The 59,153-nt window shown below is 36.6% G+C and overlaps 1 protein-coding gene across 1 annotated transcript; it reads right to left on the reverse strand.

Moving 5' to 3' along the window:
- Positions 1-11,752: 11,752 nt before the first annotated feature.
- Positions 11,753-37,568, reverse strand: LOC141644923 (protein FAR1-RELATED SEQUENCE 5-like). The gene is made up of 7 exons (XM_074453973.1): positions 37,421-37,568; positions 32,394-32,441; positions 31,326-31,676; positions 30,645-31,275; positions 12,674-13,376; positions 12,189-12,557; positions 11,753-11,788 (listed from the first exon to the last, which is right to left on the reverse strand). Exons 1-7 carry the CDS (start codon positions 37,566-37,568, stop codon positions 11,753-11,755), a joined length of 2,286 nt encoding a protein of 761 aa, XP_074310074.1.
- Between the last annotated feature and the right edge of the window lie 21,585 nt (positions 37,569-59,153).

Consider the following 59,153-nt stretch of genomic DNA (forward strand, 5'->3'; position numbering starts at 1 on the left):
ACCACTTGATCATCAAAAGAGAAAAGAGAATTATTATCATATTCAAAATAACATAATATAATTTTTTACGTAAATGAACAATAACAAATAATATTAACAAATATGTCTAATGTATGCATAATAATAAGCATAAGCAATACTATACTATATATCCAATGGTTGCCGAGCTGAGCTTTGACATATTTTGCTTTATATAGTCTATACTCATCATAAAAATAATGTACTTGATTGTTGTAAGGAGTCTTAATCGAGAAAAAGATATCACACCCTTCAAAATTTTATCTGAACTATAATAATAAAATCCTACTAAAATTATGATCTCTTCCTTTTGAACAGTTTGTTACGTACTATTTAAAAAGAATATAATGTAGATTTAATTTAATTGAAAAAATAATTTAAATTGAAAAAATAATTAAAATTTATTTAGGTGTTTTAAAAACTTAGAGACTATCACGTGCTTCGAAAAAAGCCTCTTTTATATATATACTAGATTTAATGCCTGGGCTATACCCGTGCCTATTTGTAATATCCCATGATTATGATTTAATAATACTCTAAGGCTCTGTTCTTTCGCACTTAATTTGCTGAACTGGACATATAGAAATTGAACTAAACTTTTAGGAGTTTAATTTTTATGCATTCTGAACTTATAAGCTGAATTGAACTTATAGGAGCGTAATTTTTCTGCACTGAACTTATATGAGGTGAACTAAACTTATAGGAGATTAACTTATAGAAAAATGAGTATATAATCCAAAGAGACTCAAGTTCAAGCCTCTTCAAGAACATTCTTTTAGAGTGTGTATAACACTATAACGTGAGTCAGTATCTTGGGTAGTATGGCAGATGAAATAACTATTACTCGTACATTTTAGTATCCTCAAATAGTCAAATGCATGTACGATTTATATAATAGAATAGTAGAAATTTTCTTAAGATGTATTAAATTTCGTGTGTAGTTCTAAAAAAAGATATACTTCGTCTAATTTTCTTAACTTGAATAGGATTATGTACTCCTTGTCTTTTACCGCAAAATATACGCAAATAATTCAATTGATAGATTTGATGAGAAAAAGGAACATAAATCGGATGTACTACTTTCAACTTTGTTATTTTTAATTGAATGGACAAAATGTAAAATACAATCTTCAAGATTGGTACAATTAGACGATTCACACATTTGTAAGCTTACAATTTTCAAGAGTCAAAACTCAAAACTCTAGACAATTCTCAAAATACAAAACAATTAACATATCAGCACAAATTCTAGTGTATAAAACGGTATCACGGAAAGACTGTTCTTTTTGTAAGGAAACCATTTATTTATACTATTAATAATTGAGTGTTTTTTATATAGAACAATTGTCTCACAATATAAGACCGTCTTACATAATAAGTACCGTATTATTAAACATCAGTCGCATCCCTATTAATATCCTTCCTTTTTAGGGGGGTGTTATACCAATTAGGATCCTCTCCATTTCCTTTCTCTCTATTTCCTCTCACAAACCCATTTAATAATATTATCCCTTCTATACTCTATTAATCCTTTATTTCTATGCATAAATTGTGAATCGTTCGATGTTGACAGAATACAATCTCGTCCGTCGAAAGGAAATGGACTCTCCATTTCTTTTTAGGAAATGGAGAGGATTTTGACTCATGTTATACGTAGTAAGAATCTTTCTCTATGGCTTGTAACTCATAATAATAATCTTTAACTTTCTTTCAATATGTATAAAACTCTTTAGAAAGTTAACGTTATAATGCCCAAATTATTAGATTTGTCAAAAAAAGAAGGCTTCACTTTACATAATACTAGGTAGTATCCTGCACTTCGCGCGACCTGTTTAAAACTTTTATTATTATAATTGAAAAAATAATATAATTCATACTATATAACATTTAATATTTTTGTTTATAAATAAAATAAATTAAACTTTCTCGAATCTTATTTTTTTTTAGGTTTAACTTCAATGTATAAATAAATACATACAATTTTAATTATACGTAGTAACCATTAAGTGATATTTACTTATGCATGATCAATGCTTTATAAGTAATTTGTTAACTAATTAAATATCATATTAATAGAAATAAAATGTAGTTGAATAGTGTAACAATCAACATTAAGTACTTAAATTAGATTTATGCTCCAAATTAATTAACATACGTTCAAAATGATGTGAATATAATTTTATACATTTTTCAATTTTTAATGTGTACCGTGTGATATTTATGGATCAAACATATCAGGTCCAAACAAAAATTATTCGAATATTTTGGTTGTGTATTACATGTGCTATGTGTCAAACATATCTATTAAAAATTTGCACATTTTTTTTGAAGCAACTACGCAGTATATATAATGTTTAAAATTTTACCTATAAATAAAATAGGTTAAACATTCTCAAATACTCCCTCCTAGTGTATATAACATTCCCTATTGGTGGGTGACACGAGAATTAAGGATGTTCGAATTAAATAAGCTAAAGTATTGTGGTAGGGTGAGGTAATTGAAGAGAGGGAAGGTATTGTGGGAATTATTGTGGGTGAGGTGATTAAAATAAGTATTGTTGTGGGTGGGGTGATTAAAATAAGATAAAGTATGAGTATTGTGGTGTATTGTTGTGGGGGTGAGCTGATTAAAATAAGTATAAAACTTTACTAAATAAGGAAAGAGGAAAGTTATTGTGAATAGATGAAAAAGTAAAGAGAGAAGGTTATTTAGAATAGGAGGGAGTATTATTTTCTGAGGTGTAACTTTAAAGTATTTAAAAAATACGGCGTAACATATAAAATATTTAATTAAAATTAACATTTAGTTAGCTATAAATCCATAATCAATTTGGTTTTATACTTGACGTATACATATTTAATTGAAACTATTAAAGAAAAATTTAATATGTTTTCTACTTTTTCATGTCGCTTATAACACTATTGTTATTAATAATCATTACTTTTTTTATTATTCAAATGCACTTGTGATCACTGTATACATACATACTCGTTATCACATTATTTAGACCCTCTCAAAATCTCATGTGTATTTAATTTGTCGCAATATAACTTTTTCATTTTCATACTATAAAAACTTATCTTTTAGTACTTAGCTTTAGGTTTTGTTTCTAATAAATATAATGACCTTCCAAATATTTTTGCTTAATGGATTTAATGATATAGGTTTTATAATTTTCTCATACGTAAAAGTAATGCATTGTGAGACACTCACTTTAATCATCTATACATATCAAAATATTTTAATAAATATAATGAAAATTATACTTTATTGAAAGCATTTTTCACAATAAACGCAATGATTTACATTTTAGAATTTTTGTCAAAATATTTTTTTAATATTTACAATCAAACCATCATAATTATTCTATTTGATTTTATAATAACACTTATTAAACTATAATTAATATTTTGTTGAGATTTATGCTGCATTTATTACGTTCGTATTTAATGAACAACTGTAATAAATGATGGTAATTAAAGTTGAAACGCCACGTGGTGCATCCACATCGTTTCAACCAGCTTATATATATATATATATATATATATATATATATATATATATATATATATATATATATATATATATATATATATATATATACTAAGCGATATCCCGCGCTTTGCGCGGCCTACTTGAATTATTTATTATTACAATTGAAGAAAAATAATATAGTTCATATATGACATTTAATATCTTTACTTATAAATAAAAATAAATTAACTTTATCAACTCTTATTTTCTTAGGTTTAACTTCAATGTTTTAAGATAAAATACACACCATTTTAATTATAATTAAGAGTGATAGTTAGATATTCATGATAAACATTATTATATAAATAATTTTGTGACTTATCAAATATTATATTAATTAAAATAAATGTATTCGAATAATGCAACAATCAACATTAAGTTCTTAAGTTAGATCATTTCACGATACGTTATGCTCCAAATAGATTAATATTTGTTCAAAACAATATGAATATAATTTGATGCATTTTTCATTTTTTAATGTATAATGTGTGATGTTCATGTATCAAACATATAGGGTCAAAGCTCAACTTATTTGAATGTTTTGGTTATGTATGTCTTGTATATGCTATGTGTCAAACAACATATTTATAAGAAATTTGCACCTTTTGTTTTTTTTGAAACAACTATATATAAAATATGGTTAATTGATAAACAGTACCAATATAATGACCCTTTTTCATAATCAGTATCAACATAATCAATAATTAGAAATCAGTACCAAAATATTAACTTTTTTCTACGATAAGTATCAAGTCGCCTTAAAACCCCATCTTAACCTACTCGAAAAAGTCCAAAAAGCCATCATTTAAGTACAAATCTCCACTCGTTATCACATTATTTAAAATCTCTTAAACTTCAAATGTATTTTCATTAAGTTTTTCATAATTTTTTCAAATATCTCATTTGTTATCACATTATCACTTGTCCAATATTTTTTTTTCAATATCACATAATAAAAACTTATCTCTTTGTAGTTATCTTTAAGTTTTGTTTTTAATAAATACAATGACTCTTCTAAATATATTTTTCTTGATGGATTTAATGGTCTAAGTATTATAACTTTCTCAAAATGTTCTTCTTTAAGTAAATGTAACGCATTGTAAAACACTCACTTTAATCATTTATACTTATCAAAATATTTCAATAAATATAATGGAATATACTCAATTTAAAGCATTTTTCGCAATAAAGGTAATGGTTTACATTTTAGAATTTTTATCAATTTTTTTTATATAAATTTAAAATAATCACCGTAATTATTATTTGTATTTTTATAATACATTTATTAAACTCTAATTAATACTTTGCTAGGATTTATGCATTATTTATTATGTTTATATTTAATGTCCAGCTGTAATTAATACTTGTATTTAATGCTGGGTTAACACGTGGCGCATCCACAATGCTTCAACCCAGATTATATATATATATATATATATATATATATATATATATATATATATATATATATATATATATATATATATATATATATATATATATATATATATAGTCGGGATCCTAGGTGAGAACCCCTAAATATTTGAGGATTGAGTAACGGATACAATATCGCGCAATAAACTAAACAATATCACTTAAGAAATAAGGTAACAAAAACAAACACGCACGCCTTTTGAAATTCATAACCGCGCGACAGTTTTTTCGACTTCTCACTTTCTCTCTCTAAAAACTAAAAAACCACAAAAACTCTCGATTATTAAAGCGAATCAACAACAATTTACGAAGAAATACTAATCATTGTTCAATTCAATTGTATTTTGACTGGAAATCAGGTACAATTTCTGTCTTAATTCTCTCGAATACTTGAATTTTAGTGTAATCATTGTTAAAATCGAGTGTTTGTTAGTTTAAGTATCAAAAATATTGATAAACTTCGTTAATTTCCAATAATTTTCATATAATTGTACAACTTCGTAGTTGTTAATTGAATGTTTTTCTGTTACAGTTGAAATTACATATTTTCCTCTTTAAATCTGCTAAATTAGGGATGAATATTGTTCGACTGCGAAAATTACGGTTCGACATTGTTCGAAGTGAAAAATTAGTATTTCGTATTGTTTTAATCAATTAAAAATAGGTTTTAACCTATTCAATGAAGAAATTTATGTTTAAACACTGTTCGATTGTGATATTCAAAGTTCAACATTGTTCATTTGTGAAAAATTAGGGTTAAAACTGGTTAAAAACTGTTTAATACATTAAACCGTTTAATTGTTCGTTTGAACACTATTCGATTGTGAAATTGAAAGTTCAAAATTGTGTATTTGTCAAAATAACGGTTGCAAATTGTTTGAATCGCGAAAATTAGGGTTAAAGGTTTGGTTAAATGTGAACAAGTACAGTTTCATATCACTGAATTGAATTTGTTTTGACAATGAGGTCCATGAATTGAAAGTTTCTGTTCAGTACAATGAGCAACGTTGATATATGTGTTGGCAATGAGAAAGAAAAACTTGTAATACTGTTATTTGTATGGTCTGATATTGAATCTGAATATTAGTGGTACTCAATCTTCATGAATTTTGTGTAGTTGTATTATTGATAGTGTTTACAGAAATACGAAACTGTATACTCCTTTAAAAATACTTCTTACCAGTGACATACAATAATGATGTTGTTTTGAATAAGGTGTGAAATTATTTCTAATGAAGTGTGATATTGATTCAGCAGAATGGCCTCAAAAGCTTCCAAACAACCTGAAAAAACATACACGAGAAAGAGGAAATCAACAAATGATGAGGTTGAACAACAACCAACCAAGAGGTCAAAGGATGGTAATGGAAATAAAAGTAAAGCTGACGAAATGGTGTTACACGATGAAGTCGAAGAGCATCCTGCCATCAACAAAAAAAGGGCCAACCATCAACAAAGAAATCAAAGACTGGTAGAAACAAAGATGACGAATTGGTGATACAGGATGCAGAGGTAGAGCAGCCTGAGATTAAAAAGAAGAAGGTGCAACCATTTCAGACTAAATGTAGGCCACTCAAATTGGTTGAGTTGATTGCCAACTTAAATGAAGAACAAAAGAAGGTTGTTTCTGATGTTGGCTTTGGTGGATTGTTAGAGTTGAAACTAACAAAAATTCCACATGGAATTCTAAAGTTGGTGCGGAAGGCATTTGATCACACAAGCAACATGTTCAAAACAAAAAAAATTGATTTTCTGTTGACGAAAGACGATGTGCATGACATATTTCAACTTCCTCGACAAGGTCGGAAAGTGGACGTCGCTCACATGGGAAACACCACTGCCGTGACAGATACAAAGCTGAAAAATGCATGGAGGCCGAAGTTTGGATTGGAGAGTACTTCGGCTCCAATTATGGTCAAGGATGTTCATGAAAGACTGATGGAATGTAATGATGCTGGAGATGAATTTAAAAGAATGTTTGTAATTTACAGCATGTCTATTTTCCTAGCACCGTCTTCAAATAAATCTCTGGACTTGAAACTGGTAAAGGCTGTTGAGCATGTGACAAGGATAAGCCAATTTGATTGGTGTGAATACGTATTTGAGGAAATGGTTAGAAGTGTTATGGTGTTCAAAGAAGGGGGGAAAGTCAACTGTCAGTGGATGCGTAATAGTTCTTATGCTAGCATATATGCATAGGTTCGATTTCAAGGGCGATGTTTTAGAACAAACTTTACCACTCATCCAACATTGGGACGATAAAAAATTGTCAAAGAGAGTGGATGATGAGAAAAAAACAGGATCTTTGGGGAATGCTCCTGTGGTCATGGGCCACGTCTCGGTCTGTGGATTTCGGGCCACCTACCAATCCGTAGTCGCAGGCCACCTGCAAGCCCAGTCGATCTGTGGACATGCAGCGGTCTTTTGAAAGCCACGCTCGGCGGCGTAAAGATGCTTTCGACCGGATCGTTTTAGATCGGTCGGTTTCGTCTCGGTAAGGGTCTCGAAACGATTAGAGATGTTCGGAGTCGCCACCAAGCATTTGTGGGATGCCTGGAACCCATTCGAATTCCACTTTATACCTCGGTCAAATCGAAGCACAAAGCAGCGTTTTGACATAGGTACTAAAGATAAGGAAATCGTCCCTCTTTAGCATCCTATCTCTAGAATGACTCTCGTACGCCCTGGATAAGGTCGTCCACTATGCAAAGTTTCTGAGTAAGAGGTGAAGGTACGTATTGGGAAGCCCTTTAATCAGACACCCAATCCCGCCCGCGTTTAGCGGCCTCTACTGATCGATCTTGGTTGGTTGAATGCAAAAGGTTGATAAAACGGTTTAAATGCATGAATGCGCATCCAATGATTTAAACCTAACATGTGAGAGCTTTCTAAGTCGGTTGATTTAATCCAAGTATCAAGTATAAGATGTCGAGTTGGATTAATGATTGATTTGCATGCAAGACGGAAATTAAACATCCATTTACCGTATTAGGTTTAGGGTGCATAACATGATCCATTTGTCTTAGTAAGGCATTTTGCAAATATGGTTTGAATAATCGAATAGTCATCTGATCCGTCCTATATCCGGTTTGACCGGAGTCGGGATCGTCCTAGACTAATGCTGGAAGGGAACAGGCCCTGTACCAGACGGCTATAAGAGGCGCGAGCCAGCCGGCGGTGTAAGGGGCCTCCCTCTGGTTTTGAAAATGAGAAATGGAGAGCCTGTTTGAGGCGCGGGTTAGCCAACGGTTGTATGCCGTGTTCTGACTATTTAGAAAACGTTAAAAAACGTGTTGAAAATGGGTTTTTGAACCCGGTTTGATTTTGAAAGGGTCGTTTAGACCGCATTTGTCGATTTGAAGAACTAGACTCGAATAATCATCATTATTTGATAATATTCGGCGTCGGGTTCGGTTTGACAAACTTGTCATGAATAGTTTTGAAAATGATTATGGACTAATTGTTTTAAGTCCATTTGAATGTAATTAGTCGGTACTCATCATCGTACCCGGGTTAAAATCCGGCATGGTATGTAGAACCAAGGATGACTTCGTGTTGGTGACTAATATGTTTGTTTGAAAATGTAAAGAAATGAAATAAAAGGCTTTAAAATACCTTTTAAATGTCATTAACCAAATATTATCACCGAAACACGGATTTAACCGTCATGGTATGAAGAACCAAGGGTGAAAAATGCTTTATGGTTAAAACATATGAAATGAAACAAAAAGGTTTCGAAAATACTTGAAATGGTAAAAACCGATTACAAATATGAAAAATGGATTAAGGGAAATGACGAGAACAAACACGGTTGATTTCTGGTTTGAATACCCCATTTAGGCGCGAGCCTGTTGGCGACCCAAGGGGCTTCTGCCTCAGACCAAAAATCAGTTTTGGCTCGTTTATTCCATGTTTTGGTTCATGTTATGCATGTTTTAGCATGTTAAAGTCATGAAACAAATGAAAACATAAAAAAAGAGGATTTTTACACCCTCATACTTACATGTTTGGTTATGGCGAGTGACCGACGTAAGTGTAACAACTCGTTTGATCGGAAAAAACTCGGTTTAAAACCGTTTTGGTAAGTAAAGAGTGTTTTAAAAGTTTAGTGATAGTGTAGTGGTCAAAGTGGTCGGACAAGTGATTTAATGCACGATCACGGTACCAAACAATATGTAAGGCTCGTGTTTACGATCGGTAGGTCGTAAATACGCGTCGGGTTGTGACTTAAGAAGTCGAGTCGAGAATTTTAAGGGAGAAAAGAGGGGGCGGACACTCGCGTAACTCTCAAATGGGGGCATTTGAGGGGTATTTATAGGGGAATGAGTGGTTGTGTGAGTTTTGAGCGACGTGGCCACCTGGGCTGCTCAAAGAGGCGCGAGCCACGTCGCGGCACTTCGAGTTGTGTTGTCACTATCACAACAAACGCAATCATGATTTGTTCTATCCTAGGTTTTGTAGTCACATGTTTGGTACTTGACCAACATGAATCCGGGAAAACTTAGCATAGAAGGTTTGAGATATTTTGGTTTTTGTGTTTGACTCGGTTTGACTCGTTGTTGGAGTCGGGATTTGAATTTTCGAGTCGATTTTTGGTCCGGTGTCGGTTTTGACTCTAGTTAGTGTCATCGCGACCCCGTCGTCGTGCATTAAACACTCCAGGTATTTTTGAAATGTTTTGAAATGTTTTGTTTTCGAAATCGTTTTAAGTTTTCCGACGTAAAGTTGTACACAAACTGTCGATCAAACGCTGCGATCCCAAAACATGTTGTAGTCCGATAATCATCGGGTGTTTGTTGGAGTCTCGGCGATCATCGGGTATCTACAGAGCCCCCACTTTGACTGAGGCTTGGACAGGGCAAAAGTCAAAGTAGAGTCCCCAGGTCAATCGAAGATTACAACCTGAAGACCCAAGCGACGTCGAGGCGACTCGAAGGATTCGGGCCAAGGACCTGCCGTCGGGAAGGGCGACGCCAAGGCGACTCGAGGGTACGAGTCAAGGACCTGTCTTCGGGAACATTTTAGAGTCTGTCGACTGTCCGTGCGGGTCGTTTAAAGTCCGTTAGACTACGTACAAAGGTTCGCCAGCCATAAGAAGGAGTCATACCTGAGGCATCTTCGGATATATCCTTGCATGGTCGCGGATAAATGCTCGCCAGCTGCGGTGCGTATGTGAGGAGGGCTCGCCAGCCGCGATGCGTTGTAAGGCTCGCCAGCCGAGACAAGGAAATGTACCCGAGGCATCTTCGGGATGTGTCCTTGGAAGGGTGCGGGCAAAGGCTCGCCAGCCGATGATAAGGAAATGTACCCGAGGCATCTTCGGGATCTATCCTCGAATATTTGCGGACAAAGGCTCGCCAGCCAAATGATAAGGAAATGTACCCGAGGCATCTTCGGGATCTATCCTCGAATATTTGCGGACAAAGGCTCGCCAGCCAAATGGTACGGTCGGTTAAGGGACCATGTGTGTAGCCGCGTCAAATGGGCTTGTTTTGAAAGTAGCGAACTCGTGATGTCGCTGGGGAAATAGTGAGTATGGATTCTCACTATCACTATTTTTGGAATGAGTGGGTTCCGCGAGGAAGCCCCCTGCTGGTATTTGAAGGAATAGTGAATTTGGAATTTCCACCATTCGGTTTGAATTTGCAGAGGCGGTTTTGATCGCCGTTTGTTCTAATTTTTGAAGGAAAATAGCAAATTTGAGTTTGCTATAGCGTTTGAAGTGACGGTTTATGTGCCGCCGTTGACATTTGTGTCCAGAAATAATAACTGACTGTTAGTATGGATTTGCTTTACCGAGGAGCTGATTCCGGAAAAGATGGTGAAGATTGTAGGAACGAGCCCGCAATAATATAAAAACGTGGTAGGATTAAGACCGTTGCAAATCCTAAGAACCGTGGTAGAGGTAGAGGAAGGAATTAGGACTACTATATTTGTTAGAACAAAGTTGTAATTAAACTAAATGGTATGTAATGTTAGTACAAAAAGGAATTTAATGGTAACTTTTTATAATGGTAAAGTAGTGATGGCTATTTTGGATCTCATCTAACTCTTGCTAAAGTGTGATATTATTTCATGTTTGGTGTGATATTGTGTAATAATTGCTGTGATATTGCTTCTCAATATCACACAGGGCTAAACAATACCACACTGTTTACTTAAAAATATCACTATGGATATGGATTGTTAAATCTCACGTTGATATTGTTTTTAGAATGTTGTGATATTGTTGTGTACACAGGTTGATATTGCTTCTCAGTATCACACAGTTTGGTAAACAATATCACACAGATTACTAAACAATACCACACTATGAATATGAAAGTTTAAATCTTACGTTGATATTGTTTTCACAATGTTGTGATATTGTTGTGTACACAGGTTGATATTGTGTTAGAAAACTGCAGAAGCATATTATGAACTGCCATATTTTGACAACACACAAAACACAAGATGTGAAAATCTTAAAGCAAAAGGCATATATAGTAGTTCTGATGTAGTGATACTGTTTAGAGTAAGATGTGAAATATATAAATGTAAGGTGTGATATTGTTTCTCAGTATCACAAAATACAAAAACAAGTCAACTGAGACAAATAAAATAATCAAATATTCTCCGAGTACGAGTATTTTCTATATAAAATAAAGTATAATCTATACTTTAATGAAGGTTGTGGTCTATATTAATATACTAGTCATAAAGAATGTCGTCTATTTGCTGCTGCTATAATTAATGAGCGCCATCAACAAAAACTCCTTCGACCGATCAACCATCATCAACATCATCCTCATCTGAACTACCCTGAAAAATACAAAAAGGTGAAACAGTGATATTATTTTATATAAGGAGTGATATTATTTCAAATGAGGTGTGATATTGTTTATATCTCGGAACAATTACAAACAATATCACATTCTGTTATCCTCAAACAGTGATACTGTGTAGTACAAAGTGTGATATTATTTCTAATAAGGTGTGGTATTGTTTCTAAAATTACCAGAAAAATATAAAAGAAAGTTGAGACAGGTGTTGACACATTCTGTTATCCTCAAATAATATCACATTCTGTTATCGTCAAATAGTGATACTATTTAGTATAAGATGTGATATTATTTAAAATAACATATGATATTGTTTCTGACTCGTGACCATACAGCATATATAAAAAGTTTCATACATAGACTTTTCATGGTGAATATACCTTATTGTCAGCATCAGGTACAAAAGCATTAGGACAATTACGTTTATCATGGTGAGCCATTTGTTTGCAATTACGACAAAGCCTTTTAGGCTTCTCCGCTTTAGCTATGCATTGTTGCTTTTTGGAGATCATTCTCTTCCCGCTACCCTTGTTCTTTGCCTGACGAGGTGGTAGAATCCTCACCTCAGTTGAGGAACTGCACCCAAGAAGCATCTCCAACTCCTGCTCTTTGGTCATTGACTCTGATTGCGGATTGAGTTTCACCCTGAATTGTTTAAGTGTGTCAACAAGATCAGTGATGTCCTTCGTAGACACATTCTTGAGATGGTCGCGTAGAACTCTGACCATAACTTGCACATTTCCATCTTTCTTAAATCAGTGGCATCAAAATCCTCAATTAACTCACCATGTGGACCATAAAGAGGGATCTTATGTGTATTCTTGGTCCACCGCATAAGAATGTATTTATCGGGCAAAGTGTGTACTTGTTTTCCAGAGTAAACCCAGATAATGTGTCTACAAATAATACCCTTCTTGTTGAACAACTTGCAAGAACATTCAGAGTCATTCGTTAGAGAATTGTAGACAACTTGGTAGGTCTTCGCGTTCGCATCAGCAATACCAATTAATTCTACACCGTTTGCAGGTGGTGTGAAGCCACCAACACTAAGGGAACAAATAGAAGCAGAAGCTTCTACTTGAAAATCTGCGAAAGCAGCATTTGTATAAACCTTGGAAGCATGAGCTTCCAACTTAAGAGAAGTTGCTAATTGTGGAAGAGTACAATCATCGTCTCTATCAAGTTGTTTTTGAGTATGGCGTTGTACATCAATGGCGCTTTGAAACCGCATCAAGAATTCAACAAGTGTACCATGTGCATTTTCAAAACGCTTGAAAAAATTATTCTGACTCTCAGAACGTTGAGTTGTTCGTAATAGACAACCCATAGGAACATAACGAAAATAAGCTGGGATCCATTTTCTCCTTTTTCTAAACATGGTTGACAACCAGGAATTACCTTCAAGATTATGCTCATTGACCAACTGACACCACTTATCTTCAAATTCAAGAGGTTCTAACTCAGCATCCCAAACAATAGCATTCAAACGGCTGACAAAATCAGTCTCTTTCGATATTGCAGGCCCAACCTTATCAATAAGCTTTTGCATGATATGCCACATGTAATATCTGCGCTTAGCATGTTTGAAGACAGCACGCAAACCCAGCTTTATTCCAACACACTGATCAGTTATTATACAATGTGGCTCTCGCTGTCCCATAACATCAAGGAACTTTTGAAAGACCCACGTGAACGAATCTTCATCCTCATGAAATAGCAAGATGTGGACGCGGTCCCACGGGGGCGCTTGGGAAAGGAAGAGAACAAGCGTTTGCATTTGTGGAGTCGCCACCAACTTTTATGGGAAATTGGAACCGTTCGAATACCTCGTGCCATGTCAAGACACAAAGTAGTGACATGAACATCAAGAACTCGTTACCCTTAGCATTCTATGTCTAGAATGACTCTCGTGGATGCCAATGAACACGGATGTTCACAGAGATCTGGAGTAAGGGGTGAGGGTACGTATTAGGAAGCTCTTTTGATCGAACACCTAATCCCGCCCGCCTCGATAGCGGCCTCTATTAATGATTAGGGAAGTTATTCATACTCGATATATCATCGATTATATGCATGCAATGCAACATCCAAGTTTGAATCCTAACATGTGAAGATTAGACTAAGTCGGTGAACAATTAATTTAGCATACAATTGATGTCAAAGTTGGACTAAGGTTCAATTACATGTGAAGGCATACAAATGATAAAAAAAGAACAATGATAAATACAATAAAGGAAAATTACAATAATTAAATTACAATAATTACATCGGGTTTAGTGATTTATGTCGAAAATACATCTAAAACGGATAATTTATGAAAAAGAATAAAGGAATGAATTAACGAACAAATCATTAGGCGATAGTACGGTTAATAGTTAATTATACGTAAGCTAATTAATCAGGTCAAGGCAGAACGGAAGTTCAGAGACAGAAGTCAACCTGGAACAGGCGCAGCAGGACTGCGCCCTTTGGAAGAGGCGCAGCAGTTGCTGCGTCTGTTCCAAGGGTGAGTTCTGGCTGTGAAGCCGGAACCGCAAATCGTTAATATTAATTGATGATTTTAAGGATTGATTATGATATTCAACTCGGATGAAAGTGATTTAATACATTAATTACATGTGAATGAGTCATAAAAGTAATAAAACATGGACGAAACGAATCAAAACGAATTATTTACATGGATGAAAGATTGATTAATGACATGGGTGAACTAAATAGGTTAAACATAACGAATTAATGGAGAACTAATGACGAATAAACGATGAATATGACAACAGACAGATGGAAATATATCAAAGATCGAATTCCAGAAACTCAATATGAATGAATTGAATTTCTACAACCCGGATTGACTTTAATGACCAAAACCCCTAAATATTGGATTATAAGGGATTTAAGGTCGGATTTAATGATTAATTATATGTTAACGATGATAAACAGTGTACATGTGAGATTATTATGCTATTATATCAAAGAATTGACGAAAACAAACAAAACAAAGAAAAGAAAACGAATTTACAGAGGATGAAGGAAGAAGAAAGGAAGCAGGAACTGCGGCAGCCTCACGAAGAGGCGCAGCAGTTGCTGCGTCCTTTCTCGACGGTTATCTTCTGGTAATCCGTAAAAAGGGTTTTAAACGTGGTTTTATAAATCGGTTTTAATAAGTATTTTCGACATAAATCTTACATTAGTGATACAAAAAAGTAAAGAACAATAAATAAAGAAGGATTTACACCCTCAGACTTACATGTTTGACGAAACGAGATGAAATAAGTTTATGATTTAGTGATGCTCGACTCGAATGTAACGAAAGTGCCCTCGTAGGAGAAAAACGATTAAGATTAATTAAGTTGATTAGTTGTGGAGTTAGTCAAATTGGTCGGTCATGCAAACGAGGCTGGTACTCAGAAGGATCCGAGTTTACGTGGTCGAATGTTCAAGCACGTAGACGCCAAAAAGTAAGAACGTGGTCTAGAATGCAAAGGGAGAAGAGAAGGGCGGACACTCGCGTGAGAAATATGAGGAGCGAAGGCTCCTATTTATACTAATCACGTGAAGGAATAGGGTTTTCGGAGAAACTTTGGAAGTGAATCTCGAAAAGATATGAAAAAGATACGAAAAACACGCAGAAAAGGACCTGGGAAGAGGCAAAGCAGTCACTGCGTCTCTTGGAAGAGGCGCAGCATCTGCTGCATCTGTTCCCAGGTGGTTTCCTCCTGCGGAAGAAAGATTTCCGTGTTTAATTTATGGAATAACGGGATAATTCGGTTTTCCTTAATATCTTGTATGAATATTACGGGAAATTATTTACCAAAGATTAAAAGATTATGAAATATTTATAAAATATGGAATAGAAATATCCGGAACATTCCAGAACATTCTGACTCGGGATTTAGCGGTTATCAGAAAATGAAGACGGTTTTAGGCCCGGACTCCAAATGTACTCTAATTACTGTCAAAACGACCGTATCGGCGCGTAGATGACAACTAAGAGGTAGACATCAGTGTTTGAGCAATCACTTGACGATAAACTTACGAACTGTCACAAATCGTTCCGCGGACCAAACATACTGGCCAATCATCACCGGGTGGTTTGCGGGAGGTGCAGAAATGAGGTATCTACAGAGCCACCACTTTGACTGAGGCTTGGACAAGGCGAAAGTCAAAGTATAGCCATCAGGTCAATCGAAGATTACAACCATGAGGGTGGACTCGGCCGAGGCTAGGAGGTGGTGGAGTGGCCGGAGACTGCCATGAGGGTGGACTCGGCCGAGGCTATGAGGTTGATCGGCTGGAACTTGGCGCCGAAGGCTGTTACAGTGCCTGGTTTGGTGCCTAGTTCTTATGTCCGAGACTACTTTGCGGGGAAGACCCCGGCGCGGGTGGTGATTGACAGGGTAGAGACGGCTCCTCCTCCCTGTACAGCTGAGCAGAGGGCCCGTTTGTGGCTTTGTTGGTTTCTGTCTTCGATTTACCTCGGAGACAAGGGAGAGAGGCTGTCGACGAAGCTCCTTCCCTTTCTTTCTGATCTGAGCTCCCTAGGGCGTTGGGACTGGGTCACTGCTGGTTTTGCGGCCCTCATCCGCTTCATGAGGGCCATGGTTCGTCCGGAGTTGATGGAGAAGGGGACTTCTCCTGGTGCCGTCGGCCCTGGACTACTGTTGGAGGTATGAACTTCCATTTAGACTAAAATCAATTCTTTTCCTTATCGAATTACGAAAGATCGTTGTTGACTATCTTGCTTCACAGGCGTGGGTGTACTCCTACTTTCCGAGCCTCTCGTCCAAGAGGACGGAGCCGCTGGAGAAGGCCTATCCCGTCGTGAGGGATTGGGTGATGTGTCGGACGAGGAGCAAGCGTTCCTCTCACGGTGTTTACCGGCGGGACGTGAACGCATTTTAGCTGGACAGCGTGATCATCTCACTTATATTCGTTTTGCTTCTTCATTGCTTTTCAACCGATCATAAGAATGATTCCTTGCTTGTCTTTTCCCAGTGGGTGCCCAGGCCTTGGGTGGAGTACGCTGGCGCGCCTCCTTTTATGGCTGAGGTCCTTCGACCTAGGAGCTCGAGCCGGCTGCTGTTGAGGACGTCGATGGGTCCTGTGTGGTACTTGGGCGAGCGCTTGACTCGTCAGTGCTCTCGGGATGTCTTGACGGTTCCCATCGATCCTCCTAGGACGATGTTCAGGGAGCCTTCCGAGGCTGAGAGGGAGGCTGACTTGGCTGGCGTTGGCGGTGACGCCCTCTTGCTTCCTGGTGAGGACTACTCGGCGTTCCTCTACGGGAGGTTGGCGTACTGGCCGGTTGTGGTGAGCATCTTACTCTTCTTTATTTTTGATTTATAGAATACGATGAAAGATCATCACTTAATGAGAAACATTTGACTTCGCAGGAGGTCGAGGCGGCGGGCATCGAGCCCCCAGAGTACCCCGAGACCCTCGAGTACACTGACGCGATCGGGAGGACGACGATCTCTAAGCTGCGTGACTTTGACGTGGCTGTGACGGATGCTGGCCTGGACGATTGGCAGCATCTAATTCGGAGGGTGAGCCTCTACTTTGCATGATTATTGTGTAAGAAAACATTTGATTGAATTTATCCAATTATTGAGAACTTCTTTTTGGAAATGCAGGTTGCGCCATCTCGGTTTGTGGCGTTATGGAGGGTGGCCAACCGGCTGTGAGCTACTGCCGTCGAGGCACTTGTCGGCGGTCGATGTCGTCAGGTATGAACCTTTCGTCTATTTTATTTTTTGATTTTGATTTTCCAACTTTTCTTATAATTGCTTGAAATGATTGACATGAGCCAATTTGGTTGTTTGCAGGGGGAGCGTGCGCTGGAGCGAGAGTTGGCCCAGTCTCGGGAGGAGACAGCTCGCTTGTTGAGGGAGCTTGAGGTTCGCGACACTGAGGTTGCTGCTCTCGAGACGAGAATTGCAGAGCTAGAGGGCGACCGGCAGTAGTTTTGTTTTTGTATTGGCTGTATCTTGCACATTTGTACATTTTAGGACCTACATTTTGGACATTTGGATTTTGCTTGGGGCTCGAGCCCCCAGTTTGTGCATTTCCCATTTTTAGTTGTATATATGATGGCCTGAGTGCCTTTGCTGCTGGGTTGCGTTGCTTGTACCTGCAGGTTAGCTTTGAACAGGTTTGGTAGATGACGGTTTATGCCGTCATGCTGCCGAAATTTACATAGAAATTACATAGAACATACATTTGTATATACATATGGCCTAAATTAGCGCAAAACGAATGACTCAAAAGTGCCAAAAAATGCAAAAGAAAGTGCCAAAAATGCAAAAAATTTGCCGGAAATGACCGGACGGTAGGGAGGGTTACCCCTAAAAAAATGAAAAAAATATAAACCTATAAGTTAGAAATGAAATGATTAAGAAAAGAAATAAATAGAAGAAATATATATAGGTTTTGAAATAAATTACATTAAAATGAAAATTATTTCTTAAAATGAAAATATACAAGTGTGCTAAAATGACGAAAATGCTGATATTGCCTCGAAATGCGTGCCCGCGGAATTGGGAAACACAAAATATGGCAATCTTGACGTGTTTACCAAAATAATAACCCGTATGAATAGGAAATTATTCGCTAAGGAATTTAGGAAGGATCCAACGCGAAAAATCACAGAAACGTTGCTGAGGAAGAGGCACGGGAGGTGCTGCGCCTGTTCCCAGGTGTATCCGTTCTGGCGGATTTTAGGAAACAGATTTTAGTATAAATAGAGACGTCGATAGAGGTTTTATTCACACAATTCTTCCGTCTCTTCTTCGTCTTATTACATAAAATTCTCAAAACATCATTCATCATGAATACTTTGGACATTCGTCTAAAAGAGTGGACCAACGAGTTTTCCAACATGGAGAAACATGATATGGCTGCTTATAATCTTGGATCTTTGTTGAGTTTGAAGCTTATCAAGGTTGTCAAACCACTCCTAGATGCTTGTCTTGATTATTGGGACCCGAATTATCATGTTTTTGCGTTTCCCGGAGGTGACATTTGCCCATTTCCTGAAGAAATTGCTGCGATCGGTGGGTGGGACCCAGAACACTTGCCTGCTATTCCTTCCACTTCACAAGGGTATAAGAACAAGTTTAGAGACTAGCTTGGGTTGACAAGAATTGAGGTGGACCGTTTAGTGACCTCGAAAGGAGTGAGAATGTTGGACTTCATCGACCGATTCATTAACAGGGCCGACCCCACCATTTCTCATGTTGCTAGGTGAAGGGCATTCGGATTTTGCTTGTTGCATGTATATGTTCTTCAAGGGCATGTTGATGAAGACTTGAGAGGTGATCCTCGTCTCCTGGGCCTAGTTGAGCAAATGGAGTTGCGCAGGAGCCCTGCCTGTTTATGCTTAGGAGAGATCCTATTGGGTTTGGATAATAGGAAAGCCAATCGCGACCTACCATACTTGGGAAGTCCCGTTATTTTGCAGGTAAAAGAACGCTTTTTTTTTGTTTTTTTTTTTTTCGTTCTAATACCCGCTTTTGGTAGGTCTGGCTTATGGAGCGTCTTCGATTGATCGAGCCCCTAGTTCATGTTCCTTCTTATCACGCTCGTTCGATTGCAATGAGGACCAGGCTTTACATGGTGGACTTCACTCGAGTCTGCAATTATTGGGAAAACAAATTGTAGAGTGATGATGGCCCCCTGATTAGGTGGATTGTACCATGGTGGCACCTCAAATCTGTCACTGGAGTGTCTTCCTTGGATCCTACTCGATCTGTGCGCATTCCTGGCTTGGAATTCATGGTATGTATCTTCCCGGAAAAGCTAATGAGACAGGTTGGATTAAAGCAGACAATCTCAAAGCTTGACACTGTCCCGCAGACTGCCGTGGCGCTTACTACTGAGAGTCGAAGGGAATGGGCCATTAGATGGGCTCAAAGAAATGTATGGTTCTTGAACTCTTCTGTTAGTGCCTTATGGGTGTCGTATTCCTATCTGCGTTGGAGGAAGGCCACTCTTCCAGAGGAGCGCCAGAGATTGAGGAAGTGCGAGCCTGCTGACTACAAGGTGCGCGAGGTGGAAAAGGAGAAAGAGAAGCATCTGACTGAGGGAGAGGAAGAAGCCGTGTTCGAGTTGTTCATCCTTCGAAGAAACCAAAGACCTCTCCTGTCGTGGATAAGGTGATTGACAAGAATGGGAAGGCTAGGCCTCGAGAAAGACCGTTGGTGATTAGGTCTGAAGTGGCGCAAGAGCGTCCGGCTCGAGGTCGTGACAAGAAATATGACAAGAATGACAAGGGTAAAGGGAAAATGGAGGAATAGCCCAAGTCTTTATTATTATTTATTATTATTATTGTAATAAGGAGGTGGGGTTTTTAGAATCCTAGCCTATTTTATTTTTATTATGTAACGTATTATTATTAGAATTAGAAAATGAATGAAATAAAAAAGGTTAATTGGTTATGAAACCGTTGTGATTTTCTATTTATTATTCTTGTCGAATTCCAAATGCAACTGCAAATGTCCTTCTATTTACATTTTGAAATTAATGGGTTGTATCCCGTGAGGGATTGCCTACGTATTCATTTAAAAAATGAAATCAAACCCTTGCGCGTAGTTCGAGTAAATGTAAAAGAATAATTGTTCTAAGCAAGAGCTTGTAATGAACTTAGAAGATAAGCATGAGCTTTTACTTACTCTAAAGGTGCTAATTTAGTTTATTTGATGATATGAGGATGACAAATTTATCAAAATGCAAGAGCAGAGTGACATTAGCTTATTTCAGCTTGGCCAGGGGCCGTTTATTTAGTGCCACAAGAGCGACACGTGAGGTTACCCGAGGCGCGTTTTTGTTCCTATTCTAGGCATAATACCGTTTTAGTTGGTCAAGGTTTATCGGGTTGGCAAATTCATTCCCATCTAGGTCTGTGATTCTAACCGCACCCCCTGGAAGTATGGATTTGACTAGAAATGGCCCAGCCCAATTAGGTTTGAATTTTCCCCGTGGATCGACAGGTAAAAGAGCTCTGACCGACTTGAGTACTAAGTCTCCTTCCTTGATGTTTCTTGGCTTGACCCTTTTGTTGAAGGCTCGCTTGATACGTGCTTGATATGTTTGGACATTATGCAAGGCGCGTAGCCTACGTTCATCCAGGAGGATGAGTTCTTCATATCTATCCCTCTTCCAATCAGCTTCCGGGATTTGACTTTCGAGTAAGATACGCAATGATGGTATTTCTAACTCGACTGGCTGTACAGCCTCCATGCCATAGGTCAAATAGAAAGGGGTGGCCCCAGTGGGCGTCCTAACAGATGTGCGATATCCCCACAAAACAAAGGGTATCTTGCTTGGCCAATCTCGATAGTTGTCAATCATTTTCTTGAGAATTGTGACAACGTTCTTGTTTGCCGCCTCTACCGCGCCATTAGTCTGTGGTCTATATGGCGAAGAGTGGTGATGCCTAATTTTATACTTGGCTAGCAATTGCTCAGTCTCAGCTTGGAAGTATGATCCATTATCGCTAATGATCTCATGTGGGCAACCGTATCGACAAATGATGTTGTTTTGTATGAACTTTGCCACGTTTTTAGCCGTGAGACTAGTGTAGGAAGCCGCTTCTACCCATTTGGTGAAATAGTCGATTGCCACTAGGATGAAACAGTGACCTCTTGTTCCGGCTAGGGTTATCTTCCCGATTATATCAATTCCCCAGGCAGAAAATGGCCAAGGATATGTCATCGTATAGAGCAATGAAAGAGGGACATGTTGTACATTCCCGAAGATTTGGCAGTTGTGGCAATGTCTTACATATTTGATGCAATCGGATTCCATTGTGGTCCAATAATACCCCAAACGTGTGATTTTCTTTGCCATCATGGGCCCACTCATGTGAGGACCGCATTCTCCATCATGGACTTCTTCCATCACTTTCCGTGCCCGTGAATGATCAAGGCAACGTAGGATTACACCAAGAGGTGTTCTTTTGTATAACTCTCCTTGCATGAGAACGTTTTGGGAAGCTAGTAGGCGTATAGCACGTTGTCCCCTTTTTTCCATATCCGGTGGGTAGGTACCGTTGAGCTTGAAATTTAGGATTGCTTGGAACCAAGGTTCTTCTGCGGTTTCCTCTTCATCGGTGATTTGGTGGACATAAGATGGCTCTGACCGTCGTTCGATACATAAAGGCATTTCCACCATGTCATCTGGCATATTAATCAAAGATGCAAGTTTTGCAAGAGCATCTGCAAATTGATTTTCTTCCCGAGGTAGGTGTAGATAGGTCACGTGATCAAAAAATTGGACTACTTGGTCTATTCTAGCTTGATAAGGTGCTAGGCTTTCGCTTCGGATTTTCCAAGAACCCGTAACTTAATTGATGATCAGGGATGAATCCCCATGTACTCGGAGGTTTTTAATGCCTAAGCTCACTACCGCTTGTAGTCCAATGAGACAAGCTTCGTATTCTGCAGCATTATTTGTCACCTCGAAGTCGAGTTTGACAGAGATTGGTGTATGCTCGCCTTCATGAGAAATGAGCAACACTCCTATTCCAAATCCTCTTAAGTTTGATGCTGCATCAAAGTAAAGGTCCCAGGAGTCTACATCGGTTTGGAGTATATCCTCGTCTGGAAATGACCAAGTATCTATGGTTTGTGCATCATTGATGGGATTTTCCGCAAAGAATTCGGCGACGACGCGCCCTTTTATAACCTTCAGGGGCACGTATTTGAGATCGAACTCTGAGAGCATCAAAGTCCATCTTACTAGGCATCCGTTGAGGACGGGTTTCTCGAAGAGGTATTTGACTGGATCCATTTTGGAGTATATTTTGACGGAGTAGCTAAGCATGTAGTGACGTAGCTTCTTCGTTGCCCACACAAGAGCGAGGCATGTCTTTTCGAGTTGTGAGTATTTGCACTCGTACTCCAAGAACTTCTTACTAAGGTAGTAAATAGCCCTTTCTTCCTTTCCTACGGTTTGGGCTAGCATGGCGCCCATGGCTGTTTCGGTTACTGTGAGATACAAACCAAGAGGTTGATCTCGTTGAGGTGGCATGAGCACTGGTGGTTTAGCTAATATCTCCTTGTTCGGTCAAATGCCTTCTGACAGTCATCATCCCACATGGTGTGATCCGTTTTCTTGAGCTTCTTGAAGATAGGTTCATAAATCATGGTGAGTTTCGATATGAATCGACTTATATATTGCACTTTTCCCAGGAATCCTCTGACTTCTTTTTCTGTTTGAGGTTGTGGTATTTCGATCAGAGCCTTGATTTTGGAAGGGTCTATTTCTATACCTCGTTGGCTAACGACGTATCCCAGGAGTTTGCTAGATGTTACTCCGAATGCACACTTCTGAGGATTGAGCCTCATGTTGTACTTTCGTAGCCTTGAGAAAAACTTGCGAAGATTCGCAATATGCCCCTCTCTATCCTTGGACTTGACAATCATGTCGTCTACGTATACCTCAACTTATTTGTGCATCATGTCATCTAGGAGTGTGGTTGCGGTGCGTTGATATGTAGCGCCGGCGTTGATTAACCCAAACGACATGACCGTATAGAAATAGGTTCCTCATTGAGTGACAAAGGCGGTCTTATGCATGTCCTCTATGGCCATCTTGATTTGGTTATAACCCGCGTACCCATCCATGAAGGATAGCAACGCGTGATCTGCGGTATTGTCCACCAATATGTCGATATGTGGTAGAGGAAGTCATCTTTAGGACTTGCTTTGTTTAAGTCTCTAAAATCAACACAAACACGGATTCTCCCATCCTTTTTGGGTACGGGTACTATGTTGGCTACCCAGTCAGAGTACTCGGAAACTTTGATGAACCCGGCTTTGAAGTGCTTATCGACTTCTTGTTTAATCTTGAGAGCCCATTCTGTTCTCATTCGACGAAGCTTCTGTTTCACGGGCTTGAAACCTGGCTTAATTGGGATTCTATGTTCGGCGATATCCCTGTCGATCCCTGGAATGTCTTTGTAGGACCAAGCGAAAACGTCTTTGAACTCGTGTAGGAGGTCTATGAAACTGGCCCTTTCGGTGGGGTTCAGGGTGGTCCCTATCCTAAGTTCTTGGGGTTCTAGTTCGGTTTCTACATTGATGGGTTCGGTGTTCTCTATTACTGGTCCCCTTTCCCCTTCTCTTAGTATTTCTTTGGCTATGTAGGGAGGTATCTCAATTGAGTCTGGGTTTGGGTCATCCTCAGTATCATCGTAAACAGAATTGCACTCAAAATAACACAAAGAGTAAGCAGAACCTGATTTATTCATATTAAAGTTTGAGAAAAGTTGAAACAAAGAAGCCATCTGATCTGTGGTCAGTGGCGGTAAAAGGACAGTTGTTGGGACATTTCCCGAACTACGGTTACTATTTGATGCTAAGCTAGGAGAAACAAAGGGAATGGGGGTGACGACAGGAGGAGACTCCTTAGCGACTTCTCTAGACTCCGACTCTGACTCCGACTCTGACTCTGACTCGAATTCATCATCTTCTGGTTCTCCTTTGAACATCTCTCCTTCTCCAGTGGTGAGCTTGAAGAGTCTTCCTTGATTGTTGGTTCACTTGATTGATTTTCTCCATCCTTTCTTTTGGTTCGTGTTTGTTTATGTGATTAACGCGGTAGGGTTGAAGTGATTGTCTTGAAGTATCATGGTAATGATCTTATCCTGCGCGGCTTTAACAAATCGATCTTCTCCAAATAGTAGACTAACAGCTTGTTCGTCTAAGCAAGGTGCTTGACGGGCTTTGACGGTAGGAACCGTTTCTGGAGGAATGAAGTAGCAATCGTGAAAGATCTCGATTCCGGCTAGCTTCCTTCCGAGGTAGTGCCAAGGTTCAGGAAATCCGTGAAAGAGTTCTTGACTTCCTTCCCTAACAAAGTATCCATTTAAGGTAGGGAAATATGGTCGCATTTGGACTCCTATGTGCTTACGGCTTTGAACTTGAGCGAGCATCTCGAGAACTTCCTCTTTAGTGGGTTTGTATCCTAGTCCAAGTGGTATTCTCTTTGAGTTGCCCTCCTTGTAGGGTGCGAAGGTGTTTCTTCGGGTAGGGTTCAAAGGCATTCCAGGGAAGTATCCCTGGGATTTGAGTATGTGGTTGACCACCAAGTTGGAGTAGGGATCGTAGTATAGGGGTGCCAATTCACTTTCTATGACACTTATGCTTTGAAAGCCCCCAAGTTCATATACTGGATCCGCAAGGACTTGATTATTTGACTTCTTTTCGATTATTGCCTTGATGGGTGACGAAGTGATCGTCACCACTTTGCCATTTAGTGGGATCTTGATCTTTTGGTGAAGGGTGTATGTTACCGCTTTGGAAGCGTGAATCCAAAGTCTTCCCAGAAGTATGTTGAAGGAAGCTTCGATGTCTACTATTTGGAAGTTAACCTTTCGCTCAATTGGCCCTGTGGCTATGGTTAGGTTAACTAGTCCTACTACCTTTCGTCGTGTACCATTATATGCGTGAACACCTTGATTGGTAGGGGTCCAATCCGACTCTTTCATGCCTAATTTGTATGCCGTTTTCAGGGGTATGACGTTGACCGCGGAGCCATCATCCACCAAGGTCATTGGCACATTCTTCTTTAAGCAAATGACGGTGATGTAAAGAGCCAAGTTGTGACTAGCACAAAAGGGTGGCAAATCTTCATCTGAGAAAGTAATAGGATTACTTAACTTTGGTGATTCTTGGAAGACCAAGTTGACTACATCGTCGGGTGTGGAGTTATGTGCTACATTTAGTTTGGCCAAAGCTTGCAGTAAAGCTTGGCGATGTGGGAATGAGCTTGCTACTAGTTGCCAGACTGAAAGATCAGCCTTTGTCTTCTGTAATTGCTTGAGCAAATGATCAGTGGAGTCATCTTCGTTATCATTTGGGGTGACAACGTTGGTTGGACCATTTTGAGTAGTGCTTTGATATGGACGCCCCGAATGAGTTAGGTGGTCCACATCTTGGTCTTCACCATTTTGGACTATTTCCTTGACTAGGGAGTGTTCAATGAGATACTCGTCTTCATCATCATCGGCCCATACCCCATTGATTGTAGCTAGTTCCCTCATCCTCATGATTTCGTCCTCTAATTGTGTGATTTGGTCGACTAGTTTATCAACCACGGCGACTATTTCTTGCATAGTAGCATTTTGAGAAAATATTAGTGGCGCATGTTCTTTAGGTGTTGCATTGGGGTTATGTAAAGTTGTCACCACATTTTCCAATTCCCAAACTTGCCTATCCACACTCCTTGCCCATGAGATGAAGTCGGCGATGGTAGGGGAGATAGTAGAGTAGAACCCTTCATTCTCGATCGCGTGGATTTCATCTTCGACTGGAGAAATGAGGTGTAAACAATCTAAGGTAGATTCTTCACTTGTGATCACTAGAATTCCAAGAGGATTCTGAGTGTTGTTGGGTTTGCCTCCCGACGGTATTGGTAGTCGACCATCCTCAATCATGTCTTGAAGCACATTTTTCAATTTGTAGCATTTTTCTGTGTCCTGCCCCTTACCCCTATGATATTCACAGTACGAGTTCTCATCCCAGAACTTGGATTTCTTTTCTGATTCTGGAGTAGGTCCTATGGGTTGGAGTTTGCCTTACTTCATTAACCTTTTTAGAGCGTTGGAGTAAGTGTCCCCAAGATTTGTGAATTTCCTTGGTGGGGTACACTCTTCTTGGATGGCTCGAGAAGGTTAACTCCATCGGTCTTGCTAGTGGAGCCATAAGAACGACTTGCTGAGCCTTGATATCCTCGGCCTACCGTTTTGGACAAGAGCCCTTTATAGATGTCATCTTCAATCCTTGTTCCTAGTACGGTTAAGTTCTTGAAAGTTTTGATGTTTTGGTACCTCAAATGGTTTGCATAGATGGGCTTTAGGTTGTCCACGAATTTCTCCACAAGGGTAGCCTCATCCGGGCGTTCAACTAGTTGGGTACTAGTCTTCCTCCACCTACTTAGGAAGTCGGTGAAACCTTCTTTGTCATTTTGGGTAAGAACCTCTAGAGTGCGCATGTTAACTTGGATCTCAGCATTATCCGCATATTGCTTAGCAAACTCGATTGCGGCATCTTCCCAAGTAGCGATCTTCTTGTGTTCTAGAGAGTAGAACCATTGCTTTGGGATGGTGTCAAGAGATGAAGGAAAGATCCTTAAGAACATCTCGGGATTAATGTCTTTGATAGACATGTAATATTTGAAAGCACGGATGTGGTTCAAAGGGTTTTCATGCCCCTTGAATTTAGGGATATCCGTCATGTTGAAGTTGTTTGGCAACTTGGAACTTACGGCCTCATACTTGCGATTATTCTCCCTATAAATGTCATCCCCTTTAAGATACATCAATTGCTCCTCTAAGTATTGGAGTCTTTTCTCAACTGCGGTCATTCCCATGGGAGGGTTTTCGTCCCTGAAGTCATTCACGAAGTCATCAACGACTTCACTTTCTCGAGGAGGCAACCTCGCTTCTACGGCATAGATCCGGCCCTCGATGGTGTCAAGGCGATCATACACTTGGTCTTGGGTAACTTGGATTTGAGCTAGCGCGGTTAGGATTCGATCATTACCATCTTGGAGTTGATTGAAGTTCACGTCGCTTGTTTCAGGCATCTTGGCAACTGGATAGGAGATCGACGACGAATCAAAACACGATCGACCATTCTAACACACTTACTAAGAAAGAAATGTTTTGACTCGTGAAGTGGGTATGTGCCACTTGTGTTGAGTGAGTTTTGAAGAAATGACAAGGTTTGAAAATGTGTGTCCTAGCCAACTATAGTATAGTTGTAGGAGTGGACTCGAAGTGAGGTTTTGAAATGGGCTTGGGCCCGAAATTTGACTTGACAAATGGACAGAGTTTTGACTTGGTTTTGCGCTAACCATAGGCCTTTTTCGAAATTTACACTTTAAAAGGGATTTTGATTTTACAAAAATCATCATGGTTTCGTTTAGAAATGGTGATCACGTAAGGTACAAGCATTTATACAAGCATTATAACAGGATGCTGAGTGCATTTAAAAGGGTTTTGGTTTAAAGGGTGGGTTGCCATACCGAACAATCAAACCCGAAGTCTGTGGAGAGGCTCGTACCAAACAAGAGTAAGGCCGATTCCTAGTCCATTTCCTCAAGTAGTGAAGGTCCTTGATACAAACAAGAGTAAGCATCATGGTATGGATGACATCAATCGCTATCAATCCTTAGGCCCAAATAAGAATTAGGACCGTTTAGACGGGACGATTGGTCGAATGGGTTGGGTTGGGCCTAGGAAGGCCGAATAAAACGATCTAGGAAGACCGAGTTATGAAATTCGACAATTGTCTTGTACAAACTATTCCCTAACCTTGTTCAAGTTTCACCTTTGGCTACACATAAGTGTATTATCCCCAGCGGAGTCGCCAAACTGTGGACGCGGGCCCACGGGAGCGCTTGGGAAAGGAAGAGAACAAGCGTTTGCATTTATGGAGTCGCCACCAATTTTTATGGGAAATTGGAACCGTTCGAATACCTCGTGCCATGTCAAGACACAAAGTAGTGACATGAACACCAAGAACTCATTACCCTTAGCATTCTATGTCTAGAATGACTCTCGTGGATGCCAATGAACACGGATGTTCACAGAGATCTGGAGTAAGGGGTGAGGGTACGTATTAGGAAGCTCTTTTGATCGAACACCTAATCCCGCCCGCCTCGATAGTGGCCTCTATTAATGATTAGGGAAGTTATTCATACTCGATATATCGTCGATTATATGCATGCAATGCAACATCCAAGTTTTAATCCTAACATGTGAAGATTAGACTAAGTCGGTGAACATTTAATTTAGCATACAATTGATGTCAAAGTTGGATTAAGGTTCAATTACATGTGAAGGCATACAAATGATAAAAAAAGAACAATGATAAATACAATAAAGGAAAATTACAATAATTAAATTACAATAATTACATCGGGTTTAGTGATTTATGTCGAAAATACATCTAAAACGGATAATTTAAGAAAAAGAATAAAGGAATGAATTAAAGAACAAATCATTAGGCGATAGTACGGTTAATAGTTAATTATACGTAAGCTAATTAATCAGGTCAAGGCAGAACGGAAGTTCAGAGACAGAAGTCAACCTGGAACATGCGCAGCAGGACTGCGCCCTTTGGAAGAGGCGTAGCAGTTGCTGCGTCTGTTCCAAGGGTGAGTTCTGGCTGTGAAGCCGGAACCGCAAATCGTTAATATTAATTGATGATTTTAAGGATTGATTATGATATTCAACTCGGATGAAAGTGATTTAATACATTAATTACATGTGAATGAGTCATAAAAGCAATAAAACATGGACGAAACGAATCAAAACGAATTATTTACATGGATGAAAGATTGATTAATGACATGGGTGAACTAAATAGGTTAAACATAACGAATTAATGGAGAACTAATGGCGAATAAATGATGAATATGACAACAGACATATGGAAATATATCAAAGATCGAATTCCAGAAACTCAATATGAATGAATTGAATTTCTACAACCCGGATTGACTTTAATGACGAAAACCCGCAAATATCGGATTATAAGGGATTTAAGGTCGGATTTAATGATTAATTATATGTTAACGATGATAAACAGTGTACATGTGAGATTATTATGCTATTATATCAAAGAATTGACGAAAACAAACAAAACAAAGAAAAGAAAATGAATTTACAGAGGACAAAGGAAGCAGAAAGGAAGCAAGAACTGCGGCAACCTCACAAAGAGGCGCAGCAGGCACTGCGCTCCTTCGATGAGGCACAGCAGTTGCTGCGTCCTTTCTCGACGGTTATCTTCTGGTAATCCGTAAAAAGGGTTTTAAACGTGGTTTTATAAATCGGTTTTAATAAGTATTTTCGACATAAATCTTACATTAGTGATACAAAAAAGTAAAGAACAATAAATAAAGAAGGATTTACACCCTCAGACTTACATGTTTGACGAAACGAGATGAACTAAGTTTATGATTTAGTGATGCTCGACTCTAATGTAACGAAAGTGCCCTCGTAGGAGGAAAACGATTAAGATTAATTAAGTTGATTAGTTGTGGAGTTGGTCAAATTGGTCGGTCATGCAAACGAGGCTGGTACTCAGAAGGATCCGAGCTTACGTGGTCGAATGTTCAAGCACGTAGACGCCAAAAAGTAAGAACGTGGTCTAGAATGCAAAGGGAGAAGAGAAAGGCGGACACTCGCGTGAGAAATATGAGGAGCGAAGGCTCCTATTTATACTAATCATGTGAAGGAATAGGGTTTTCGGAGAAACTTTGGAAGTGAATCTCGAAAAGATATGAAAAAGATACGAAAAACACGCAGAAAAGGACCTGGGAAGAGGCGCAGCAGTCACTGCGTCTCTTGGAAGAGGCGCAGCACCTGCTGCGTTTGTTCCCAGGTGGTTTCCTTCTGCGGAAGAAAGATTTCCGTGTTTAATTTATGGAATAACGGGATAATTTGGTTTTCCTTAATATCTTGTATGAATATTACGGGAAATTATTTACCAAAGATTAAAAGATTGTGAAATATTTATAAAATATGGAATAGAAATATCCGGAACATTCCAGAACATTCTGACTCGGGATTTAGCGGTTATCAGAAAATGAAGACGGTTTTAGGCCCGGACTCCAAATGTACTCTAGTTACTGTCAAAACGACCGTATCGGCGCGTAGATGACAACTAAGAGGTAGACATCAGTGTTTGAGCAATCACTTGACGATAAACTTACGAACTGTCACAAATCGTTCCGCGTACCAAACATGCGGCCCAATCATCACCGGGTGGTTTGCGGGAGGTGCAGAAATGAGGTATCTACACAAGGCAGAAGCAAAAGTAACTGACCTTTTGTGGTGGTCTACGCCAGTAAAAGGAGTGAAAAGCATACAGTACTTATTCGTACTATAAGTTGGATCGTAAGTGATGTAATCACCAAACAAAGCATAGTTTCTACGAGACTCTGCATCACACCAAAACGCACGAACCAAGCATTTACCAGAATCCACCTCATAAGCAAAGTAAAAACCTTCAGTGGTATCACGTTTATCCTCAAAATAGTTAACAAACAGTTGAGCATCCCGGTCTCCTATGAAACATTTGATATCCCTTCCAAAATTCTTAAAATCAACCAGTTGAGCTCCAACATTCTCATAGCCATCTACATATTCCTTGACATTTCTAAATGCCCTTGTTGGCCCTTGATTAACCCTTGAATGATCAATAATTGTCTTTTTATGGTAAAGATGGAGGTGCCTGTGTTTTTTTTGAAACTGTTGATTTCTAAGTGAACAAAGACGGTAATTATGCCACTCACGAAACTGAAAAACAACGTAACCATCCCCATTATAGCGAAACTCAATCATAGCAGTACAACCAATCCTAGTTAATTTAGTGTTCCTGATATCAAAAGGCCTGGGAGTTGCCTGCTCCTTTCCACTATCTAAAACAGTAGCCTTCCTCTTACGATCTCTAAAACCTTCACGGTTGCAAACAACAAATTTATACTTCACATCACCGAAAATGCACCTTTTTGAGAAGACTTCCTAGGTTCAAAACCACATGCTTCTGCATACACATCATAAAAACTAATAGCTTCTTCCAACGTCCCAAACAACTGGCCAATATAAGGTTTAAACTCAGGTGCAACATTCCTTGTCCACAATTCACTACCACCAGGTGTGGAGTCCAAAAGTAGTTGATGCACACGAGAAGGAACAGAATGTTGTTCAACATGTGGAGTAGAGCTAGATGCATCAGGTGGTTCAATGAGAACAGTAGAAGTAATTGAAGACTCAACAATATCATTACTATCTTTAGAGGTAATGGCAGAGACATGAATATCATTACAGGAAGAAGAAATTACATTACTTGTAGGATCTGGCAAGAAAAGTAAAATGTAAAATAACAAGAAAAAGTCTTAAAGATATGGACGAAATCAATATCACACAAGTGGCTGAACAATATCACATATCAAGGAAAACAATATCATGTTATTTGGGAAAAATATCACACATGAAGATGGAAAACGATATCACAAAGGAATGTTGCAGGAACAAGATCACACAAGTGGCTGAACAATATCACATATCCAGGAAAACAATATCACGTTATTTGGGAAAAATATCACACATGAAGATGGAAAACGATATCACAAAGGAATGTTGCAGGAACAATATCACACAAGTGGCTGAACAATATCACATATCCAGGAAAACAATATCATGTACTCTGGAACAATATCACACATGAAGTTGAAAAACAATATCACAAAGGTGAATATACAATGGTACATATCAACATAAACAATATCACCAGTTGTAGAAAACAATATCACCAGTTGTAGAAAACAATATCACATATTGAGCAAAACAAAAAAAACACTTGCTGTAAGGTACAAAATAAGAACGTCAATGAACAGAAAATATTTATAGGTACAAATAATTATACGAACAGAAATAAAGATGACTAGTAATAGAGAATATTTACCAAAAGTATAAAGAACATGTGATTCAAAGCTGAAAGTACAAAATAAAGAGAGAATACGCAGAGATTTGAGAATACGCTGAAAGTACAAAATTAAGAAGAATAACATACCAGACATCGCAATGATGATTGAATACGCAGAGATTTGAGCAGGAAAACCTGGAAATAAAACAAAAACGTACCGAATTTTAAGAAACACAAAATTAAATTGAAAATAACAACAAAAGCAAGATGAAATTCAAATTTTAGGGACGAAAAACGCGAATTACGTACCTGAGCAAACGAACTAATTGGAATAATATGATAATTGTGAAGAATGAGGACGAAAAACGGAGATCACGCCTAAATTCTAGAGTTTCCGAGCTCAACAATGGAAGAAGAAGCTACAGTAGAGAGAGAAGTTAATGGGAGAAGAAGAAAAAGGAGGAATAACGGTTTTGGCTTGAAAAAGCCGTTTATATAGGCACGCGTTAAATTACAAATTTGCCCTTGCTTGTTTCCACCCTAAATACCTATCATAGTATTAATCCTCAATCCTCAAATATATAAGTAATACTCACATGATCCCATTCCTATATATATATATATATATATATATATATATATATATATATATATATATATATATATATATATATATATATATATATATATATATATATATATATATATATATATATATATAGAGAGAGAGAGAGAGAAGGGATCAACTAAGTCCACCATATATATTTGAGTCCATAAGTCCTTCTAAGGGCCATTGGATCAAGGCAATGGAAGGATAGAATTTGATGTCAATATGTGGCTACAAATTAATCCCTCCACCTAGGGATGGCAATGGGTAGGGTCTGGGTAGGGTCCGCCTAGACCCAGACCCGACCCGAGATTTTCCCCTTGGACCCGTACCCGACCCAGATCCGCAAGGTTCTAAAATTTGAGGACCCATACCCGGACCCTATGGGTAAGGGTAGGGTCTGGGTCTACCCGCAGGTCCGAGTTTCAGCCACTTTAGTAACAAGATTAACAGCTATAGGGTCTATAATATTAAAAAAAAAATCATACTACTTTAACATTATGAGTTTATTAATCTGCCGTTAATGGTGGTTGTCAGTCGCCGGCTATTAGAGAGGTGGTTGCCAGTCGCGTATCAGTGTTGTGGTGGTGGTTTTCTTGTGTCAGTGGTGGAGTGGTGGTATTGTCAGAAGAGTTTGGTTGGATTTTATCACTTTATGGGATGAGGGAAGAGAAAGAGACTTTAGTTGGATTTCTACAGTCTGCCAGTATGAATACAGAAAAGTTGTAATTTTGATTTTTTTTTTCTTTAATAAAGGGTCTAAGGGTCGGGTATGGGTCTCATAACTTAGACCGGACCGGACCAAAATATTTTCTTAAGACCCATACCCGACCCATACCCATTGGGTCTGAAAAAATGAGACCCATACCCGACCCATTAAGGTCCGACCCTCAGGGTCTGGGTCGGGTCCCCGACCCACTGCCATCCCTACCTCCACCTTTTCACTAATTAACTCATCAATTCAATAAACCAACCTCACTAATCATTCATCATCTCATTATCACAACTCCTTCTCTTCTCTCTACATCTCACTTTTCTCTCCTCTCTAAAAAAAATCCAAAATCCCAAAAAGCAAAACCCAAATAAATCACCCACTCCTCTTATCTTCATTCAGCACCACCCACCACCACCCCACCCGACACCAACTCACCACCCACCACCCCCGCCGCGGCCACCCCACCGCCGCCACCTCGGTATATTTTTTCATTTTTTTTCGTTTTGATGTTAATTTTTATGTTTTGAGTTGTTTTTTCCATTCATTTTTTTGTTGTCTTTTATTTTCTTTTAATTGTCTTTTATTTTGTTAGTTCTCGTTTTTTTTATTCATTTTCTCAAATCTCTTCTTGTTATACGCTTTTTTTAAGATTTCGGGTTTTAAATCTCGTTTTTTTTGTGAGATACTTTTTTTTCATCTAAGATTTACTAAAATGTTTTTCATAAAATTTGTTGTTTTAATCTTAGCTATATAAAAATTCTTATAATTTGTTGATTTTAATCTTATATTTCACATTTTTATATAAAAATGATATAAAATGACTAAAGTTACATAGTTATGGGCAAAAGTTATACTGTTATGGACTAAAGTTATACAAAAATTGGCTAAAGTTATACTGTTATGGACTAAAGTTATATAAAAATGGACAAAAGTTATACAAAAATTGCCTAAAGTTGTACAAATATGGACTGAAGTTATACAAATAAGGACTAAAGTTATACAAAAACTGACTAAAATTATACAAATATGGACTAAAGTTATATAAATAAGACTAAAGTTATACAAATATGGACTGAAGTTATACAAATAAGGACTAAAGTTATACAAAAACTGACTAAAGTTATACGAATATGGACTAAAGTTATACAAATAAGGACTAAAGTTACACAAAAATGGACTAAAGTTATACAAAAATGGACTAAAGATATACAAATACATTAGGAATGTGTTGAACTTCTACTCAATGAATGTATAACTCTAGTAACGATATGAATAACTTCTACTCAACGAATGTATAACTCCAGTAGAAATGTGTATAATTTCAATGACTTTAGTCAATTTTTGTATAAACTTAGCCCATTTTTTGTATAACTTTACTCCTTATTTATATAACTTTAGCACATTTTTGTATAACTTTAGTCCATTTTTGTATAACTTTAGTCCATTTTCGATAAATTAATTGGAATTTATATAAGTACTTTTTGTATGAATTTAGTCCATATTTGTATAACTTTACTCCATATTTGTATAACTTTAGTCCATTTTTGTATAACTTTAGTCCATATTTGTATAACTTTAGTCAATTTTTGTATAACTCTAGTCCTTATTTGTATAACTATAGTCCATATTTGTATAACTTTAATCCATTTTTGTATAACTTTAGTCCTTCATATGTATAACTTTAGTCCATGTTTGTATAACTTTAATCCAAAATTGTGTAACTTTACTACAAAATCGCATAACTTTAGTCCAAAATCGTATAATTTTAGTCCAAAATCGTATAACTTTAGTCCAATATATAACCGAAATCCTAAAAAAACCACCAATACTAACTTTAAACCAACAATACTAGATCTGAAAAAATAAAGTCGTTATCTAAATATCAAAATGTAATATAAGACATATTTGAAATAAAAAAATAAAAAATAAGTAAATAACAACACACAACAAAATAATATAAATTGTATAACTTTAATTTTTGAAGAATATAACTTTTGTCGTAAATAGTATAACTTTAATGTTTAAAGGGTATAACTTTAGTCGTAAATAGTACTCCCTCCAATTCGTTATATTGTTCCCATTTGCTTTTGGCACGATACTTAAGAAATACTATTAAAAATGAATAAAGGACATTGGTGGGGTTAATGTTAGGAGAGAGAGATGAATTAATAGGAGTTAAATAATGAGTTGTGGGGCCAAAACATTAAGAAAAGTAATAAAATAGGAATAAAAAAGTTGTGTGGGGTTTGATTATAGGAGAGAGAAATGAATAAAATAAGAGAAAAAAGTTACCAAAAAAGGAAATGGGAACATTACTTGAATAATCCGTTTTGGGAAATAGGGAACATTATAGCGAATTGGAGGGAGTATAACTTTAATGTTTTAAGTGTATAACTTTAGTCGTAAATAGTATAACTTTAATGTTTTAAGTGTATAACTTTGTCGTAAATAGTATAACTTTTATAAAAACCAAATAAATATGAAAAATCGTAATTAATCAACAAATATTAAATCTGAAAAAAAAATTAAATAACAACCACGACTTCACCATCAATAACCAACAAAAATTAAAAAACCAAATAACAATAACAAAATAAAGTAAATCTGACAAAAACACAAAAAAAACAAAATAACAAAAACCAAAAAACAAAGAACAAAATAAAGTAAATCTGAAAAATCAAAAAAATGGACAATGAAAATAAAACAAAACCCATACAAAAACGAGATCTGTGACAATAAAAACCAAAAAAAAAAATGGAACGAGATCTGAAAAACCGAAAAAAAAAACCAAAAAAATAAAAACAAAATCAAAAAATCAAACTAACAATGACAGATGAAACAAACAATCGAAAAAATCAAACCAACAATCGAAAAATCAAACCAACATGGACTGAAAAAAAAGAGAAAGGAAGAGGAAAAGGGGAGATCTGAAAACCAAAAAAATGGAACGAGATCTGAAGGTTGTTGATGTCGGTGGAGGGAGGATTGGCGGCAGGAGGTGCGGAGGTGACGGCGGGAGGAGGAGGAAGGAAGGACGGCGGGAGGGAGGAGGCGGCGAATCTAGAGGAGGCGTGGTAGTTGACGGAGGGTGACGGTTGTGCTGATGGTGTGGAGGTTGTTGCTGTTGTCGGGTGGTGCGGGGGTAGTGGCGGTGATCAGGAGGGTTGTTCGTGGGTGCCGGGTTTGGGGGTGTGAGGGATGAGGGAATTTTTTTTTTTTTTCGGTTTTTGTTTTGTTTTGTATTTTTTTTTTTTCTGAAATATGGGAGTGAAGAAAGAGAGAGAAATGGATTGAGAGAAGGGTGAGAAAATGAATAATGAGGAAGTGGGTATGGAGGTTACAATAAGGAAGGAGTTATACAAGATTAGAAGGAGTTATACAAGGATTAGGGAGGGAGATTAGAGAGGGAGATTTGTGACCCTTCAATGAGATGTAATCTCATCCCTCCATCCTTTCCATCCAAAGGCCCTTATAAGGACTTATGGACTCATATGATATGAGGGACTTACTAGAACCCTTCTCTCTCTCTCTCTCTCTCTCTCTCTCTCTCTCTCTCTCTCGAGAGAGAGAGAGAGAGAGAGAGAGAGAGAGAGAGAGAGAGAGAGAGAGAGAGAGAGAGAGATTGGATTTGGTGATTTTGGTTCTTATGGTGAGTTGTGAGTTGGGGGAATCTCAGCCATTAGATTAAATTAGAGATGAGTGGCCAAGATTAATCTTAGTTATCATATAAAAGCATTGTTTTTAGTTTATTTTCTCTTTTTTTTTTTTTTCTTTCTCTGTCTCTCTCTTCTTTCCGTCATTTACTATCTAACTGTTTCCCTCTCTAATTAATACTCCCTATTACTGCAAAACCGTTTATATCCTCATTCTTAACTGCAAGCGTTTCTCTCTCTTTTATTATTCTTGTGTTATTCTTCTTCAACTGTTCGTCACCTTCGTGTTTTCTCCTGTGTTTCTCTTCGCCATTGATCATCTTTCTTCCGATTGAAGGTAATTTCATGACGTTTTCCTCTTTTATTCTATTATTTTGTTTTATTTCATGCTTTTGTATGCTTTTTTATTCGTTTTTTCAGTTTAATTATCGCTAGGTTTACTTAATCGAGTACTTTAATGTCGTTATTGCGTTTATGCAGTTTCTTCATTGTAATATGATACTGCATTTTTGAATTTCTGATTTTTCCTGAAGTGATTTGCATGTTCTAGTCGTTTCTGCAGTTTTCTATTGTTTTGAAGTGATTTGCATGTTCTAGTTGACGAGTTGTGTTGAGTACTTTACTATTGATCTCTACACACTTTACTTTTTGTGTTATTCTGCTGTTATTCTATCGCCTAGTTTGTTGTCAAGTTATTTGTCATGTTTTAATTGTTTAATGTGCTTTTCTAGGGTTTTTGTGTTTGTTCGTGTTGTCTTCACTTTTCAGTACTTCTGTTATTCCGCTGTTATACTGGTTCTATAGTGTCATTGCAGCGTTACTCTTCCTGTCATTGTAGTGTTTTTCCTGTTTCTATTTTCTGTTATTCTTTTTGTGTTATTCTGCTGTTATTCATGTGGTTTTGTTTGTTTGGCTTTGTTTGTTTGTAGGTTTTAGCATCACTAATGGACTTAGTTTGTGAGGGATGGGCAATAAATATAGTGAATGAAGATAAATTGTTATTTGCTAGAGAGTTAAGCTCTTTGAAAAGAAAAAAAAAAATTAAATGGGCTTTATTGGACGATAAGAGTGATAAGTGCTTTGAAGTTAATGTACGAGTTCGTCGTCGTAATCAATCAATGTCGGCAGTTTTAAATAGCCAGGACCTAATGGAAAGAGTATTCGATCATGTAGAGACTACTTTGGACAAGAGCAATATGTCTCTTGTTTGTAAGAAATGGTCACAAATATTCCTATTTCATAAAAGTGCGCCCGGTGTTCATGCCGAATATATGAAAGTTCTAACAACAAGTCACAGTCAAGGTTTTAAGATTTTGTCAAGGGGCTCGAAAGTAGTTTCCAAACGATGCAAGTGCTACATGCTTGCAAGTGAGCCAGCAAAGGCGGTGTTGCATGCTTGCCGGTATATACACGATCATGACATGATCCTTGATGCACCTGTATCTGAACGGATCAGGCTAATTCACGAGTACTTTGAAACACTCAGGGACTATCCTCCTGCTTATGATCTTGCTTACGAATTGTATTATAAGTCAGTCGATGTTGTTGACGTTGACTGACTTTTTACGTTATGTCATGTATTTTCGGAAGTACATTTTGGTTCTTTCTCGGAAAGAATGTATTTTGGGTATTATGTAATTTGAAACTGTCTCTGGTTGTAATTTAGTACGTTATTTTGTTTTATGAAGGCTTATGTAGGCCGTATGTAATTTTGAAACTGTCTTTGACTCTTTATTCAAAGAGGCTTTCTTTTGATTCTCTTTGTGTTTTTGTTTACACTTCCGTGTTGTTCTTTTTGTGTTTTTACTGCTGTATTATAACGATTACTTTATTAGTTTGACTAATTGTTAGTGTTCGTTATTCTCATTGTTACGGTACTCTTATTCTGCCGTCATTATTAAAAAGTCCAGCTGAATACCTATTTATCATTGAAAGTGATCCTTATTTTTATTTTCTGGATAGTACAGCTGAAAATGAAGTTAAAAATCAAATCCGCAGCTTCATCAAAGTCTACTCAACCGTCATCATCAAATTCTCCGGGTCCTTCTCCATCCAAATCCCCTGTCACATCTCCGTCAAAGAGCACTGCTTTTCAGAGAAGGAGTACTCATAGTCAAGAAATATGTACAATCGAACCACCCACTAAAAAAAACAAACGAAAGGCTGAGACCCAAGTTGCGAAGTTGTCGTCTAGTCCACCAAAGACTAGTAGTAAGTTGGCTGGCAAAGTTAAGCATGAGAAGGGAATGGTGATAAGTAGCAACCAACCTCGGGCTGGAGATGCCGCAGAAAATAACCCAGTGTATGTACTACTGTTATTCTACTTTTATTTTGCTGTTATTTTGCTATTAATATGTTACTTTTCGTGTTATTTTTTGCTGCTCTCCTGTTATTTTGCTATTATTCTGCTGCTTTGCTTTTGTTATCTTAAATGTTTTAATGCATTGCATATTTTTTCCCCTTTGTGTGTACAGTGTCGATCCATTTGTTAGCTGTTGTCGGCCTACTTTTCTTCTCAGAGTTATTGAAGCCCTCACCGAGGAGCAGAAGGAGGCTGTTAGGGAAATGGGATTCGGGGGTTTACTTGAGTTGAAGCTTTCTTCCCTCCCCCATACCATGTTCCGGGAGATTATATATGCTTTTAGAAGTGGGAAGTTTTTTGAAATATCTGAAACGGAGAAGTACGAGTTGACTGCAGATGATGTGCACGATGTGTTTGGTTTACCAAATTCTGGACCAAAATTGGATTTGGTTATTACTGGGTTTCCGGGTTCTGCAGACGCTGATGGAGAAGCTTTGAAGCATGCTTGGCATGAGAAGTATGGTATCGCCAATAACAAAAGTGGGATACCACTTAACAAATTTCAGGAGACCCTGCTAGAGTCTTTGGTTGCGGATGATGAGTTTAAGAAGACTTTTGTTCTGTTTGCTATGTCGTGTTTCGTTGCTCCTGTGTCGGGTTTTGTGGTTGATCTTAGACTTCTAAGCGCTGTGGAAGATGTTTCTAGGATCAAGGAAGTTAATTGGTGTCAGTTTGTCTTCTCACACTTGGTGACTTCTGTGCATGAAACCTTTAACGGGAGGAAAAATATTCATTGTTGTCTAGTGCTGTTGGCTATCACCTATTTTCACCGTTGTTTCTTTAGTGGTGATCAGGTGAATAATGAGCTACCGCTCATTATGTTGGAATATGTGTCCTCCGACAATAGTGCGATCACGACTGTTGATCATGATGATCACATGTTTAAGTCTCATTTTAAAAGAATACAATTGGGAAGTAATTTTTACTGTCAACTGGTCAACATATATCGGTAATGATTGGCTGACTAGAGTTTGACATTACTGTCGTACGACGGTGGTGATGAGTTGACCCCTAGGTCATACCTATAGGGCAACACTCTTAATTGATCATTTAATTAATCGTATAACGTTACGAGTTAATTAAATTACTTGAAAATTGACGGACGATTTTGGAAGTAAAATTTACGTATCACATTTAAATGTGATTAAATGAGATACGGTCTGAGTAATTGAATCGTATCATTACTCGGATGAAATAATTGTTTAAGGTAACAATTAAATTTGAATGAATTATTATAAATACGATTTATAAATTGGTAAAATATTTTGGTACAAGTAATTATGAATTACTAAGTCGATTTTTGTATGTGACGTATTTTTATTAATACGTTGATTTTTAATATGTTAAAATTACATAACAAATTTATGTAACATGTGACATGTGACATATTGACAATTGACAAAAATAACATGGAATCCATGTTATCAAAAGTGCCGAAAATTGGAGGAGTATTAAGCTATATATTGTGTTTATATTATAAGTGGTAAACATAATGATTACATGCTTTAGTAGCCATGCAACCCTAGTTTGCATTGTGAAGGCAAACAAGAGCATGCATTGGGTATGATTTCTTCCCTCCTCTTCCCTCCTACCCGGTTTTACCAAAGAGAAAGGCAAGGGTTTTTTCCTTATATTTTTGATTAACACATTACATCAAGTGTGGTTAATAATTCATTCTTTTACTCATCCAAAAATTAGAATTCTAGAGAGATAAAAAGCTCTCTTCTTCTTCCTCCCATAAACCGAAAATATTAAGTGTATTATAATATTTTTGGGTCATTTTTCTACTAGATTAATATTGTACTAGTTCTTATAATATTAATTTTAATTAAGAGAAAGCCTTGGGTATTAAGCTTTGGGAGAGATCCTACACTTGGATCTTAGTTCTTCCATTAAAGGAAAGCACAAGAACAAGAGAGAAAGGTGATCTCTCTTGTGCCCTTTAACCGAAAATCACATTGTAAGAATAATGTTTCTTCCTTATTTTATTTTAATGTTTGCATGCATAAGATCAATCATTAATTTTATGACAAATTAAATTAAAACATATATGAATATGTAAGTATATAGATCTACTTTTCCATCAATCGGTATCAAGAGCCATGGTTGTTTGCATGCAAATCGGTTAAAAGTTTTTCCGAGTTATAAAGATTAACATATAAAACTTGTAAAATTTGTGTTATTATGATATATCACGAAATTAATTCATGCATGTTAAAATTTCTGGCCCTAAAATGTTTTAGGATATTTTGGTTATATTTACGGATTTTTATTGTTCATATTATACAATAATGGCATTTAAATATGATTTTATGAGTAAAAATGTCATTTTCGGTCTAAAATTAGCTATACTTCGAATTTTCCAGTGATTTTTGGATATGTTGTTACATATATTATTTTGAGATAACCTGTAAATTTTGATAATTTTTGGACTTGTTATGCTCGAAAAATGGATTTTTCATTATTAAATTCGGATTTAGGTGAAAAAATAGGTTAATATGAGATAAATTTCGAATCTGGTCATGGAAATTTAATATGTTGTCACATGCAATTTTACAAGATATGTGTAAAATAATGGGCTATAGTGAAGTCTTTTTGCATGATTTATGGATTTTAAAGAAAAATAGCATAAATAGTGACATTATTAGTGAAAAATTAATAAAACATAATCTATGACTTAGGAAAAACGTCCAATGTTGCATTTTATTATCTTTTTCAGATCTAAAATTGAAAAGTTAATGAATATAATTTTTCCCATGTTTTTATGATTATTTTATTAAAAAACCGATAAACCGCAACATTGTTTTTTCGGAAAAATTTCGAAATTTTTTTTTTTTTTTGACCTAAGGTTTTGAACATTATGAGTGTCATGGTATTTTTTTCCAGAATGTTCATGAGTTTAAATTTCAAATTTTGAATTTATTTGAAATTTTGTGATTTATTTGAAGTTTATAGCTTATTTTTGTAATTTTTAGTCCATTAATGAACAATTTTATAAATATGAGTTAATTATGGTCAAATAATTAGTGAAGACTAAATTTTGAGTCCTAAGAGGTTAGGGTAATTAACTTATGCATAAATATGAATTTATGTAATTTTTGTGATTGTAAAATATTGAAATCACGCAAATCCGTAAAAACCGAGTAATATACGATATTGGCTAATTAAAGGCGATTTAGCATAAAATTGGGCATGTTCATACATATTATAATGCTGCATTTTTCTTTATGATTGTCATAATTTTAATTTATGTAATTTTTGAATTATGTAATTTTACTTAGTATGGCCTTAGATTTTAATTGGTATTTCCCGAAATGTATGGGAATATCGATTCGGTTGTAATTTTATTGTGATCTCGTATCACCGTTTTGTAATTTAATAGATTTATTTTATTTTAGTTACAAATGTATAATAGGAAATTATGTAATTTATTATGTAATTTTATTTATCTCGGAGTTTCCCAAAGACGGATTTCTTCAAGATGGCGATACATAAAGACGGTGTTACCTCGAGATGCGTGCTACAACCGAAGTTCAAGGGACCAATGGAGTTGGTTTCCGAATATGTAATAGTTAAATAGTTTTTCTATTTTAGGAAAGGCCATACTAGGATTTATTTATTTTTATGCTTGCATTTTATTTTATGTCACATGCATCGCTAAATCGCCATAACTAAAACATGCATCATCTTCATCGAGTTTATCGACCGTGTCAATTCGAATTATCGTAGTTCACCGCTTTAGTTCACTTAAAACGTGATAGATAATAAATTGACATGACCTCTCGCTAAAACAATTAATTGAGACATAGCCTTACCAAATAGTAGAAACCATGAAAACCTATTTCGCGATGGAGTACACTCGGCCCTACCGGGGTACAAAACTTGTTAAGTAGGGGAAGTGGGTGATAAATGTCTATCCACCGAATTCATGTTGATAAGGGATGAATCGGCCCTACCGTGCCCAAGTTGATGTGGATTTGGATCATGGACACATTTATTCGAAATTTGGATTGAACTCAACAAAAGTTTCTGATAAGGGATGTATCGGCCCTACCGTGCCCTTGTCGGATGTGTTTTGGGCTATAGATAATTATTAGAGTAATTTTATCGACCAAGAGTTCTAAAAGTAGAATCGATTAAACGTTAATCCACCGAGTTATATTGATAAAGGATGTATCAGCCCTACCGTGCCTAAGTCGATATGAATTTGGGTCTTGGAATCATTTATCTAGTTGGGTAGAGGTCACTAGAAAAATGCATAAAACTTGTTTAAATCATACATTTTTACGAGTATTATTATTAAAACGACATTTGTTTTACTCCTTATATTTTGTTTTGTAGACCACTTCTTTTTCTCATAACAAATGGCAACACCAACTCCAAACGCCACACCTCTCGCTAGTTCATCATGGCTCCGATCCTTTATGGATCGATGTAAACTTGAAAAGAATGGGTCAAATTTCTCCGATTGGGATGCCCAACTCAAATTGGCCACCCAAGGTGACGACAAGTTTCGTTACCTTACCGAGGCCTCTCCACCCGAACCTACTACTAGGTCGACCGCCGCCACTAGGGAAGCATATGAGGCTTACCAAAAGGAGTCCGCCGCAATGAAAAATGTCTTGATATTTGCGATGGAGGCGGACCTCCAAAGGAGAGCCTTTAAAATGGGCAATGCTAATGAGATTTACTCCAAACTTGTGACAATGTTTTCACAAACTCCGCGGATCGTCCAATATGAGTTGGCCGCGGCATTCTTTGATCTCGACTTCTAAGAGGGCCAAAAGGTTAGCCCTCATGTGCTCAAACTCATGGAGCTTGTCGAGACCTTGAAAATTCAAAAGGTTAAAATCCCCAAAGAACTCATTGTAGATAGGATTCTACACTCCTTGTCCAAAGTGAAAGCGTATGTTCAATTCCGGGTGAATTTTAACATGCAAGACAAGGATGTGTCTCTTGAAGAATTACACAAGTTACTTGTGCAAGCCGAAAGGGACATGGGGTTAAATGTGAACCCACCCAAGGATGTGCTTAACATAAGCACTAAGAGTAAGGGGAAGTTCAAAAAGAATGCAAGGAAGGGTAAGAAGCAAGCTCCCACTTTCACCAAAGCTAAGCTTAATGAAGCTAGCACTTCAAAGATCAAGAAGGGTCCTCTTGATAAATGCCACTATTGTAATGGTATGGAACATTGGAAAAGAAATTGTTCCAAATACCTTGGTGATATTAAGGCTGGAAAGATCACTCCAGTAGGTAAATGACTATCCTTCTTTTATATTTCTAATTCAACTATGGCATTATGATGCAAAGTTGTGATAATGTATCTCCCTTTTTATTGTAAATAGGGCCTCCACCAAGCAAAGACAAGGGAAAGGAAAAGCAAGCATGAGAAACCATCAAGAAGCTAGGGATAGCTTTCATGGAGCTTTGCTTTTCATTGTCTTATTTTAAATTATGTTTTGGATTTTAGAACCTTAAGTTTCCGTGTTCGACATGGAAAGGTATTTTGGATAATGGGTTGTATTTTGGATAATGGTGACTTGGTTTGCAACCCAAGTCACCCGTTTTATCATTTTATCCTTTTGTTCTAAAATTCATCTTTAAATGCTTGCTCTTAGAAACATAAGATTATTAACTTAAAGTGATCTAATAGACAACTACAATAACGGGTTTCATTATATGTCCACATGCTTAAGGCTTGTGTATGATCATTTATAAAGTGGTGTTAAGTCTATGAACTTTCTTAAAGGTATGTCAATCACCAAGTACACATATGAAATCTAAAACTATTAGTCAACCTATGAGGTAGTTCTCCTTATACTTCAAATCATTATTTGTGTCTCATATGCTATCTTTGAATCTATAGTGTATTTATTCTAAAGATAGAGTGGGAGAAAAATGAGGACACAACACACGAGACAAGATAAAAATTGTGTACTTGTGTAAATGAAGATCTACGCAAGAGAGAATGATTTGAATGAAGGTATATCTATTTACATAGTATACCGAATAGATGAGATCTATGGTCTCAAGTTAGTTCTATATGACTAAAGAGACCAAGTGAAGTAATCATAAGAATATATTCTCAAGATAACTACACGAGGAGACCAAAAGAAAGTTTTGGAAGAAAAATGACTAATGTAAAGTCTTAACAAGTTTTTGACTAAGCTCTATATGATAAATTTTTGACCAATAGTTTCAAACTTGAGATTTACTTAAGAGCCTAAATAAATCATAGTAACATACTAGTTATGATCGAGTTGCAAAGATTGATATACCGATATCTTCAATGACCAAGTTTTAACCACGCAAATGTCATTGCTTAACCTCATTATGAAATGGTTAAACCTCCTTCCGAAAGGGTATTTTCGAAGGACGTGTTCTAGATATTATTTATATTTGAATAATGACATTGCTACACATCATTATGACATGAGTGTGTTAGAGATTTAAAATCTCTTTCCGTAAGGTTAAGATGAGACCTCTTCAAAATAGGTATTTTGAAGGGATATGATGGGAACATATATGGTTTGATCTTAATAACTTGGCAATGCAATTTATATTTCAATTCTTGAAAAGTTTCGATTGAGAAGTCAATTTTGAAATATGTAGAATTGAGTGGGAGTTAGGAAATTATCATGTGAAGACATGAAATTTAGTGGGAGCTATCATCCTTTGAATGTTTACAACTCATCACTCATTGAAGAATGACGAGATAATACCTTCTTTCATAAAGAAGCATTTGAGTTTTCAATTCTGGATGAAAATAGACTATGATGAATCCAATTACATCAAGGGATGTTGGATTAGTATTAAGAGATACACATCGTATCAACATTCACATAGGTTATTCATGTAGATGAAAATGGAATTGCCATTAGCAGTCATGGTCGTTCATTGAACCTATGAACGGTTGATCTCATGATTATTAGTAACTAATGTTTCCGCCATTAGAATAATCATGTACATGTCCAATTATGAATCATATGCATAAGAGCATGATGATTGATTGGTAAGCCATAATAGAAACGTCATGAATTCTCAAGTAGAATCCGATGAGCGATTTCGGTGTTTGACGGAATACTCTATTATGTGATAAGAGGTTGCACATTATAGAAAGTTCGAACACACGTAAAGATTTATGAAAATTCTAACTTTTCAAATCAAAAGAAGAAATAAGAGGTTATTGGGAAGATACTTAGTTGAATAAGAAGTTACTCAAAACTAATCTTTCCTAACTATGCTAGGACTTGTGAGAAGTGCTAGGCTAATCGTCTTGGCAAATTGTTGCAAGACTCTACAAAACATGTACCTAGTGCATTGTGTGTGGATGGAGTACTTGATCAGTACAAGTTATGTCATTCACCACAAATTCGTTCGTTATGTGATGATCGATAAGGAAGTTTCTTCAAGTTAAGGAACCGAAACCAAGGTCGGGAACCTTGATGTGTACTTGGTAAGATTCATGCTATGAGAGAGAACATGAATGTGAAGGGAATGCAAGTGTAAAAAGTTTGAACACATGGACACATGGCATGTTAAACTTCTATTGCAATCAATAAGTGTTTACACTTACGATATACATCACAAGGTTGTAATATGATATTGACTACCCGAATGTGATGTCGACATTTGTCGTTTGAGTTATTATTAACTCACCTTGTACATTGTTGTATCCAAACGGGTTGTGGAGACAATTGAACCCCGTTAAAGTGAACATGGATTAACATTGTATTTGCCCATAGTTACTTATATGAGGTGACGTCTCGAAGTGACTAGAGTGTGATGCGATTGATGGCAAGTTCAAGTGCCATAGAGTCATGTGAGATGACTAGTCGATCACATAGGCAGACTGTTAGGAACTTTTTGTCGGGCCTAATGACCGCTTATAGAGTTCTGGCAAATTTATATAGCCTGGTCGTGGCGAGAGCTGCTATAGTATTCAAATGAGTCGATTCTTTTGACTAAAGACTATTCGCCTAAGATGGCACAGTTTCAGATTAACTTTGATTTGTGTTACTACGACTTTCGTAAATGGGGTCAAATGGGCATATTTTGGGTTATGATGGCTGTGGCTAGTCGAAGGGAATGAGTGCGATAGGAATTGTCCACCCCTTGTCAGGGTTATAACAATATCTGAAGGCCACTCGAGGAGTAATGAACTGGAAATGCGTGGCCACGCTCGGAAGGTATCTATGATAGATAAATCCGGTCAATCAGTTATTCTCCAGATCGAGGAAACCACTCTCGATATGATCACTTGCAAGTACGACCTGAAAGACACCTTGCATTGAGTGGGAGATAGTAATAGGACAAGAGAATTGGTGACGCACACTTGTCGAGGACAAGTGGGAGATTGTTGGAATATGTGTCCTCCGACAATAGTGCAATCACGACTGTTGATCATGATGATCACATGTTTAAGTCTCATTTTAAAAGAATACAATTGGGAAGTAATTTTCTTGTCAACAACTCGGTCAACATATATCGGTAATGATTGGTGACTAGAGTTTGACATTATTACGTCGTGACGACGGTGGTGATCAGTTGACCCCCTAGGTCATACCTATAGGGCAACACTCTTAATTGATCATTTAATTAATCGTATAACGTTACGAGTTAATTAAATTACTTGAAAATTGACGGACGATTTTGGAAGTAAAATTTACGTATCACATTTAAATGTGATTAAATGAGATACGGTCTGAGTAATTGAATCGTATCATTACTCGGATGAAATAATTGTTTAAGGTAACAATTAAATTTGAATGAATTATTATAAATACGATTTATAAATTGGTAAAATATTTTGGTACAAGTAATTATGAATTACTAAGTCGATTTTTGTATGTGACGTATTTTTATTAATACGTTGATTTTTAATATGTTAAAAATACATAACAAATTTATGTAACATGTGACATGTGACATATTGACAATTGACAAAAATAACATGGAATCCATGTTATCAAAAGTGCCGAAAATTGGAGGAGTATTAAGCTATATATTGTGTTTATATTATAAGTGGTAAACATAATGATTACATGCTTTAGTAGCCATGCAACCCTAGTTTGCATTGTGAAGGCAAACAAGAGCATGCATTGGGTATGATTTCTTCCCTCCTCTTCCCTCCTACCCGGTTTTACCAAAGAGAAAGGCAAGGGTTTTTTCCTTATATTTTTGATTAACACATTACATCAAGTGTGGTTAATAATTCATTCTTTTACTCATCCAAAAATTAGAATTCTAGAGAGATAAAAAGCTCTCTTCTTCTTCCTCCCATAAACCGAAAATATTAAGTGTATTATAATATTTTTGGGTCATTTTTCTACTAGATTAATATTGTACTAGTTCTTATAATATTAATTTTAATTAAGAGAAAGCCTTGGGTATTAAGCTTTGGGAGAGATCCTACACTTGGATCTTAGTTCTTCCATTAAAGAAAAGCACAAGAACAAGAGAGAAAGGTGATCTCTCTTGTGCCCTTTAACCGAAAATCACATTGTAAGAATAATGTTTCTTCCTTATTTTATTTTAATGTTTGCATGCATAAGATCAATCATTAATTTTATGACAAATTAAATTAAAACATATATGAATATGTAAGTATATAGATCTACTTTTCCATCACATTAAACATTGGGATTTTAAGTCTTTCAGTGAGAGATTGCAGCGTGAGGCAGCTGCTGGTGCTCTGGGCACTAGGGAGCTTTCAGACGTTGCTTTCCCATTGTCTCGTCCAAACATCGTTGGCTCTGGTCAACGTAGTCAACGTCGATGTCTTGTGCTGGATCTACCTGATGATATTCTTATGGATGAGCAAGTACAGTCTGCAGCGGTCGACGTAAGCACCTGTTTGATTGTTTTTAAACGAATTATTCTAAAATGTTATTATGTTATTGTCTTTAAGTATTAGTTGTCCTACAACTCACCATAAGACCATTGGATGGTGAAAATGGATGGCCAAGATCAACCCCAAAAAAGTGTGTTTAATAGCTAATCTCACCATCTCTCTCCTCCTTCACTAATCCACTCTAATTAATCACTAATTTACTATATATTTGTTTTCCACTCATCCATTTCTCTCTCATCTTACACATTTCATTTCTCTCTTCTCTCAAACTCTAAAAAAAAACCCAAAAATCCAAATAAATAAAAAACCCAAAAATCCAAATAAATAAAAAACCCAAAAAATCCAAATAAATCAAACAACCCAAATAAATCATTCATTCCTCTCTTCCTCATTCACCACCACCCACCACCACCCTACCCGACACCACCCCACCACCCGCCGCCGCCGACGTTTTTTTTCTTTTTTTTTTCTTTTTTTTTTTCGTGTTAATTTTTATGTTTTGAGTTCTTTTTTTCCATTCGTTATTTTTGTTATCTTTTATTTTATTTATTTATTTTCCTTAGTTGTCTTTTATTTTGTTAATTCTCGTCTTTTTACTTATTTTCTCAATTATCGTTTTTTTATAAAAAAAACTCAGATTTGAAATAACACAAATAATAACACTCCCCAAAAAAAATATATAAAAAGTGTAACCTTAATTGTAAATTGTATAACTTTAATGTTTTACGAGTATAACTTTAGTCGTAAATTGTATAACTTTAATGTTTTAACGGTACAACTTTTGTATAACTTTTGTTTGGAGTTGTTTTTTTTCTATTTGTTAGTATTAATTTTAGACATATTAAAGTTATTATAATGCATATTTTGACATTTCAAATATCGTCTTGTTTTTTATTTTTACAAATGTCGTTTCTTTAAAATTCGTCTTGTTTTTTATTTTTACAAATGTCGTTTCTGAAGTTATACAAATATGAACTGAAGTTATACAAATAATGACTAAAGTTATTCAAAAACTGACTAAAGTTATACGAATATGGACTAAAGTTATACAAATAAGGACTAAAGTTACACAAAAATATGGACTGAAGTTATACAAATAAGGACTGAAGTTATACAAAAACTGATTAAAGTTATACAAATAAGACTAAAGTTATACAAATTTGAACTGAAGTTATACAAATAATGACTAAAGTTATACAAAAACTGAATAAAGTTATACGAATATGGACTAAAGTTATACAAATAAGGACTAAAGTTACACAAAAATATGGACTGAAGTTATACAAATAAGGACTGAAGTTATACAAAAACTGATTAAAGTTATACAAATAAGACTAAAGTTATACAAATTTGAACTGAAGTTATACAAATAATGACTAAAGTTATACAAAAACTGAATAAAGTTATACGAATATGGAAACTTCTACTCAATGAATGTATAACTCTGGTGACGATATGAATAACTTCTACCCAACGAATGTATAACTCCAGTAGAAATGTGTATAATTTCAATGACTTTAGTCAATTTTTTTATAACCTTAGCCCATTTTTTGTATAACTTTACTCCTTATTTATATAACTTTAGCACATTTTTGTATAACTTTAGTTCATTTTCGTATAACTTTAATCCATTTTCAATAAATTAATTGGAATTTATATAAGTACTTTTTTGTATAACTTTAGTCCATTTTTTTACAACTTTAGTTCATTTTTTGTATAACTTTAGTAAATGTTTGTATAACTTTAGTCCATTTGTGTATATCTTTAGTCCATATTTGTATAACTTTAGTCCATTTTTGTACAACTTTAGTCCATTTTTTGCATAACTTTAGTCATTTTTTGTATAACTTTAGTCCATATTGGTATAACTTTAGTCCATTTTTGTATAACTTTAGTCCTTCATATGTATAACTTTAGTCCATATTTATATAACTTTAATCCAAAATTGTGTAACTTTACTACAAAATCGCATAACTTTAGTCCAAAATCGTATAACTTTAGTCCAAAATCGTATAACTTTAGTCCAATATATAACCGAAATCCTAAAAATCACCAATACTAACTTTAAACCAACAATACTAGATCTGAAAAAATAAAGCCATTATCTAAATAAAAAAATATAAAATAAGTAAATAACAACACACAACAAAATAATATAAATTGTATAACTTTAATTTTTGAAGAATATAACTATTGTCGTAAATTGTATAACTTTAATGTTTAAAGGGTATAACTTTAGCCGTAAATAGTATAACTTTAATGTTTTAAGTGTATAACTTTAGTCGTAAATAGTATAACTTTAATGTTTGAAGTGTATAACTTTAGTCGTAAATAATATAACTTTTATAAAAACCAAATAAATATGAAAAATCGTAATTAATCAACAAATATTAAATCTGAAAAAAAAAAATAACAACCATCAATAACCAACAAAAAATTAATAACCAACAAAAATTTAAAAACCAAATAACAATAACAACCTCCTCTTGATTCTAATTGGAATTGGAGGAACATTTGTAAGGTTAAAGATATTATGCGGAATGGATACTTGAATAACTGTTGGATTAGTGATCCTAAAGGTTATTCTATTCGTTCAGGTTACAGTTGGTTGCAGGGACAGCACCCCCCTGTGCAGTGGTATCAGGAAGTGTGGGATACATGGTGTGTGCCTAAACATTCATTTATTGGATGGCTTATTCATCATGGAGCTTTGAATACAAGGGAGAAGTTGTTTTCTATAGGAGTGGCAGAGACTAATCAATGTGTTATATGTGAACGGGATGTGGAGACTCATGCTCATCTGTTTGGACTGTGTGAGTACAGCAGCAGAATCCTGAAAGGTGTGGAGTGTTGGTTGCAGATTGGACTGGTTGGTCCTCAAACTGGTTCAGTTTTGCAGAGGAATGTCTGTCATATGGCCAAGATGGCGTGTTGGTACTATATTTGGATGGAAAGGAATTGTTGCAGATTGGAAGGGGTACTAACTAGGCCTGAACTAGTTTGTACTGATGTTCAGAGAATTATTAGAGCAAGGATACAGCAGCTGCTCCCCTCTGTGGTTGGGCATGCTGACAGAGTTTGGCTCATTCAAATTGGCATGTATGCTTAAATAGTTTGTGCTGGTATAGGTGTACCAAGAAGTAGTTTGTTGAAATGCATTGTAATGACTCCATTTTATTGGTTATTAATGAAAAGCTCACATTTTACCAAAAAAAAATAACAATAACAAAAAAAACCAAATAACAATAACAATAATAATAACAAAACAAAAAACCAAATAACAATAAAAAAAACAACACCCACAGAAAAATAACATAAAACCAAACGAAAATTAAAAAAAAAATGAAAAAAAAGAACGAAAAAAAGGAGAAAGGAAGAGCAAGGAGGGAGAAAGGAAAAAGGAAAAAGGAAAAAACCAAATAAAAAAACCAAAGTAAATCTAAAAAACAAAAAAAAGACAAAAAAAGCGAGAAAACAAAGACAACAACAACGACACCACCACACCACCTTCTTCCTTTTTCCTTTCTCGCACAACCACCGCCACCCCCACCATAACCACCATGACTGACCCACTCACCTCACCTTTCTCCCCAAACCGCAACAACCACCACCACCACGAGCAACAACCAGCAATGACAACGGCCGACGAGCAATGGAGGAAAGGCGGGATTTTCAAATTTTGAATTTTGATAATAGGCGGGCGCTTTTTTGTTTAGATCTGAAGAAAAAAAAGGACGAAGTTGGCAGAGGGTTGTTGCGATGTTGTTGTTGGCAGGTGTGGGCGGGTGTGGTGGTGGTAAGGAGGGTTGTTGGTGGTGGTGTTGTTGTTGTTGTTGTTGTTGTCGTGGAGTTATTGCGGTGGTAGAGGGAGGAGGGAGGCGGGTGGTGTAGGGCGCCAGTTAGGCGCGGTGGTTCGTGGCAGGTGTGGCGGTGGTGGAGGACGTGAGTGGTGGCTGTGTTGTTGTTGTTGTTGTTGTTGTTGTTGTTGTCGTGAAGTTGTTGCGGTGGTGGAGGGAGGAGGGAGGCGGGTGGTGGGTGTCGGGCTGGTGGTCAGTGAGCAGTGCGGTTGTCGGGTTGGTGGTCAGTGAGGGTGTTTTTGGGTTTTTTTTTTGGTTTTTTTTTTGGTTTACTGATGAGAGGAATGAGAGAGAATGAGGGTATGAGAGAAGTATGAAAGAATGAATAATGAGGACGTGAGTTGGGAGAATTAGAAGGAGGATGGAGTTATACAAATTAGGAAGGAGTTGTACATGGATTAGGAAGGGAGATTAGGGAGGGAGATTTATGGCCATCCATTGAGATGTAATCTCATCCCTCCATTCCTTCCATCCTAAGGTCCTTATAAGGACTTAGGGACTTATAAGATGTAGTGGCCTTATAAGAACCTTTCTCTCTCTCTCTCTCTCTCTCTCTCTCTCTCTCTCTCTCTCTATATATATATATATATATATATATATATATATATATATATATATATATATATATATATATATATATATATATATATATATATGGGTAAAGAAGACGTACTAAATTCTAAAAGACAAATGTTAAGATGCTGTCTATTTTAACATGCATTAAGTTGATAACTTTTTCAAAGATTAAAAATTATCCCTTATAATCTTCTTATTCTTCTCGAAATTTGTATATACAAATTAATCGTAACAATATTTCATAAGATGATACAAAGAACAAACTTTTTATAAAATAATAGGAATATATTATCTAATCGATCACAAAAATTTGAGTTGTTCGTGAGCTTTTCGAGCCAACTCCAACGTTACATCGACTTGACTCGTTCATAGAATATATTCAAAAAAAATTATACAATATTCTATTAAAATTCCACAAATATTATTATACAATCAATATATATAACCAAGACGTCCAAATAATAAAATAAAAAAACGTAAATTGTTGATGGAAATGGAGTGAGTAAGTTACGACCATGGAGTCGGTAACTAACGAAACAAAACATAATACAAAACAAAAGTTTGACGGTCTTACTTCAAGTTTGATGGTCTTACTTCAATAAAGTAGTTTTCGCCTTTTCTCTTCACACCCTTTGTCTACCTACAATTCTGCAACCAAAGAAATATACATGTTTAGTAAATTAAATCACATGATTATAATAGCATGGGGCATTGAATAAATGAAAAATAAATGGGTTTTTCTACATGGTGACCCTGAAGTTTTTCGAATCACACATGGTAACCCTATAAAATAGAAAAAGTTTTTGGTAACCCTGAAGTCCCTTAAATGTAATTAACGTGACCCTGAACTTTAATTCCGTCAAAATGGGCCGTTAAGTGTCATATGTGGCGAATGACATGGCTAATGTTCGCTGATGTGGCTAATGACTAGGTTGTTTTACTAATACACATAGGAAATGAATAAATTAAAGAAAAAAACCAATCCACCACAATCACAACCTCCGCTATAACCACCACTATCGTCGCCGCCACCCCACCCTTCACTAACCTTCGTCGAACTACCGTCGGCGCCTCTCCACCCTTCACCGCCCACAGCTTCCCGTCGAAACACCAATCCCACCAATCCCGCCGCCGTCCGTCGAAACCCGACACCCTTAATCTTCTCCCCCACCCTTGTAATCTCATCTCACTCCCCTAAAAACACTAGATCTGGGTTTTATGGAGAGGGGAAGGGGTTTCTAAGGTGGGACTCTGGCCCTGTAGGGTTGGATGGGGATGGTAGTGCTTTTGGCATGGGGAGCCTCAATTTGTTGATGTCGTTGTTGCTCGTTGATAAATTCTTGGCTGCTTCTGGTGTCGCCATGGTGAAGGTCGGCGAGAGAGGGATGCTGGCGTGGTGGTCTGAGGTGGTAGCCACGGTGGTGGTGCGAGGTGGTGTAGAAGATGGTTTAATTTGCGTCGTTTTTGTTTGTTTTTTATCTTACATTATTCCATCTCGCAATCCCGCCTTGCAATCCCGTCTCGCCTACATATTAAATTAATAAAATAATAATGATACTTATAATATATTAAAAACCCGACTACTTATTAAATCTAACTAATACGACTAACTAATTAATCCCGCCTTGCAATCCATGTCACACGCCACATCAAGACCAAATAGCCACATCACACGCCACATCAGCACTTAACGGTGCAAATTAACGGAATTTTAGTTAAGGGTTACGGTGATACATAATAATGCACTTCAGGGTTGCCATTTTTGTTTTCTAATTTGCAGGGTTACCACGTGGGATCTGAAAATGTTCAGGGTCACCATGTAGAATAACCCAAAATAAATTTAAAAAAACTCAAGGTGAATGAAAAAGGGTAGGGGTATGATTTTGGATGCTCTTCTATGCGGAGGATGTATACCTTTTATATGCATTGCTAATTATGCCTTTAATTGTACTCCCGTTTTTATTAAACTCAAACTCTAATATAATATTTTGTCTTGATTTCTATTACTAATATTGCTAAAAATCTAGAATTTGGCTTCAAATTTGCTACGTACAAAATATTATTCTATACAATCTTATATTTTGCTACGTACAAAATATTATTTTATACAATCTTATATCTTATCAAGTTCAACATTCTATATTAATTTTTAAATTAAGTGTTTTAAAAAACTTGGGGACTACCACATGCTTCGAAAAAAGTTTCCTTTAATAATATAGATAGAATTTTAAATTAAGTGTTTTGAAAAACTTGGGGACTACCACATGCTCCGGAAAAAGCTTCCTTTAATAATAGATATAGATAGATATTGACAAGTATCTCATTAGACGTTTCAAACGGGTCGGGTGGATTGGGTCATGTGTTCGGTTATACGAGTCGGGTTAAACCACGGGTTAGGTCGAAAAAGGATCGGGTTAGGTCAGAATACGGGGTCAAAAATTAGTTTCTGTCGACTTTTTATAAATTGGAAAGATATTTTTTATAAACTATATTGAATGAATTATAAAAATTAAGTTATTTTAAGAATTATTTTATTATTAAATATTATAAAAGAGATATAAAATTGATTTTTTTAATTGTGTTTGAAATTTAAAGTGCTAAAAATTAACATTTTTTTAATTATTTTTTCAAATAAAATATTTAAGTATTAATATTTGAATAAAAATTTTGATTTATCTTTGACCTAACAAGTCAGAGCCTAAACTAACGTGTCATTTCAGATTCTATTTAAACGGGTCGCCGGTCGAATTTTCGGGCCTTGAACATGGAAAAAACGGGGCAAGTTGGGTCAAAATTCGACAGGTTTATATCGCAGTCATGTTTTAAACTCATAACTTATCATTTCATTAAAATAATATAACATAAAAATTGTACATATAACCAACTATAAACTAGCCCGTGAAATTCACGGGTTTTAACTTTGAGTTATATTTATAGATAGATAGCTGGGTGCAATCCACGTGGGGTGAATGAAAAAAAAAATAAGATTGAGTGGAAAAATTCAATGGGGTTTTTGGAACGATTTTTTAAAATAATGGTCAAAAATAAAATATTTGTTGTTTTGGGTCGGTTTTGAAAATATTTGTCAAAATGGTGTCCACGTAGGCTCGGTTTTCAAAACCTAAAATACCGAACAAACACGCCATTACCAAACACGCCATTACCAATGGCGTGTTTTATGAAGGAAACACGTCATTAATATTGGCGTGTCTTTACAGTTTTTTCCCAACTGACAGACTCCCATAAACTTAAAAAAAAAAAAAAAAAATTATACAAAGACACGCCATTAGGAATGGCGTGTTTCCTCCCCAAAACCCGCCATCCCCAATGACGTGTTTCCTTTAGTCCATTTTATAGAAGTTTTTTTTCCTACTTACTATAAACACGCCATTACTAATGGCGTGTCTGTTCCGTGTTTCAGGTTTTGAAAAACCGAGCCTACGTGAACACCATTTTGACAAATATTTTCAAACCGACCCAAAATGACAAATAACTTATTCTTGAGCATTATTTTAAAAATGAATTCGGTTTTTGATCACTTCCTTAATTTTCTTGGTAATTGGTGTTATTGCTTCTCTTTGCACCACAATTTGGTTCAACCGCTCCCCCTTCCACTAATTTGTAATCCTCCAATTTCTTTTCTTTTTAACTATTTTACATTTTATTTTCATTTTATTCAAAGTTTGGATCTTTCATCTTAATTTTTATGTTATTATGCCTATATTTGTGTTTGATTGCTTTTCGCTTTCTGGGTTTTTTTGCTTTTCAATTTTCCAGTATTTAGTTGTGTTCACTTATCAATAACTACTAATCTTATAGCTCCCGTAGAGAGAGAAACCCAAAAAAAGCCCCAAAATTAAAAAAAACCCTAAAAAATCGACCACCTCCTCGCCGGCGACTACTCCGGTCACCTCTTTAGGTCGCCGGCGAGGTTTTTCCAACCTTTTCAATTCGGTTCCTTTCTGCTATCAGTCAATTGTTTTCCTGTTGTTGGAATAAGAGGGATTTTGATTGATCTTCGGTCTGTTCGTTGCTTTCAAGGGTTGTTTATCGATCGTTTGTCGCGGATTTCTTCATCTAGTGCGACTTCCTTGGAGCGCTTTTCCTGTTGGGAGCTGCATTTTGTGCATCACGGCCGGTGACTTCATCTTCCCTTCCTTGTGGGTTTGGTTGCTAATTAATAATCTTGCTCTAGTTTAATAAGTTTATGTTTTAATGTCACTTGGTTGGGTTGGTACTTGATTTTTCCGGTGGGGATCTTGCTTGCATCCTTCTGCTGGTTGTTTTGGTATAAGGTCCCCCTTTTTCCTGCTTTTTGTGTTTTCCATTTTCCTGCCAATCAAGCTCCGAGTTTCTTCTAGTGGTTAATTGTTTCGAGGTGCTAGATCTTTCATCTGTCTTCACTGGGTCTTTGGTTAGTCACTTTTGTTCTGTAGTTTTTCGGGATTTAAGGTGTACTCGTTTCCGCTTTTTCGGTAGTTGAATGATGTCTTCTTCTACCGGTCATTATAAATTTCTTGAAACTTTTGCTTGTGCCCATGTGAGCGATGGGTTTATGGAGAATGATGGGGATAGGATGTTAGGCTCTTTTATGAAATTGCAGGGGTCAGCTCCGTTAATCTTAGCTGAGGTGAGGGAGCTTAAAGATAGGGAGAACGGTCTTTTTAGGCAAAATCATTTTGATAGTGCTGCAGCGTGTTATGATGAAGCTTGTAAATTGCTTAGCTTAAGTTTGGGAAATATTGGAGGTGAAGATATTCAATCATTATCTGACCTTGTTGTTTCCCTTATTTCTAATATGGCTGCTTGTGCCCTGAAACTTGAGGAGTATAGAGCTGCTTCGGGTTTATGCTCCATGATTTTGGATTCATTTCCTCGTAATGTTAAGGCACTTTTTCGTAGGGTGGTTGCTTATATGAAGTTGAAAAGGTTTTCGAAAGCTGAATTGGATTTGGTGGAGACCTTAGTGGTTGAACCTAGTAATAAGGATGTTTTAAGGGAATTAGATGTGGTAAAAGGTCACCTTCTCATTAAGAAAAATGGTAAAAGAATGCTGGAGGTTGCTACTAAAGATTGCGTGGATGAGAACAATAAGAAGCATGTTCATGTCCCGGATGTCTCGGCATCTAATGTAGGTATAAAAGTGTGGGATAATATCCGTATAATACCCTTAAAATATAGGACTATAACGCAAATTTTATATGTGATTATTGTCATAAAACGAAAATACAATAGAAACGATAAAGGTAAAAGAATCAACCTCGGGTCCTAGTGCAATTCGGCA

The sequence above is a fragment of the Silene latifolia genome, chromosome 1, assembly GCF_048544455.1.
Source record: "Silene latifolia isolate original U9 population chromosome 1, ASM4854445v1, whole genome shotgun sequence".
NCBI classification, from domain to species: Eukaryota; Viridiplantae; Streptophyta; class Magnoliopsida; order Caryophyllales; family Caryophyllaceae; genus Silene; species Silene latifolia.

What these genes read in the sequence shown, in the direction of transcription:
- LOC141644923 (XM_074453973.1), bottom strand. Translation starts at nt 37,568, where the DNA reads ATGAAATTACCTTCAATCGGAAGAAAGATGATCAATGGCGAAGAGAAA. An exon ending in TAAGAATGAGGATATAAACG is followed by an intron (nt 32,442 to 37,420) that starts GTTTTGCAGTAA and finishes TTTTATTTCCAG; the next exon opens with GTTTTCCTGCTCAAATCTCT. An exon ending in GGCGTAGACCACCACAAAAG is followed by an intron (nt 13,377 to 30,644) that starts GTCAGTTACTTT and finishes TGCTAAGCGCAG; the next exon opens with ATATTACATGTGGCATATCA.